This window comes from Lactuca saligna, chromosome 2, assembly GCF_052625555.1.
Source record: "Lactuca saligna cultivar CGN05327 chromosome 2, ASM5262555v1, whole genome shotgun sequence".
NCBI classification, from domain to species: Eukaryota; Viridiplantae; Streptophyta; class Magnoliopsida; order Asterales; family Asteraceae; genus Lactuca; species Lactuca saligna.
Genome location: NC_136418.1, coordinates 19,190,729 through 19,262,817, shown reverse-complemented (window position 1 = coordinate 19,262,817; position 72,089 = coordinate 19,190,729). Strand labels below are relative to the sequence as shown.

At 35.9% G+C, this 72,089-nt stretch overlaps 1 protein-coding gene and 3 pseudogenes across 1 annotated transcript; 1 reads left to right on the top strand and 3 right to left on the bottom strand.

Moving 5' to 3' along the window:
- Window positions 1–29,201: 29,201 nt before the first annotated feature.
- On the bottom strand, window positions 29,202–29,600 carry LOC145029574 (uncharacterized). The gene has a single exon (XM_078978074.1). The coding sequence runs from the start codon at window positions 29,598–29,600 to the stop codon at window positions 29,202–29,204; it is 399 nt and encodes a 132-aa protein (XP_078834200.1).
- A 13,067-nt stretch (window positions 29,601–42,667) lies between these two features.
- LOC145029573 (uncharacterized) lies at window positions 42,668–44,785 on the top strand (annotated as a pseudogene).
- Window positions 44,786–47,697: 2,912 nt separating this feature from the next.
- LOC145029572 (chaperone protein dnaJ 11, chloroplastic pseudogene) lies at window positions 47,698–48,144 on the bottom strand (annotated as a pseudogene).
- A 2,578-nt stretch (window positions 48,145–50,722) lies between these two features.
- On the bottom strand, window positions 50,723–51,401 carry LOC145030742 (chaperone protein dnaJ 11, chloroplastic pseudogene; annotated as a pseudogene).
- Window positions 51,402–72,089: the final 20,688 nt, after the last annotated feature.

Here is a 72,089-nt window from a genome sequence, read left to right as displayed (position 1 = left end):
TCTTTTGCAATTTTTGTTGCATAAGAAAGACTAGTTTGCTGAATTTCTCCAATGGCTTCTTTTTTCCATCTTTCAGTACAAATTTCTCCAATGATTGGTATTTTCATAAGATAAGCAGATATCCATTGTGAATATTCACTTCTCTGTGGAATATCATAAAGATATGATTCATATATACATGTGTATTTGTCATGGAGACAAATATCATGTAACTGGAGTTTTATCATTGAAACTCTTGCTATGTCGACCTTCTTATTTATAGTGATGTCTTTATTGGAGATATAATCTAGTCCTAAGAAGGTAGTGTAAATGACATTTATTAGACTATCAAAAAGGTCTAATCCATGTAATTCCTCATTACAATTATTATTTCTAAGGAATTTTTAAACAATTCCATCAGTCTTATGTTCTAAAAGCAGGAGAACATTTTTTGCATTTCCAAATTCATCTGGGTTTGTTTGTAAGATTAGTGAAATCTCAGTAACCCATTTTTCTATAAATCTTTCTCTAAGTTTTAAGTCTTGGATACAATCAATATTGAGTACATTGATCGTATTGGTTCCTTTACCACTATTTGGAATACCATTGTGGACAGACATTTGAACTCATACTTCTTTTTCTTCTTTCTTTCACCTCTGTTTGTGATCATATATGAAGATTCTGCTTCCATTTCTTCGTTGCTATCTGAGTATTTGAACTTGACAACGTTTATGTTAGGATTGTCTTCCTGTTCTGTTTTGGTATCAGGTTCATTTATGTCACACCCCCAAACCAAGGATGGCGGAAACGTTCGGGGGTGGAGGACTTCATGTACAGTATCACAACAACGTGTATAATAGTGCTCAAAGTAAATACAACCATCATAAATATAATTGAAAATTTTACACCAAAGTATATGTTTACATGTTTCAAAATCAATTACATTATGATGACAAAAGTAAATTGTTGACGGTTTAACGTCCCATACTCAAAGCGCTGAAGTTTTCCTGTTTCATTGATTTCCTGAGAATACAAGTAGTTTTGAAAAAGTGTCAACAATTAAGTTGGTGAGTTCATAAAAGTTTTGTTTGAAGTAGAAATCGTTTTCCTTGTAAAATCGATATGGTTTGATTTCCAGAAAATCCAATATTTTCTTAGTTAAGTGTGAATAGAAATATTCCTATATGATGCATTAATGAACCCTAGAATGACTCGTAGAGTTCCTCTATAATTGTCCAGCGTATTTAAGTTATATAAGGTTTAAATTAGATAAAACGTTGAATATAGTGGGTCTGCCCTAGGTCCACAACCAAACAAAGAACAGGAGATGAGGCAGGCACCATTAATTCTAGGCCAATCGAGACTAAATATTTATATGACTCAAACATATACGCTCAGCCATTATAGTTGAAGTCTAACAATTCTAGATGAAATATAGTTTTAATATCATAATAACTATCTTAAGTGAACCTGATACTTTGTATCGGTACCTGATACTTTGTATTGGTACCCCCTTTTTGTATAAAGACCCGACACTTTGTATTTTTACCCCTTTTTGTATAAAAACCGGCACTTTGTATTTGTACCCATTTTTGTATATAAACCCGACACTTTGTATTTGTACCCCTTTTTGTATAAAAACCCGCACTTTGTATTTGTACCCCTTTTTGTATATAAACTGGCACTTTGTATTTGTACCCCTTTTTGTATATAAACCGACACTTTGTATTTGTGCCCCTTTTTGTATATAAACCCAGCACTTTGTATTTGTACCCCTTTCTGTACGAGTATGTTATGTAAATGATCATAAACTATACCTATTATAGTTTATTAAAATGTTTGAAATGTATATGTACCCTAACTATACCTATTATAGTTTAGTATATTTCTTTGTGGTGTTTAAGAATCCCATTCTATGTAAGTCAAATGTATAGTACAATATAGCTATGTTTAACTTGCTTTGTTTTATACTAATGATTATGATGGAGGATTCTTATAAATTCAGTAAGTAATTTCCTATTATACAAATATATCATAACAAGAAATGCATGAAATATATGAAGTCATCAAAGACTTAACACTTTGCTCAACATATTACAAAGTGTTTTGATAGTTAGAAGCTGTTAACTAATTCTTAATCTTTCTGCACTGTTTTAGAAAAATCATAGAAAAATCATACGAAGTCGAAAACTAGATCCGTAAATTCTGAGAGTTCAAAAAATGTGTCTAGTTTACTCATAATTTTTATCACGATTTTTAATGAACTCAGACTTGGGTGAATAAGTCCAAAATCACAGACTGGTCCGGATTGTTGTTTGAAATGATAGGCAGTTTTGTAAAAATCACCATAAATTGTGGAAAAATCGTATGGAGATGTGCAAGTAATCATTTTAAAGCTAAGAACTTGAAATATTTGCACCTTTTACAGTTTTGAAAACAAAAATGTTTAAAATGCTCAAAACAGTCCGTGAATGGAGTTGAAATTTTCTGATGAAGGCTGTTAGAAAATTTTAGCTATGTTCTTGGTGTTTTAACTTGTATCCCCCCCCCCCCCCTCTGAAAACTTGAGAAAAAATGAAAATATAGGGGTATGAACTCACCTTGAGTGATTTCAGTAGATAAGTGTTGAAGAAGAGAAGTGTTCAACCCAAGAACACTTAAAGAATCACTTGAAGATTCGAAGATCTAACACAAATATGATGGAGTTTGTGTAAGATATCTTTGATTTGTGTAGAAGGGAGTGAAATAATCATATGGAGGATGGATTATACTTACCAAATGTGGAGGAAAAACTCAAGATCATCCCTTGAATCTCGAATTTTGTAGAAATTTTTTTTGAGAGAAAAGTGGTGTTTGATTCTTGGTGAAATGAGAGCAAATGAGAGAAATGAGGAGAGAGGATGTTTTGATCCAGCTCTAAAAACGTGGGAATGGGTGGAAATTGGGTGTAAGGGACATTGAAGTGACCTAGGTAAGGTGGGGAGGTGTGGCTGGTCATAGATTGGGTGTGGGGTGGTTGCTTGTGACATAAGATAAGGCAAGGTCAACACTCCACCTTAAATAAATCACCCATTAGATTTTTATTATTTAAATAATGATTTTCATGAAAATATGTTTAAATTATGAATATTTAGGGTTTATTATGTTAAAATATAATTTCTGGAGAAAATCCCGCTTTAAAATCACGAAAAACGGGCTTAAAATGTTAAAAATATCAAAAATGGGCTAAAAATGACAAAATTCTGAAATCTGGCTGAGTTTCGGTCTTCTGATGTTGGAACCGAGAGGAGAGAGGGCAGAAACCGAGAGGGGAGAAGAGAGAGAGCAGAGACCGAGAGGTGGGAGAAGAAACCGAGAGAAGAGAAGAGAGGGAGCAGAGACCGAGAGGTGGGAAGAGAGGACAGAGAGGCGCGAGAAGACAGAGAGGAGAGAAAGAGACAGAAACCGAGAGGTGAGAAGGCCGAGAGGCGAACAGAAGCAGAGAGGCGGGTAGAGAGACAGAGACCGAGAGTAGGCGAGGAGACAGAGAGGGAAGCAAGGGAACCGAGAGGCGGGTAAGGGAACCGAGAGGCGGAGCAGGGAACCGAGAGGGGAGAGCCAGAGCAGAGGCTCGGTCCTCGCGAGTTTCGGCCTGAGAGGCCTCTCTTCTTGGTTTTGGTTCCTAAGAAGGGTTTCGGTTCCTAAAGCCTATTTTACTCGTTTTCACTCCGTTTCGAGCCGTTTTGGACCCGGTTAAGGGTCGAAATGACCCGAATGATTCTAAAAAGTTACGGGAACTTTTGAGAGAGATTTGGGAAAGATTTCACATACTTGGAGAGATTTGGGAGAGATTTGACATTCTTGGAGAGATTTTTCATACAAAGAGATATTTACGAGAGATTTCACATACTTGGAGAGATTTGGGAGAGATTTGACATTCTTGGAGAGATTTCTCATACAGAGAGATATTTGAGAGAGATTTCACATACTTGGAGAGATTTGACATTCTTGGAGAGATTTCTCATACAGAGAGATATTTGCGAGAGATTTCACATACTTGGAGAGATTTGGGAGAGATTTCTCATACAAAGAGGTATTTGAGCGAGATTTCACATACTTGGAGAGATTTGGGAGAGATTTGACATTCTTGGAGAGATTTCTCATACAAAGAGATATTTGAGAGAGATTTCACATACTTGGAGAGATTTGGGAGAGATTTGACATTCCTGGAGAGATTTCTCATACAAAGAGATATTTGAGAGAGATTTAGTGAAAACGATTGGGAGAGGTTTCATTTGTGACCTTTTTGAGTACCCGGCTTCGCAATGATGGGTCCATAAACCCTATTAAGCCTCGTTTAAGGATCTTACACACTCCCGATGAGTATGCAACATTGTTTTATCGGTTTGGCTTGCCACTTACCACAGTTTTAGGTTAAGGAGATCTAGTTGTACGTACTTTTCAATTTATGATTTCTCATCAGAATAGCGAGTTGCTTAGTAAATACATAACGTAAGCCCTAGTACACAAGGGTTAGTTGAGTTGACCGGTTTGACTTGTTGACTTTATTTGACTTTGAATTGACCAGAATTTGACGGTTGTCACAATTTACTATGGCTACTTTAAAGTATTGATCAAAAACTTGTGGCTCTTTTTGATATAGTTCTTCGCATTCTTCAGTTTCCAAGGATAAAAGTTGAATGAGTTTTTGGTCAGGTTTATCATAGTCTTCATATTGAAGATTAAAGAAATATTTCTCGAGTTGCTTGGAGAATTTTTCTTTCAATTTTTCTCCTTCATAAAGATATCAATCTTCTGGGAGTCTTTTGAGCTACCTAAGTCTGGGTTTCCAGTACTAGGATTAGGAGGTGAGTATTTCTTAAGACCTGAATATTTTCCAGGTTTGGTTTTTTGCTCTATGATGGAGATATTCTTGATGTGTTCAAGAATGTCTTTATTACAAGGGCAAGAATCAATCTTTTCAGATAACTCTTTAGTAATGTCTGCAATAATTTTTGCAGATGCAACTTCTAACTGGGTAGTGGTTTTATTGACTGTTAAGTCAAAGTTTATGATCAACGCAACTATTTTTCTTCAAGGAGGTTAATCGATCTATTGAGCTCGTCTAGCGAGGTCATCCTATCAGTTGTTTTAACTGGTCTTGTATATTAGTGATCTTAAGGTTGGTTTCCTTAAGAGTGCCTTCAGTATTTTCCCTTTTGGAAACTTCTTCCATAAACTGATTATTTTTTAAAGAGTTTTCTAGGAGGATAGAATGTTTATTAATGGATTAGGTTAATTTAATAGTCAACCTATTTGGTTTTTCGATTGTTTCGGATAATTTTTCAAAATCTTTTTTTTGGCAAAATCATCCAATTACCAACTTGAAAATTGCCCTTGCATTTGAGCCATGAATATGCCAACGCTTTGATGTTTTCAGTGCCTCTACAAATTGTAGTAGATACTCCTCGAAATAATCTGTCATTCTTGATCCTCCAAATGTTCCATAGTAGACTATAGCAAATACATAGCAATTTAATGCGTTTTTTAGGGCATCTACTCCATGAGGTTGCTAAATGAAGTAGTTCACCAACATCATTGAGTTCTTCTTTGATTAATCAACACCATTCGAATATCTTGTACATTACAAGTCTTGCATATGAGCATCTCATAAGAATATGAACATCACACTCAACTTCACTAATACAAGTTCCACATAGTGTCGAGTCAATATTCATGCCATGAGATTGTAATCTTGTAGCAGATGGAATGTGTCATTTACAACCCTCCAGATAAAGCAAAGCACATTTATCGGGATAACCTTACGCCAACTGATCAATAGAAGATTAGAAGAGTGTTAGTGTCCTTCTGATTGCTTCCACAATGAAACTTCTTTTGTGCGTTAGCAAGCATGTCCATTTGTCATGACTAGGTTGTAGTTGACATCAAGCAATCTCCTGTTTTAACGTGTCTAATTATGTGGATAATCCCGCAACTAATGGACAAGATTTCCATTCCCAAAAGTTACCAGCATTTATGACACGAGAGGTAAAAGAGCATGATTTACGTAATTCTAAATCATAAAGTGAAGGATATTTTGTTTTTAGTTTCTTATTATTCATCCAAGTGTCATTCCAGAACATGGTATTTTCACCTGCTTTGATCTCCTGTCTGAAAATGTTATTGAGATTAAGTCCAACTCCTTGAATATCTTTCATGGTCCCTACAATATTTTAAAAAGATAGTAAATACCTGTTATAACCTGATTCCAAAGTGATGTTGGTTTATATTTCAAACGCCACCACCATTTGACGATGAGGCACACATTAAGTGCATGTATTGATCCTACACCTAATCCACCATTGTGTCATTACTTTTTCCCATGATACCCAGTAAATCTTGTTTTTCCTTTCTGCCCCCGCCCACCCCCCCCCCCCCCCCCCCGAAAGGAATTTCCGACGGATATTTTCAAGTGCATCAATCACTGTCATTGGGGATTTGAATATCGAAAGTTAGTATGTGGGAATATTGCCCAACACATATTTGATTACAGTTAGTGTGCCCCTGAATCACAAATTTTTCGATTCCCATAATGAGAGCTTAGAATGAAACTTGACAATAATCAGTTTCCAAGTTTTTACCAAGTTCATATTACCCCTAACCAAGACCCTAAGGTAAGTGAATGGTAGGGATCCAGCTTCACATCCAAGGATGTTGGCTTAGTTTGAGGTTTCAGCATTTGAAACCCTAATACCAAATACTTTGGATTTGAAGAAATTGACTTTGAGCCCTGAAGATGTGTGAAAACATCATAGAATACGAGCCATGTTTTTAAGATTGGATCGGGACCACTCTTCGATGAAGAATGCATCATCGGCGTAGAATAAATGAGAGGTCAATGGTCCATTTTCACGGATTTTAATTTCTTTGCAAATTCCTTTTTCAATCGCCGCTTTGAGAGCTGTGTTAAGACCTTCCATTGCGATGATAAAGAGGAATGAAGAAAGGGGTCACCCTGTTGTAGCAATTTACTAATGTCAAATTCTTTGGTATGAGAACTATTCACAATCACTAAAGCTTAGGATGATGATAAGCAACCACGAATCCATGATCTCCATTTATTTCCAAATCCCATTTGAGTAAGCACTGAATCTAGAAATCCCTAGTTTAATGAGTCAAATGCTTTATCAAAGTCAACTTTGAAAGGTAATATTCTTTTTTTCGTATCGTTTTCCCAAGAGCAAATCACATTGACAATTAATGGTCCATCAAGGATGCTTCATCTTTACACATAAGCTGACCGAACCTCTCCGATGACCACACCAATAACGTTCTTTAATTTTGTGGCTAAGATTTGGGTGATGATTTTGTATAAACACCCAATAAGATTGATTGGACAATAATCAGAAAAGGTAAGTGGATCCTTGATTTTTGATGCTAATGTGATGAATGAGGAGTTACAACCCTGAGATAAGGTTCTGTGATCCTTGAAATGCCAAACAAATCTCATTATATCTTCAGATATTGTATCTTAATATTTCTTAATGAACTTGAATGTGAATCCATCTGGTCCCAGATCCTTGTCATTGCCACTTGCCCAAACTATATTTTTAACTTCTTCCGGTGAGATTGGTGATTCAAGTGTGATGGCATCCATCATGGAGATCGATTTGAAGTGAGGACTGAATAATTTTGGACGTGTTAGCCATTCTTCTGTAAACTTGCCTTGAAAGAATTTATATGCTTCATTTGTTATTTCATTGACATCCGATGTCCACCTTCCATTGATTGACAGGCCTGTTATTCTATTCCTTCTATTTGTACTACAGATATATCCATGAAAAAACTTAGAGTTTTCATTTCTGTCTGTAGTCCATTTGATTCTGAATTTTTATTTCAAATCTAATGCCTTCATTTTTTTCAAGTTCTAGAATGCTCTAAATCCCATTACTTTTATCCAATAGTTCATTGCCAGATAGTGTGCGGATTTCTACGAATTTCTCTAATGTAGCAACATTGTTCTTCAAGTTGAGTAACTCTTGCATCTCTTTTTGATGGTTTACTCTCCTCCATTTCTTTATTGCATCCTTCATGTGTCGCAGTTTAGCTGTAAGGTATTTATCTGATGTGTCGAATCCCATGAAATTTCCCTAAGCTTCAATAACCGTTTGGTCAATCCTTTTAATTAATAACACAGAGTTGAATATTTTGAATAGAGTATGGCCAAAATCTGACAACAATTGTTTGAGCATGATAAGACTATGGTCAGAGAGTTTACGAGGATGGGCCATCATAGTTATATTAGAGAATGCGGACACAAAATTGGAGCAAACTAGAAATCTGTCTAATTTACATAATTTTGCATCTACACATGAAATATATGTGTATCTATCGCCACCCATATTAAACTCTTGTAGGGCAGCCTCGTGAATGAAATGGTTAAAAGTCGATGCACTAGAAGGGCAGAACTATGAATTGATGTTTCTTCCTTTCTTCTTACAACGTTAAAATTGTCACACCCTTGAACCGGGCAGCAAAAAGTCCGAGGTCTCGTGTGACTATCAATTGAATTATCATCACAATGAATATACATGAATCATAACACAATCATTGCCAAACATTTCATATTACAACCAACATTGTTCACATCAAGTACATTGTTTAATATTACATATTCAAAACATAAATTGAACGAGAGTTGTCATTTCTCAAAATAAGATTCCTAAAAATACACTTAAAGGTTATTCGACTTAATGGTTACCTGAGAATACAATTTATTTTGAAAACGGTCAACATATATAATGTTGGTGAGTTCATAAGCAAGTTTGATTAAAAACTTTGTATTGATGGTATAACCCAGAAAATCCGATATTTCCTGTAAAAGTTTGATTACGACATGATGTGATGATCTAATATATGTGTGTATATGTGATTTCAAAACATATGTAAATGAATGAATCCCAAAAGTTTTCCTTGTTTTGTATTTGATGTATGTAAAAGAAAGAATGATGACATTTCCCGGAAAATCCGATATTTCCCGATCTATAATAGTATTGTAATAATTGTATTATCGCATGAATTTTTCTGTATCGCCACAATATATGAATTTGATTTCCCCTCAAAAGTATAGATGGTAATGGATCTCTATGTGAGCCGTTATAATCATGCATGATAAATGACTAATTCGCATGTCTTGGCATTTTTCCAAACGCCTGTTTTGATCAAGATTTTGTCACCCTAGACTGGCCGAGTCTAACTGTAGTGAACAGCTCAGGTGTGGGGAAGTCACCCCCATATAGATCTATACACAAACTCTCGCTCTCCCTCCTAGAGACTCTGATTATAACTACAGGTTATGGCCAAACACTCAATGGTGTCGACTGATAATTCTCACTAGACCCCAATGATTTCCTTATGAATATGTATAATGTTAACGTGATGGGTTTTAGGTAAAAAAAATAAACTAGAAAAACAATTCCTAAGTTCACATACAACCTACTTTGGATCTATGTTTTAACTATTGAACATATAACTTTGAATTGCAAAACAAGAACCCTAGAGGAGAGAGGCTATTTTCGAAAATAACAAACTAGGGTTAGGAGTTACATACCTTCCAATTGTTATTGCAAACAATTGATAATTCCCTTGATCTTGAACTCGATCTCCTTGGAAGCTTAGCACCACAAGTGTAATGCCTCTAATGGAATCACACCCAAACTAGCAAGAAAGAAATTAGAAGAGAGAGGGAGGGAGTATGCAATTTCAGCCTAGGGTTTCTTCAAAAGAAGGAGTGGCCAAAATGTGAACCAGGAGGCTCCTTATATAGCTGAGGGATCTAGAGTTTAGGAAAAACCCTAATGCTCCTTGCTTAGGGCCTAAGCAAACCCAAGGGCCTTATCCAAGCCCCCTTGAACGAAATCCTTAGGGTTTCCCCTATAGATTTTGTCCACCTCCTTCCAAGGAGGTTCTGGAGCCTTCCACTCAACTATCTGATAATTGCAAACTAGTCCCTGCACTTTATAATTAATACTTGTAACCCCAAAATTAATTCTGATTAATTTCTGACTAACTATTAATTAAACATAATGATTTATAATTAATATATTAATCTTTTAACATATTAATAAATTCATTCGTATTAATTTATTAATCTTATAATAAATTAATATCTCTCCTTTCATAATTTCGTTGTCCGATTGCTAGGTTTGAGGGCAACCCAAAAGGATTGTGCTGCTATCAATTCAAGTACATACTAATTATAGTTATGGGCTTAGACACCTAATCCAACAGTATCCCACTTGGATAAGTCTGTAACTATAATTGCTAGTATGCCTTCTAAATTTGACCAGCAAATTGTAGCTTCCAAAAAGCTGCTGCCGAACTCAGACCCAGTCAGTTACGTGTCCTAAGATAAGTGATCATATAATCCTTCATTCTACAAGATATCCCTACACAAAAGACATGGAATATAATCAATCTCTTTGTCCAGAATCTATGTTTCCCAATTTCTGAGTGATGATATAGGACTTCTAATCGAACACATCAATTTAGTCCTGGTTGGGCCCAACACAAAAGTCAACACCAAATTATCGAGAGGCCCACAGATATCGCTTTTACCGTTAGGGCAAAAGGAACGAATAAACATTGACTCATATGCTTGTATCTTTTACTCATCAAACCATACATGACAATACGTTTTATAACACCAAGTTACTAATGCATTTTCGTATCACCAATGTATAGCCGACTTGCAAATTACAACTCATATATCTCTGTTTCAAGATCATAGATATTATCGTCTCAGCATTACTCGTGATGAATTCCATGAAGTAATACTGAGCGTGGGTTTATCCAATACTCAAATCTCACTCTCTGAGTACTCATGAACATTGCAACAATTCTATTACTATGTCTATCCTTAGACAATCTGCAATCCTATTCATGGCAGTCTTGATTCACTACTTACTTCCAAAAGTACGAGCGACTGTGGAGTTTGAACAATCATATTATTCGGGAAGTAAAACATGCAAAATATGAAACACAATAATAATCGAGTCCAATATGGCCCTAAACTTTTGAGTACAAATAGAACTCCTTTTATTTAGTCATCATATTAATTACACATTATTCATTGTATAATGTTTCGAGTAATCAACCTATCACTTGAATTATAACAATAATTGTCCCATGCTCCAAGCATGCACACTTTGTTTCCCATGGTCCTTACTTTGTGAAATAGATCAATTAAAAAACTTTTCCAAAGATGCTCATTTCACAATTTCCAATCCTTTTATTAGTGTTAGAACACACGGTTCTTGCTAATACTAGAATATGCTAGATTCTAACATTTTATGCAATGATCCTTTCGCAAAGTCATAGCACAAAAGTCACCAAGACTTGACCAATGAAATTACTAATTACTCTATCGGAAATTGTTACAAGATAATTCCATAGACGTGAAGTCTCACATTCAAAGTACATTAATTTGAACATCCTTCTTGCATAAAAGTTTCTAATCTAGGCACAGACTCTCAACATCCAACTCCCAATATGGAAACATTTCCATATTTGTCATATGACAACTTATTCTTAATAGAATCTTATCCATTCATAATAATGTCGATATGGTCCATACAATACCATACTTCCAACTACTCACAAGCGACAAATCCTCAGTGAACCTCAGATTTTCGTTTGATAGTTGTTTAATTATTTTAGTCAAAACCGATTCTAGTTCCTTTTCCCCTCTTAATGCCCTAGGAATTTGGAAAATTTTAGAATTGTCAAATATTACAGCATATGGAATCGATTCTATACCCGAAGCGTATTGGACACGATGCATAACATCTCATATGAACACGTGATACTTTATCATCCTTCTACCATAATATTTATGTGTCCTGTTCCCACAATTCGGTCTATGAAGAGGGATGCCGTGATCATAATCGAATTTGAGAATGCACTATATATATATATATATATATATATATATATATATATATATATATATATATATATATATATATCCTTGACTAAATTTATTAACGTTTCTCGATCTAAGCTTTAGAATTTTTGAAACGAAGTATAATATTCTCTCTCTTAATTATAGCAAAACAACTTTTCAACCATTGCAACTTAGCAAAGTGAATCTTTGTTTTCTATAATTAATATTGCTAACTCGCAATACTTTACCATAATAATCATGCTCCCACTAACATGATGATTATTTTCTTACCAGCATAACACTTATGCTCCCATTAGCTTTGACATGTATTCAGAAAACAATTAAACTTCCAGAGAAAAATGCATATTGAATTCCTTAAGTTCATATTTCAAATACCTAATGCTTTGATAAGCCTTTATCAAAGATTCTTAAACTCTTACACCTTTGCCTTAGAAAGCTCATATGTGTGTCTAGACAAATTACGAACTTATGTCACTAAGTCCCAAATGTTTAGACTAATTGCCAAATCTCACAATTCGAACTATGGAAAGGGATGTCGTAACCATAATCGAATTTCAGAACACAATTTTCACAATTGCTACCTTCTTAAAATCTCTCTTAGTGAAAGCATTTCCTCACAGTCATTTTCATGAAGGAGGTAATCTTATGACACTTAGATTTTGTGGTGTATAAGTTCCTATCCATGTGAATTTGTCAAAACCAAAGTTTGTGATAAATCCAAACTTATATGGACTGAACTTTCTTAATCTTGATTTCTTGCCTTATGGTAACATGAGTGCCCACCATGTCTTCCAATTAGTTTAGCAACTTATCCTTACATATCAATGTACTTTCCTTCAATCAAGGCGCTTTGTCTTTATGCATTCAAATGAGAACTCATAGAACTCACATACATAATTAACTCAATTGGAATGGCACATAAACAAAATAATGTCAACACGATAGGTTGTAAACCTCAAGTCGTGTGCTAGTGATGATTGATAAGGTTTATTCTTGACTTGTTCTTGAAACTTTTCAAGACAATTGAGACACCCACTGACCTCTTGACATATATGATTCTCTTGTCAGGAACCTTTCCTAGACAAAACAAATATTCAAGAGTTAGTGTAGTTCTTATCAAGACAAAACACTTCACATAATTGGTCCTAGTTGATCTTTGTCTTATTCAAGACAGCACAACTTACCAATTTCAAATGTGCAAGAATAAGAAAACTTTTCACAATTCCACATTTGATGAGTGTTATAAACCTTCTCGAGACTTGTCACTCAATTCACAATCTTGGAGTATAACTCAAAGACTTGATGTTGGAACGAAGTATGATTGACTTCTTGATTTTAACCATTTCCACAATTCTCGATTCCTCTTCTTAGACATGTAAATGCACTAAGACTTACTTAGAGGATCAATTGAGATATGGTTCCTAATCATTAAGAATTATCATAAAACACAATAAAAGGTACTCTCCCTTCTTCTTAGAATAGAACAACTTTTATCTTTCTGCCTTCTTTATTCGTTCTGCTATTCATTGAAACTCTTTCAATCAACTCAGAGTTACACTTAATCTTATAAGTATAATCATATTTACCAACCTTTAGTAAATCATGAAGAATTTCTTATCTATTTTTTGGTGGACTTGATCAACGCACAGCCTAGTGTACTCGATCTCCTAGTCCTTCACTTGACACTTCGTCAAAGAATTAGTCTAATTTCCAAATATGAAAGTTTTTCATTCATCACGCAACCAGGTTGCATGATTCCAAGTTTCTGTCCAATTGAAACTTGGGCGATGAGAAAATCTCCCTATTTGGTAAATTCTTGACATTTCCACAAATAACATAATTAAGAATCAAATCCATTATTTCTAATAATAGAAACTTTCAAACATCAATTTTTTATACACGTCATTGCAAGGATAAATAAATAAGATAAAAACCCAAAATTTATTTTATTGCGGAAAAATTTGTCCTTACAATGCAATTCAATTGAAAAAAATATGTTATTAGCACTCTATTCTAACTCAAAGTAGTAGCTCAAGAATCCAATCTTCAAGCAATGCGATCGAAATCCATTTCTTCAAGATTAGATTCAGCTCACTTCTTCCTTTAAGCTTCCTCTGTTTTCTTCGATCCTTCAAAACATCAAAATGTAATCTTATCACATCATGAATTAAGAATCTGGAATAGGAACTTAAAAGAGCTAGTTAGTGGATATCATACCTGAGGAGGAGTCATAACACTAGACTCTCCCATCTCTTAGATCTCTCAGGTAGATAGGGCAGCTTCGTCTCCAATGCCCCTTCTCTTGGCAATAAAAGCAAATTAACTCTTTTGGAATGACATAAGGAACTATCTCAGAGTTTACCTTTTCTGGATCTCCAATGTCATTATTTTTAAGGTCTGTTGAAGTTTGGGAGTTTGATTCACCATACAAATTTGCTTGATCAGCACGCCAAATCATTACTGATTCAGCAGCTATAAGCAAATAGGTGAGATCAATGAGGGTCACGTCGTGATCCATCATATAGTACTCTCTAACGAACTCACTATATGATTCAGGAAGTGACTAAAGAACCCAATCAACAGCCAACTCACGTGAAATCTCAACACCAAACATGCTTAACCTATCAATGTGTGACTTCATCTTTAAGACGTGTGCACACACAGGTTTCCCATCTTCGTGTTTACTTACCAAAAGGGTTTGAGTGAGCTTGAACTTTTCAAGCCTTCGAACTTGTATGTTAGGGAGAACAATTGGATGAGGTGGAGGAAGTGTAATCAAGTTAGTCCACATAGCAGGGATTGATCTTTCACCTTCATAGTGGAACAGACTTTCACTTTGAGCAGGAATACCTTTTCCTTTAGATTCGGGAAGACCATGGTTAGATTCAGACATCTACAAAACGGGAGAAATCAAGTTAGTCAATTGAATCCTTAATAAAACACCCAAAAGAGTTATTAAGGCTAGGATCCAACACAACATTCCACAAATTGGAAGAGGGATGCCGTAATCCAATTTGTAGAATATTTGAAGGTAGGTAAATGACGATTTACCAATTTCCACCATGAAAAACGAAAAAGAAGGTTAAGTTTTAAATGTATTGGAAACTCCTAGATCCTTTGAGATACATTGAAATTATTCAATGGCATGTTTTAATCTCAGATTATGCTGTTCTATTTGTGACTGGGATGTCGAGGATCACAAACAAGATGTGAATAACCATGCAAATGTGCTTGGCAACCTCATTGTCTTTATCATTAACTATTGATGTGCCGGTAAGCCACACACGCTCCATCAAAATGACAATTTTTAGATACCCATTACTACTCTTTATTAGTGCCTTTTAGTGTGACGGTTAACCACACACGCTCCACTAACGATCAATAAAGCATAATGTGCAATTTCATGGATTAGCATAGTTTTCACAGTTTTCCTAAAGTAATTAGAGTTGGGATTTTGTAAAATAATGTTCTAGTACTTTCTTTAATAACATTATACTTTTAATGAGATGTAGTTGTCCTATCAAATCCGTTCTGCTAACGACTTCCACTAATCAAGGAAGCGGTGAGTGAGAGTGGATACCCATTCAACTACCATTTTATAGGCAGTTTCTTTATACCCCCCTTATAGATTAGCTTCGTGAATGAGGCATACTAGCGATTTGACTGATCATAGTCTTATACATATATAATATTTAACTTTTAATTATAATATATATATATATATACACAAGGTGTGTTTTAAAACATTTTAAAACTCCAAGGGTTTATATAAATTTTTTCGAAATTTAAACTATTAAATTTTAAATTTAAATAAACCAATTAATTAGATTTAATATTTATCTATTAATTAACTTTTAATTAATTTATTAAATCTTGTAAGGATTATCTAATTAAATTAAACAATTAATTTAATCCTAATCCATATCCCTTCTAGATTTCAAAAATATGGGGATGAGATAATTTCCTTATTTTTCTCAACCAAATAACTAGATTTAATATTTATCTATTAATTAACTTTTAATTAATTAATTAAATCTAGTAAGGATTATCTAATTAAATTAAACAATTAACTTAATCCTAATCCATATCCCTTCTAAATTTCGAAAATATGGGGATAGGATAATTTCCTTATTTTTTCATTTATCCAATAAGGAAACTATTATCCAAAACAAAGAAACCCTAATCTTTATAGCATATTTCAAAATTTCAAGGGGATGAGGCTAGGGTTTTCAAAACCCTAACCCTAATTTCAATTAGGGCTCATGGAGGCTAGGGTTTTCGAAAACCCTGTGCACCAAAACCCTAAAATCGAAATTTTTGGCCTTTAGGGTTTAATGGGTATAAACCTTAATTTGCAATTCAACTATTATAGCAATTCAATTTAAAACAACAATGATTCTGATACCACTGATGGGTTTTAGGTAAAACAAATAAACTAGAAAAATAATTCCTAAGTTCACATGCAACCTACTTTGGATCTATGTTTTAACTATTGAACATATAACTTTGAATTGCAAAACAAGAACCCTAGAGGAGAGAGGCTATTTTCGAAAATAACAAACTAGGGTTAGGAGTTACATACCTTTCAATTGTTATTGCAAACAATTGATAATTCCCTTGATCTTGATCTTGATCTTCTTGGAAGCTTAGCACCACAAGTGTAATGCCTCTAATGGAATCACACCTAAACTAGCAAGAAAGAAATTAGAAGAGATAGGGAGGGAGTATGCAATTTCAGCCTAGGGTTTCTTCAAAAGAAGGAGTGGCAAAAATGTGAACCAGGAGGCTCCTTATATAGTTGAGGGATCTAGGGTTTAGGAAAAACCTTAATGCTCCTTGCTTAGGGCCTAAGCAAACCCAAGGGCCTTATCCAAGCCCCCTTGGACGAAATCCTTATGGTTTCCCCTATAGATTTCGTCCACCTCCTTCCAAGGAGGTTTTGGAGCCTTCCACTCGATTATTTGATAATTGCAAGCTAGTCCCTACACTTTATAATTAATACTTTTAACCCCAAAATTAATTCTGATTAATTTCTGGCTAACTATTAATTAAACATTATGATTTATAATTAATATATTAATCTTTTAACATATTAATAAATTCATTCATATTAATTTATTAATCTTATAATAAATTAATATCTCTCCTTTCATAATTTCTTTGTCCGGTTGCTAGGTTTGAGGGCAACCCAAAAGGACTGTGCTGCTATCAATTCTAGTACATACCAATTATAGTTATGAGTTTAGACACCTAGTCCAACAAAACGTAGTTGGATTTACTAACACTTGATGATACTTAAATGTGAAAGACACATCCTAACAAATATGAATAAGGACAGCTGCGGCCCATTAAACATGTAAGTCATTTTAAAGCTTGATGGCATACAAACGGGAACGTTGAAGCCCATTAAGCATACAATGATTCTCTCCGGGCAAAAATTAACATGTAAATGGGCCACAAAGGCCCATTAACATGTGAAAATTAATTTTGGCCCATTTAGCATGTCATTGGGTCACTAAGTCCCAATAGACATGAATTGATTATATTGGGTCCAATAAACATGCAAATGGATCACGAATGCCCAATAAGCATGTATTACAAGTTCCAGACCCAATATTGATACCATTGTTCTATATTTGTATATTAGATGTGGTATATTGTTTTTATATGGAGTATTTACTTATGATATTAAGATACTCAATGTTTGATCTATAACAATACTATTGGTTTAAAAAATATATACTATTTTTAAATCCTTACAAAAATTTATATTTTTGATCCAATGTTTTAATATTTCACACGTTTGACTCAATATATATATATATATATATATATATATATATATATATATGACCATTTCAACCCTTGATTTGTAAGAATTTACATTTTCAGCCTTTATTTGTAAAAAAAATTCACTTTTGGCCAAAATCCCGTGAATTTTACATTTTTGCTCCAAAAAATCAAAAAAAAATTGCATTTTTAGTCCCAATTTAGAAATAAATGTTATTTTCAACCCTAAATTTGGTTTATTTACATTTATGGCTCAAACTTTGATCAAATGACATTTTTAACCACAAAACTTCTCATTTTTCGTAAATTTGGGCCCAAATCCGTGAGGCCCAAATATTAAGCCCATTAGGCTAAAATTTACACTTTTGGCCCTTTGGAAAGCATGTTTATCCTAAAAATCCATTTTTATACAAGTATGACCTGTTTGATCCTTATAAAAACTGAAAAATGTCACTTTTTGCCTTTATCTTTGTTTTCTTGACAAATATGATCTTTAACAAGATTTTTGCTTTAAATATTCATATCTTAAACATGTAAATACTTTTATCTTGATAATATGATGTATAAGGTATCTTAGTTCATGGATTATCACTTATTGTTGCTAGGATGTCGAGATATGTTAAAACCTAAGACATTTTTACAAAATAAACCAAGAAACCACACATGTTAAGCATACAACACATAGATATACACATTTTATTGTATTATCCCCCAAAAATCACGTAAAAAATGAAAATAAGGGGTATGAACTCACCTTGGGGTTTGTTTTTTGGTTTTGAAGAAGAATGGAAGAAGGTGATGTGATCTTTGTCCCTAGCAAGCTTTCATTCGGTTGATCTTGAGTTCATAGAAGTTCTAGAAAATGGATCATGAAATAAAATGCTTATAAGGAATGATCTTATCATATGAATGGAGTTTATCCTTTTAGGAGATGTAATGACTTACAAAGTTTTGATGATCTAGATGGAAATATCTTAAGCCATAGACATAAGTCTTGGAATTTTTGGTGAAAAGGAGAGAGTGTTCTTGAGAGATTAGAGAGAGCTTGGAGAAATTTTTTGGAGGTGTGTGTGTGTGTAATTGTTCTCATCCGAGAGGAAGAAAAAGAGAGGGAGAATGAGTTTTTTCATGGAGGGCAATGGTTCTCCTTGACGCATGAGAATTTTCTTGATGTTTGATGGTTAATTGTGAGTTGTCAATCCTTCCATAATCCTCTCCTAATCTTTTTTTTGTTAAAAGATGTTGGGCCGAGAGTTTGGGCGAAGAAAATAGGAATGGGATAGTTTGAGCTCATTAAACTTTAGTTAGGATTTTTGGAACCTAATCATAAATTTTTCAGCCCATTGGGCCCTTGGAAGTACTTACAGCCCAAATGACATATAAGAATGGGTCTTATGGTCCATTAGGGTTAATTGGAATAGTTATGGCCCAACAATGCCCATTAAGGGTAAAGCAATTCCTTTTAGGCCCATTATGGCCCAAAATGTTATGTTTTATGAAAGTTGATCCAATTAGAGCCCATTTAAGGGTCCTAAGCCAAAAATAGTCAAATTGGAAGCTTATTGATCCATTAGGCCCAATAAGGAAATCCTTGTCCATAATGGACTTAAACCGAAATTATCAGGGTCTTAAATCCGTAAGTTGACTATTGAAATATTTTGTATAAGTTTTGATCTTTACTGGTGACTCCAAACTGTACTTGTTGTTATTGAATAAGCTTCATACATCTTATCATGTTAAGGATACACTTGTTACCATAGATAATGTTTACAAGAGCATAAAATTTCATCGCTAAGATTTTGCTAGTTGTGACAAAAATCCCCAAATATTATCCAATTTCCAGGCTTGGATAATTTAATTCTAATTAATTCTCTACAAACTAATTTTTCTCTGTTGGTGATTGTGGAGCATAAACTTTAGCGAAGATTGTGTTTCTTGTGACACTAACACAATCACTAATGACAATTAGAAACAACCGATATTTAATGACCTCCAATTTTTCAAAGCAATGTATCTTAGATTGATATCGGTCCTCCTGATCTACCATTTGAGTCAACTCCTTCTAAGTCATCATCAGTTGAATCCCAACATCCATTAATGTTAATGCGAGAGTGGTCCATCAATTGTGTTTCCTGAAGTCCCATGAAGTTTATTTTGTGAGTAAGTTTCAATCTACACACCCAATGAGTTTTGACATCCACCCCCAAGCCTATTGTATTTAAGGATAAGCAATTCATTGATCACAAGTTTGTACAACTGACTCACCAACAATTTGCATCATGATTCCATTATCATCATTTAAAATGGAAACCTAACTATGTTCCAATTGCCACAGTTTGTTGAATTTCGCACGAATTAGATGGTAGATTATTTTCTGTCTCTGATTGGGTAATTAAATTAACTGTTGGATTTGCATTAAGATCAATATGACGGTGTGGTTGTGTATTAGGAAAAGGAATAGGTAAACTAGGTAATGGAATAGGGTGACTAAGATGCGTTGATGAACGAGTGTTAGTTTCAATTCTCTTGCGTTTTCTAGGTTTTGATCCACCACTGTTTAATTTACTACCAGAGTCACCAATATGGGCTGCCAAGGATGAAAATTGAATAGGTATTATGTTAGGGAAAGGCATGAAGCAACCACTAGACAATAGGTTTTGAATGGGCACAAATATATTAGTGTCCGGCGATGCAGATCTCATAATTGGCTCTCCCAATGTTGAATAATTAGGTTTAGCTGCAAGGGTCTTCCCATTGTCTTTAACGTTACATACTGTGACTGCCTCTTCCGTCGATTTACCATCTGTATTCTTCGAATTGATTGCATCGGGATGGGAGTTGCTCCTATTATTTTATCTTTCATAATTTTCTTTCGTGATCGGCGACGCTTCAGTTTCTGCTTAGAGCTAACGATGTTAGTTGCCAGAGAAGAAGACTCGGCGTCATTGGTGCCTTGCTTTTTAATGGTGGTTTCCATCCTAATTTCACCTTCCTCTGGCTTGTTGACGTCATCTTGAATGTACGTGTCGGATATCCCGTCCTTGTTGTCTTCATCTTCAGTCTCCGCTTCATCTTCCGATTCCTCCACCACTTTGTTGAATGGGACTCTATTGAAAGGAGAACAGTCATCGGTGTATTCTACAACACCCACCGTGAAGCATACGCCATCCGCCATTATGTTGACTGTCTCATTTATCCATCACCTTTCGGTAGTCAATACACCTACTTTTCCCATTGAGAAATCGCATCTAGTGATGATATTCACTCTACAAATCTGAGAAATCAGATTGAAATTTTCTTCTTCCTACAATTGAATTAGTAGTCCTAGTATTTTCAACAAAGGAGTTCTTTCTCGTGTTACTGATCTGCTCTTGATAAATTTTCTTCTTCCCACAACTGAATTGGTATAAAAGTTCAATCCTAACACTACCCATATATAAGTATCTGTATTGGTATAACCTTTCTCAACCCTAACCCATATTAGATATAAACATGTCAACTCACGTGACCTGTTTTATTATACTAGTTCGCGAGTTTATGGGTCAGATTCATTTTTGTGGGTTAGAATCAGGTTCATAGGTCTGAGAAAAAATGTCTTACTATCCAACATTTACTTATTAATCATTATTCCCTCATTTATTTAATAAATATATTTTTTATTATTTTAATCTACTAAACTGTGTAACTAGAAAATTGATTAGAAATAAAATTTATATAGCTAAGGCTTAAAAACATGGAGAAATGAAAAATTCATAATATTCAATGACGCGGATTATGAATAAGGAAAATCAATAATGTTGCGTACAAAAATCATTTAATAAAACAATTAACGGGTACAATTTGTATACAACTAAAAGAATCAAAATTTAAGATCAAGATCCATATGGGTGGATTGAAATAGGGTCCTGCATTTTTAGGTCTAACTATGGGTGATCTTCTCACTAGTGAGGAAGTGAATACATGGAACAATGGGCTTAAAAAGATAATGGAGTTGGAATGATTGGCGATTTTGGACCTAAAACAGAAGGCGAGAATTAAATGGACCATCGACGGTGATGAAAACTCTAAGTTCTTTCACATTTATATTAATAATAAAAATAGGAGGAACCTTCTCCATGGACTCACGATTAATGGTCATTGGACAACAGAGGTTAATGAGATCAAAGAGGAAGCCTTTACATTTTTCGAGAAAAGATTCACGTAAGACCATGTTTCCAGACCTAAATTCATCAACCCGTTGTTCAAAACAATCTCAATGATGGATGCCATCAAAATTGAATCTCCTTTTAGTATTGAGGAGGTAAAAGCTTCGATTTGGTAATGTGGAAGCGAAAAATCCCCTGGACCTGATGGCTACACCTTTAAGTTCTTCAAAAAAATGTGTGACATAATCAAATATGATGTGATGAATTTTGTGAGGTTCTTTGAAGAGTCGGGTTCGTTATCTCGAGGGTGTAATTCTTCTTTTATTACTCTTGATCCTAAAATTAAGGAACCACTATCATTGAATGACTTCCATCCTATAAGTCTTCTAGGATGCTTGAGTAAGATCATAAGTAAGATACTATCCATTTGATTAAATTCAGTAATTGGAAAGATAATTGATGATGTCCAATCGGCATACGTGGAAGGGCGTTGTATTCTTGATGGTCCCCTTATGATCAATGAAATTTGCTCATGGGCAAGGCAGATTAGGAGAAAAATTCTACTCTTCAAGGTAGACTTTGACAAAGCATTTGATTCGTTGAATTGGGACTACTTAGATTCGGTTCTTGGATTCGGGGTTGTTTAAATTCGTCTAGGGTATCAATTATCATCAACAACTCTCTAACGAATGAATTCTATATATCTGAAGGTGTCCGGTAAGGGGATCCTCTTTCACCATATTTATTCATTATAGCCATGGAGGGGTTAAACATAGCTCTTAAATCGGCCTGTGATAAAGGGATCTTTAAAGAGGTCCAAATCCCAAGAAATGGTCCAACACTATCTCACCTATTCTATGCGGACGATGCGTTGTTCATTGGTGAGTGGTCCCGAGCTAATATGAAAAACATTGCGCGTATTATAAGGTTCTTTCATATATCATCGGGTCTCAAAGTTAATTTCCATAAATCAAGAGTTTTCGGTATTGGTGCCACCTTGCAAGAAACAACGAATTAGGCAAATTTATTAGGGTGTGATGCTGGAGTTCTTCCTTTCGACTAACTTGGTGTTCCGGTCGGTACCAACATGAATCTTATAAAAAATTAGAAGCCAATAATTAAGAAATTCCATTCTAGATTATCTCTATAGAAGGCCAAAAACCTCTCGTTTGGAGGTAGACTAACGTTAATTAAGTAAGTTCTTGGTAATCTCCCCAATTACTACTGATCATTATTCAAGGCTCCAACGGGTGTATTAGATGAGATGGAGAAAATCAAAGGAAATTATTTATGGGGTAGGGGTGATGAAAGGAAGAAGATACACTAGGTCTCATGGGATAAAGTCATGGCAACTAAAAGTGATGGGGGATTGGGAGTGGGCTCTATACAAGCCTTAAATATTTGGTTACTTGTGAAATGGTGGTGACATCTAAAAAATGAGAAACGATCTCTTTGGGATCGAGTAGTCTAGGGGATTCATAACTTGTCTAACAATCCCTTTAAATACTTATCTAGACAAAATAGCACAGGGGTATGGAACACAATTGGAGGAATTAAAAAGTATTTGTTATGTAACACCCATAAATTTCCAGCCAATTTAAAACTTTTTAAATCATTTGAAACCATTCAATTATTACAATTTGTTTTCAAAATAGTTTATACATCATAGTTCCCAGAAATCATAATCGTCAATCGAGTAAGTGTACGGTCACCTTCGCCTACCCGCGGCCATCCGCTGAACCTGAAACAATAAACTTAAACTTTAAGCCCGAAAGCTTAGTGAGTTACCCCTAAAATACCAACCTCATATAACCATAATCATAATCATACCATATCAACAAATACATAACATCATGCATAATGAGCCTTCAGCCTGATTGGACCACCTCGTAGGGCCTACAACCTATATGGACCGCTCCTGAGCCTTCTGCATTACTGGACCGCCTCGCAGGGCCTACAGCCTATCCGGACCGCTCACCCGATATGTTGGCCTACAACACAAAGCAGAACTGCCTCAACTCAACCGCCAACCAAACAAACATGTGCACATAAGTATCATACTCTAGCTCATATCATGTAATAGTCAAACTGATCTAACAAATCACTAATCATTGCAACATCCCAATAACCAGAATACAGACCTAACCGGTCACTAACATAGCATCATCCTATAACCAAGACAATCATGTGCACATAAATATCATATAACACTAGCATGCATATATATATATATATATATATATATATATATATATATATATATATATATATATATATAACAGTCAAACCGATCTAACAGATCACAAAACATAGCAACAATCCTAACTAGGATACCAACCTAAACTAGGTCACTAACATAATACCGTCCTAATTTACCAGGATGCTGATCTAACAGATCAATAAGCATATCAAACAAATACAAGTATACAATCCGAGAAAGGGCCGGCCTTGGTGCCTTAGACCCTGTTGATATACTGAGGATAACCCACCTTGCAATGCCGGACTGAACCACGAAATCACACTCCTGAAACACCGCCCCAAACTCCAACACCAATAACCATCAAAGTTCCAATTCATAAATACCCGCTTACAAATTATCCCCAAAAGTCAAAACGGCTAACCCTTGGTCAAAGTCAAAGTCAACTATCAAGGTCAACAGTCCTTATTAACCTCAACTCGTCGAGTACCCTCAGCTACTCACCGAGTTTCTTGCATAACTTGCCAACTCACCGAGTCACCATGCCACTTGCCGATCCCAAGGCAATCATCATCAGACTCGCCGAGTTGTTTATCCAACTCTTCGAGTTCATGACCATCTTCATGTGACTCGCCGAGTCTACCATGCGACTCGCTGATTCCCTTCAGTCCTTCATCCATATAGATGCTTTTTAAGCCATGCTATGGCTGCATACTATAGATCCAACTTCCCAAGGCATGCTTATCACGTAAAGTTGCAAAATTTACGTGCATGTAAGGCTCTAATGACTTAAAATGCCAAAACCAAGCTTGAAATGGGGTTTTACACTTAAGGAGGGGTTCATACTTGCCCAAGCTGATAGCTTTATGGATTTAGAGACCAAAGAGAGTTCAGATCTGAAGTTACAACTTCAGATCTGAGCTCATACCCACAATAGCTTCACAATATGCTAGAAAAGCCCAAAACTTAAAACCAATGAGATCTAGAATGAAATGAGGTCAAGGTGGCGACTTGATACCTTCCAAGAGATGCCATCTGAGGTAGATATTAGATCCCCACAAGTCCTTTGCTCCTAGTCACTTGCTCTTCAAGTTCTTCTTACAAGGATACACGTTCCAAAGCTTTAAAACACACAATGGAGCACACTCACACGAATTAGGGTTTATGGAATCCCAAGAGGCTGCAAAGGGACTAAGGGAGGCTAATGATCCCTTAAATAGGGTGCCAAATCCCGGAAATTAGGGTTTCACCCTCCAGCTTCGAGTCGTTGAGTCACTCTTCCGACTTGGCGAGTTGGTCACTTAAACACGTGGCCCAAACCTGTTGCTACTCGACAATTCATGCAACCAACTCCTCGAGTAGATCTTGAATTCATGGGAATTTATGACCATAAATTGGTATTTGAGAATCGGGGCGTTACATGTTAAAGCATAGTATGGAAGTTAGCGATGTTTTCAAGGTGCTGGTTGAAACTAGAAATGAAACTCAATTCTGGTATGATTCATTGTTAGGTACAGGAAACTTAAAAGAAAAATACTTGTCCCTATTCGAATTAGAATCAAGAAAAAAATGTTTAGTTGCTGACAGAATCTCTGGACCAACTATCTTATGGAACTGGAGGTCTCGCCCCTCTACTCTTGGGTTAGAGCCTGCTGTCAAAGCATGTACCAATGATATCTCTAGCATTAGCCTAGGTCATGGTGCAGATCATTGGAGATGTAAGTTAACTGGCGATGGTACATATATTGTTAGTTCTCTTAGAAAGGTTATTGATAAACATCCTATTAACATCCCAGGATCTTCGGTACTACAATGGAGTAAGGTGGTCCTAATTAAGGTGTTAAGCTTCATTTGGAGAGCTGCACAAGGTAGAATACTCGTAGCGGTCACCTTGGAGACTATGGGTATTAAGGTTAATTCAATGATGTATTGTTCTTGTATTGGACATTTGGAGAGTGCAGACCATGTTCTTCTTGATTTCCCTTTCACGTTTACGATCATGAACCATATTATGAGTTGGTATGGGTTAAAGTTCGATCAAAATTCAATAAGGAGTATCGGAGACCTTCTTTATGTTGTAGCCACATGGGGAAGTTTTCTGAAGAAAAGGAAAATGCTAGCTGTAATATGCTATGCAATGCTATTGAATCTATGGCGGTTCAGGAACAAACAAATGTTTCAAATGGAGGGTATATCATCGACTCACGGTACTGAATGCATTAAGACTGTGATCTTTTTTTTGGTTTAAACACATGGGTAAAAATGTAAGTTGTAACTGGGACGAATGGTTAGTCTCTCCATTTATTGGTTTGTAATAGTCTTAATTCTTTGTATGTTGCTTTCGGTCCCTCATTTAGTTACTTGCTAGGTGAGGGTCCTCTCTTATAATATATTTTCCGTTTCCAAAAAAAACTATGGGTGGTATTGCAAATTAATGTGTGAATCAAATAACTAGTATTATGAGATAGATATTGCAAACTAATGTGCATCTAATAACAAATGCCATATGCGAAAATTAAAAATAGACCCAAAGTATACTTTTTTCATAAGAAAGTATCACTAATACTATAATAAATCGATGATTATTATAAAATTAATCAAAACAAAAATACATCAATGATTTGTCACTGATCTTTAAGTAACCCGTCACTAATACTAATGTATGTAAAAAATAGACCCTCTAGACGACATGGGTCTTTTAAGGGTAGCAAACTAGCAATAGTGTTGTGTTCGAGTTGGTGAGTCGTGAGTTAGAGGTTAGTGAGGTATAAAAGTTCAATCCTGAAACTACCCATATAAGTACGTATATTCGTATAATCTTGCTCAACCCTAACCCGGATTAGTTATAAACATGTCAACCCACGTAACCTGTTTTATTATACTAGTTCGCGAGTTTGTGGTCAGATTCATTTTTGTGGGTTAGAATCAGGTTCATGGGTCAGAGAAAAAACGTCTAACTATCCAACATTCACTTATTAATTAGTATTCCCTCCTTTATTTAATAAATATATTTTTTATTTTTTTAATCTACTAAAATAAATGGGTTCACGGGTCAACCAGTGAAATTATTTGCTAACCGCACCATGACCCGTATGATAAACAAGTTGGCAGGTTGCGACGGATCTATAACGATGCGCTAGGGTTGGCGTTTATCATGTTGTCTCGCTGAAGAATATTAGAGACATATTTCGATTGAGAAAGGGGCATGACTGAAAATGATGTTGTGACATAAATGCCATGAAAGTACTTCAGGTCACCAAAATCAGCCATGGTGAATTCCTTACTGAGATCGGTAATGATGTGTTGGAGCAGGTGGCGGTAGAAGTTGTCAAAAAAATATTTCGATATAAACAAGTAAGTACACCATGTCATTTCCGTACATGAGAGTGAATAGTAATGAATCACATATGTTACGCTGAAACAAAGCGCATGGAGCTTGTTTGAACCCATAAAGAGACTTCTATAAGTAACATACATGAGTTGTTTTTGATGTATATGTGAAACCAAGAGGCTGGTACATATAATTTGTTTCCGCAAAGTGAACATGAAAAATATCATTTTTGACATCATGTTGGTCTACGGGTTAATGTCTAGAGATAACCAGGCTGAGCACTTTCCGAACAGTTTCCGATTCGATAATTGGGATAAAAGTTTCATCACAACTGATGCCTTGTTGTTGACTTTTAGCATTAGCAACAAGTCATGCATTATACCTATTAAGGGAACAATCACAATAAATTTGTGCTTGTAAAGACACATCGAGCGAACCACATTACCCCTTGTAGTACATGGTCCAAGACCTCAAGTCCCATTTTTAATAAGAGCCTTATATTCATCAAGTATAACCGATTTCCAATTTGGGTCTACAAGGGATTGAATATAGATTTTAGAATTAGAGATATAGTGGAAGTTTGATGGTTTGAGAGGTTAACTAGTATGGAAATACTTCTTCTAACTTGAGTGTGCATAGGGCGAGCTGAGGTTTGCGAGGAGGAGGGTTGGTAGAAATAGTAGGGGAAACCATGGCGATGGGGATTGGCACCGAAGTGGCTGCCAGAGCAACATAAGTCGCTAAAGCAGGAGATGGATCAAGCGACAAAGTGGTTGATGGTTGAAGAGTTATAGAAGACAGTGTGTGAGATGGATGTTGATAGGGTGGGTGATGGTTGAAGGGTTATAAGAGATAGTATGTGAGAGGTTGTGGTTGAAAGGTTGTACAAAAGAAGCTGAGAGGCTATATAGTTGGTCGAAATTATTAAGAAATATATAGGATTGTGGTGAATTGGGTGTTATGGATGCATAAGGGAAAGAACGTTCCTAAAACCTTGGTGGTTATTGGGGTGTCCAAGGAAAATACATGAAGTGGATTGTGGAGCTAGTTTGTGGGGATGGTGAAAGTCTGGATAACATCAGCACCCGAAAACATGAAGATGGTCATATATACGATGTTTTGCATAGAGTTTAAAGTAACGGGTGTGATTTACAATGGATTTGTACGAGAGGAGATTAAGGGTATGTGTGGCCATGTGGAGAGCCTAACCCAATACGTTGGTGGGAGATGAGATAGGAATAATATTGGACGAATGGGGTTATTTATAGTCTGAAGCATACATTTGGATTTTCCATTTTCTTGGGATGTTTTTGGACATGAGAAATGTAAGTGGATACCATTTGTGCCAAAGATGATACGAAGGGAAGTGTTGTCGAATTCACTCTCGTGATCACATTGGAAGTCTTTGATGTCTTTGGGGATGTCTAAGACATTGGTGCCACGTCGTGGGACTCAAATAAGCGAATGCTTGTGGGAGAGATTGGAGGTTGTGATCCAGATGAAGGTACCATGTGCTATTACAACGAAATAGTGTCTGGTGTGTCATGAGGTCCTTCATAGTTAAACCGAAAGGATCAAGTTCAATAGAGCAATTATTATCGATAGTGAATTTGTGAAAAAAATCACATTTTTGATTATATTTGTAGTGACAAGAATATTATAAAGGTGAAGGGGATGTTGATGAGTAGGTATGATCCCATTAAGTTGGTCAAAATTTTCCCAAAGGCCATTCACCATGTACGTGACAAGTGTTTTCTTTGGTACCAACTGGTTGATATTAGCAACGTGGTTCAGGATTGACTTGATTTTCTAACACTATGCATTGATACACATTTTGCCAATTTTAATAGTGTGAAGTTCTTGATCAAGCTCCATAGCACGGGCATCCTTAATGTCGCAAAACAAATTCTCGATGCTCTTCAACATGTCATACGCGGTCATACCGGTTTTGAGAATCATCTGAGTTAGGGACTTGTTAATGGTACTGTACAACCATAGTTTCACTAAGGAGTCAAACTTGGACCAATCAGTAGGATTCTCTAGTGCAGGATCTATCAAATGATGATTAACACTAAAGGTAATGCAACATGCTTGAAAGAGCTCTCTCCACACGACATAGTTAAGTTCCTCGAGATCGAGTGTCATCGGAGCATAGGACTGAATGTTGGTGTTGGCGAAGGGTTTATCCGTTGCATCTTTGTTGGTGTCCGACATAGTGACAGAAAGTTGAAGAGGATGATAAATTAGGGCCGGCTAGGGTGGATCGTATTGAGAAAATAGGGGATTAAGAAGAAGATTGAGAGAGATTTAAGGAGAAATATGGGCAAAGTATACACTACGTACTCTATTATAATAAAAGTGTGTGTTTCCCTTCCATCATTCTATTCAATACACTACAAATATATACATGTACACAACAAAATGGGGCAAATACGAGAGAGAATGTGTACATCAAAGAATGCCTTAAGCCTAAATAATAGTACAACAGTAATAATATGATTAACAGTTTGAAAGTCAGAAAAAGTCAACCCAAAATCATTTATCTATGTGTCGGGTCTCTGTCCTATGGAGAATTGTCATCCATATGGTATGTGTAGTCGCACATGCATAAGGCCAACCTATGTATCAAACAAAATGATAAGTTATTAAGATGATACAAAAATAAGAGTATGTAGTAACACCATTTTTGTAGAGTTTTTTCATAAAAGAAAAAACTTAAAATAGAAAATGAGAGATTGTAATAATCACATCATGGAGAAAGCTCAAAGAATCCAAAAGGATGGAAAGTTTTGTTAATTAAAACCTTCTTGAGAAGCTTTAGTTTGAAAAACTCATGCTTATTTTAATTAATTTTCAAAATCTTTTTTTGTTTATTTTGAAAAACCTCATAATGTAGTTTTTTTTCTTCGTTATTCTAGTTATAAACGTATTAATCATGAATTAATACGAAGATAAAGATTTTTGTTGCCAATTGTACAGCACCGACGTCTTAAACTAAGAAGATGAAAAGAGAAAACTCAACCTATAAAGTCAATACATTGCCTTCAAAATCTACCCAAATATCGTGAGAATGGTTCATAAGTTTAAAACTATATTAATTTATACAAATATTTTTAGGCTCAAGATAACTAAACTAATCTACAAGATTTTGAGCCTATGGGGACCACAAAAACTGTATTTATAAAGTGCAAAGTTGTCGTTATATAGTGACAACAAATCGACCCTATATAACGACCAATAGACACAATATATTATCGTCATAGTTACCCATATAACGGCATCATATGGTCATGAGAGCCTCACCTATAGCAACGACATATTGTTGCTTTAGGTACATCTATAGCGACAATAAGTCGCACCTGTATGTGATTCAGGTTTTACACATTTTTTATCACCTTATTTTAAATTTCCAAAAAATTTATATACAATAAAATTTTCATATAAAATAAAACCAAAAACAGTTAGTTTAAATCTAAATTATCCCAAATACCATACTATCTAGAGTTTTAAAATATATTACATGCTCGGTTAACCAAAAAAAACGAAGAACAAAATTCGAATTTTTTTAGATGTTTCATACAAACCAAACTAAGACAAACAACCTAATTATCAGATCCACTAGAACTAGTTTTCTATTCTTTATTTTCGTCACCTTCTTCATTTTCATCATCTTCATTTTCATATCTTCGACTTTCTTCATCTTCTTCATTGACATCATTACCATTTCGAACTTGTAGTCGAGAAGTATCAAAAGTAAATTGAAATTGTGGTGGTTGGGCATTTGGATTTTGAGATAAGAACATTTGATGCATCTGTTTGGTAAATTGTTGACTCATTTGTTAAGTCAACTCTTGAGCAAATACATTGAAGTTTTGGGCATTGGTTGATGTACTTGGCACATAATATGGTGCTATATTTTTCACTTTTCTTCCAAACACCTCTTGTATGACCGCTTTTTTCTCCAAGTGCACGCTTGAGGCATTTTATCTGATCAACCAATGAATCATCACCATCAACCTCTTCCAACATTTTCCTATACTCATCCATAATTTTACCCAACAATTAACATTTATTAGTTACTTTTACTAAAATTTGGTAGCATAACAACTATAAAAAGAAAAAAAAAACAAACATGTTCAAAATATATACATAATAAGAATAACAATTCCAAAATTTGAATAAATCTACTTATAATATATGCAATCAATTTTAAATAAAGATATATACAATTTACTCTAAATTTCATATGAATAATTTACACAAAATAACATTATACTAAAAGTATGTAAATACCACTTTTACTTACCTAATCTTGTTGTGCCTGTGCGTGACACCATCATTTTCCTTCAATGTGGTTGCCCGTCCAATTTCTTTTTCTACATAAAGCCACAAAAGTATTACTAATATTTCATTGAAAATGTTGAAAAACCCTTGAATAACACTAAAAAAAATCTTACTTCCTTATGCCACTTTTGGGCATAGGATTCAACACCATGGGAACTTCCATACACCTTTTTTTTTCCATTTTATCTTTAATTTTACAGAACCATTTTGACACACTTTTTGTTCATGAATAACTTTTTAATACGTTTCCTCCATGTTTTTTCATTCAATCTAGGGGGGTGTTTCTTTGCCCTTGGCACATCGTTGTAGCCTCTAACTCTGATAAAATGCTTTTTCACCTTCGATTTGTGGTGCCTATAACTCGCATTGAAATCCGCATCAATTCCTTGCACAATGCCATTCTAATGAGGCGTGTCACGGAAAAAATCTATATCAAACTAGTTCTAGAAAAGAAAACAAAAGGATTATAAAACATCTAAAAAATATAAAGTTTTAATACTAATAAAACCATTAAATTGTATACTTACATGCAAAGTGGGATAGATTTTCTTTTATAATATTTAGGGACATCATCCCAACTCGGATAGTGAAAGGGGACATTTTTGTAACCTCATTCAAGACCAATCGTATATAAACCTGATAGTTATCTCCAATGACCTTATATAGTCTCCACGTGATATCAAACTCCAAGAGAAGTGGGTTCTTCTTGTTAAGTCTAAATCGTTCATACAAATTCAAATTTTTTCCAAAACTTCTCTTTGTTTTTGCTACATTTATATATCTAGATAAAAAGTTATTAATTTAAAAAGTTATTGAATATAAAGACATATTTAATTAGAACAAGTTACTACATGAATCACAAGCTTTGGGGATCGTATGCGGCTGTCTTAGAGGTTCACCCCACCGTGTCCTCTAGCAACATGTACTGACATTCTATTCAAATAAATAATAAACATAATTCAAACAAAACATTATAAGCAATAATTTTAACATGTAACAATCATCTTTTAAAGATAAAAAAAAAACACTATAATACATTTAATCATAATCATCACTACAATAATTTGCATCAATAGACTCATCATCACTATCATTCTTGTCATCAACAATTTCGTCTTCTGAAGGTTAGCAATCATTGTGTTCTTCATCGTCATCAATGAAATTCTCATCCTCTATGATTAGGAGCATCACCTGATTCACCAACTTCACATAAAGTTGTTTTCATATTAAAATAACATAAATCAGCAACCAAGTTTCAGTGAAAGGTTTGATCGTACAATAAGGGCATCACATCTCTCAATAACTACAATTAAGTCACCAACATCACCTATGTCAACATCTAAGTTATAATAAGATGATTGAGTGTCATGCAAGACATCTACATCCATACTTGGATCATCCCATAATTTTATATGGTGAACATGTTCTACAACCCTCCAACTATTGGCGTTTCGTGAATAATTTCTAACATAAAACACTTGTTTCACTCGTGTGGCTAAAATATATTGTTGGCTATCCTACCATGAATTACCAACATACCATTCACGACTGATGTCGATAGTGATGATACCATTTTCATTAACTGATCATCCCCTCCCCATTGTGTTGAACCATTTACCATGAAATAGAACTACTGAATAATCACTTAAACAGTCCGGTTGTATGATATCCTCCACTTGACCATAAAATGGTGTACCATCATCTCCAAATGAAACAATACCAATATTTTGATTAGTACATTGGAGATCACAACTATGTACCACAAATCTAACATTGATGATTGTGCAACCAGTTTAAGAATATGAATTCAATGGACCACGTGCCAAAGCTTTTAGTTCATTGGTACAGTCTAGGGATAATTTTTTGTAGACGATAAACCTTAATAAACATATAAAATTGAAACTTTAAATGATAATATTTTGTTGATTTATATGTAATATATGTATATATTGTTTTTAGCTTATGACTGAACCATGAGAGAAATTTCGTTTTTACAACTTTTTCTGTATATTTAGATTCAAATTCATTGTAGGTGGGAGAAATGGTTCATATTAGTTTCTCACAATACCTAAATATAATGTAATATAGAAAATTACTTACGATATGTAGCCTTTAAGCTCATCGCAGTTGTTTACTAGAAACTATTGTAATGATTTGTTGGCCTCTTTAGAAAGAGAAATGATTTTCATCTTGGAAACTGGTCGACATTGTGATGAAAATACAGAAAATTACATCTTCGGAAGGTCGTCATATGCATTTCTTTCAGGATGATTAAACATCGTTTGTATAACATCAAGATACATGGAATAGAATGTCAATTCTTCATCTACAACATAACCTTCCGCTACTAAACCTTCGGGTTTGGCTTTGTTTCTGACATAAGATTTCACATTTTTCATCTATCGTTCGAAAGGATACACCTCTAATAATAGCTACTTCTGGTAAATGTAGAACTAGATGAACCATTATGTCGAAAAATGCTAATGGGTATATCAACTCCAGATTGCATAATATCTTTATCACTTCACTATGTGCTTCATAAATGTATTTCACATCTAATGATCGTGGTCATATTTTTTTAAAGAATATGCAAAGGTTTATGAATTTTTTTGACATATTAGCAGGCATACATCCTCGGACCCCTATTGGTAGCAATCGTTGCATGAGGATGTGATAATCATGAGACTTTAACCCAATTGTATTTGAATCATTAGAATGTACCTTATTCTTGAAGTTTGATCCAAAACCGTCGGGTAGTCTTACACCTTTAATGAACTGGAAAACAAAATGTTCTCGATCGACTGGTTAGAAAGAGTAATCTGGATGTGGTGGATAATTCTTGTCGTTTTTCTTTTGTGGCCATAGATTCTCTCGAATGCCCCATTTTTTCAAATCTTCTCTTTCTTTGTCTGTATCGTTTTATTTTTCATTCTTTAACGAAGTACCTACAAGCTCTCACCATAAATTTTCGCCACATGCATAACATCTATATTGTGTTTTAGATTGAGTGAAAACCAACAATCAAGCTCTAAAAGATACTCTTTTTGGTCCAATTTAACTATGACTTGGTTCGCCTTCTTTTCTCACCACCACCATGTAGGGTTTTGAGCATTCTAACACTCCTATGGTGTACATGCAACCTTGAATACCTTGAATCTATGTTTTCTCTATTATACATGCAAACTTGAACTTTCCAAGGTATTACCCTAACTAGCATACAATCATAAGTACTACTATAACAAAACTAGATAGAATACATACCTTTTTGATGTAGCTTGATTCCATGGAGCTCAAGAGCCTAGTGTCCCAAGTGTGACACCTCAAATGGTTCACACAACATCACCAACATTTGGAATAACCATGAGAAGAGATACATGGACTCTAGAAATCGGCCTGCCCTCTTGTGTATATACTAGTACCCATTTCACCAACCAATGAGGTCTTTATATACCGTGGCTATTAGGGTTTCACCATGTAACTCATGAATTTACCCATTCCTTATGCTTGATGGGTTTTAACCTCCATAGAGTATCCATGGGTCACCACATGGGTTAAACCCAACATAAGGAATCATGGATCATAAGCCCACATATATAAGAATGAATGATTTACAAAATCAATCCCCATATATATTTAATTAGACTCTTTTGATCACTAAATTAATTCCAAATTAATTCTTGATCAATGATAATTAAATAATATAATTTCATATTAATATATTAGAACTTATAATATATTAAGATGTCATAAATATCCTCTTCTCACAAAAGGTCTACCCAAATGTTCTGATGCCATGCAACCCAAATGGACCATGCTAGGTCGGGTCAAGTATATACCAATTATAGTTATGGACTTAGACAGTAATCCAACAGTCTCCCACTTGGATAAGTCTAATGACTATTATTGCAAGTACAACTCCAACCTGACCAGCAATCGTAGTTCTTAAAAGTTGTTGCCGAACTCTGAACAAATCAATGATGTGTCCATTACATAAGAGATCATATATTCCTCCATTCTAGATATCATATGGACTGATACATGGATTATAATCATTCTCTCTTTCCATCTGTTGTTTCCTGATTTCCGATTTATGATGACCGACTAATTGAAAAAATCAAATCAGTTCAGGCTTGGCCAAACACTTGGAGGTGTCATCACTAAATCATCGAGGGGCCCATAGATATCGCTTTTATCCCTTTAAGGGTAAAAGGAATGGATAAACTTCGACTCATATGCTTGTTCTACTACTTGTTGAATCATACACAAATGCATGTTTTATAACATCGAGTTACCAATGCGTTTTCGTACAATCAATGTATAACCAACTCATAGGCAACAACTCATATCTCTAGGTTTGAAGAATATAAGATATTACCGTCTCATGGTCACTCGTGATAAAATCCATGAAGTGATTCAAATGAGCGTGGGTTGAATCCAATACTCAAAACTTATGAGCATTCATGAATGTTGTAGCAACTCTTGCTATGTCCACTACCTTGGACATATACAAACAAGCTTCATGACAGTCTTGCTTTAATACCTACTTCAAACGTATTATCAACGGTGGATGGTTTAAATAACTTAGTCATTCAGAAAGAACAACCTAGTTGTTCTGGAAGTAAAAACATGCAAAGTGAAACACAAGAACAATTGAATCCAATATGGTCTCAGAACTTATGAATATAAATAAAACACCTATTATTTATCACCATATTGATTACACATTATTCATTGCATATTGTTTCAACTATCAACTTTATACTTGAATTAAAACAATAGTTGTCCCATGCTCCAAGCATGTACACTATGTTTTTTTTCCTGAACACTAGTCATGCCATATACCAAGTATGCACACTATGTTTGTTTATGATCTTTTGTAACATACACGTTTTGATATCGTGTTTTAAGTAAATAATATTATAAAATATTATGTGAATTTGAATGTGGAGTTCTAATAGATAGTTTTTACTAGAAATGAAGTAACCCTATGTTTAGAATCACACATAAAATATTGGAAGTCTTATGAGATTCCAATTAAAAGCCAAATAGTGAAATATAGCGAAAATATAAAATTTGAAATAAGTAAAATTTTATTATTGAAAATTGTAGATAATCTCGTTAGAAACACGTAGACGAAAACCTCATTGAAATCCGAGTTATAACGAAGAAGTTATGACCAATCGAAGATCCGCGACAAAATCGGCACGACACCGAATGACGTAAAAAGTGAGCTTTTGATAAGCTACATTTTAGCCTTAGTAATCTAAATGAAATTCATATTATTCGTTAAACCGAGAAGTTCGATAAAAAGAACGCTAAAATCTGACTTCGTATGAGGAAGTTATGATTTTTCAAAGTTTTAGCTTAGCAGTAGATAGCTAAAAAACTTGAATTTTAGATCGAGTGATTTTTAGCCAACACAACCTAAACGAGAATTGAAGGTCTCGTCATTAGTAGTACAACGGTAAAAAGTATGACGAAAACGGACGTCGGATGAAGAAGTTATGAATTTTTAACAGATTTTCCTGTCCCGGTCTGTTAAAAATAATAATATTAAAATTAAATTCAAAATTAGCAGACGAGGTCTAAATGAAAGTTGTAGAACATAATTTTAGCTACACGTGCATATAAAGAACGCCAAAAACGGAGCTCGTATGCGAAAGTTATGAATTTCGGAAGATTTTGGTTCAATTTCCGAGAAAATTTGCATGAATAGTGTTAGCCACGTCACCTCGCAAGATCACGCCTCGTGTCCGACACGCGTCACAGTCTGGTTCACCCAGATATTCGGCCCAATGCGCATCCGACGCGCCTCGCCCTGTGTCGCACTTCGGAGCCTCGCACCCGGCCCCTTGCATGCGCACCATCTGTCCGAACCGATCCTCGTTGGAGCCCTACGCAGCTGTCGCGTGCCCATCACTACCAGCTCGCCTTTCCCCCTTTGCGTGTCTCTCTCCCTTGCTGCCACTGAGCTGATTCGTTGCTGACTCCTCCTCTCGGCCGACCTCGGATCTTCCCTATAAATAGAGGGATTGTGATCCTTCTCGGATACATTTGGAAATTTGCCATGTTTTACCCCTTTTTTCCATATTTTCTTCATCTTAACATTTCCCGAAGTCCCAGTATCGATTATAACCCCCGGAATACGCCACAAAGTGCCCGAGAAGCCCGAAAAATTTATCTTTTCGGTTTTGAAGCTCTACCTTCGCAGAGCCTGGTTTTCAACGACGAAAGTCATATTTAGAGCCGAAGTACTGCCCAAATTAATATTTTCACCCCCGGTTATTTCACAGTGATTTTAATATATAGGAACAATTGTATGTTATGTGTTATATGTGCTATGTGCTTTTCAGTGTTATTACTCCGATTCATTTTCCCGGGTTATTTTTATTCGCTATTTTTAATAGCAAAGAAATACCTTTGACCATGTGATCAGTGAAAGGACTTAGATTCACGTTGGTACTAGTATGTATCCTCTGGCCATGTAGAACATGTCTCCGTAAGAGAATGATTTCTATTCTATGGTATTGGCAGAAGGTTAGACAGGGCTATAAGCCTGAAATCTACCAAAATGTTAATCCGAAGTTGTATGTCTTCTGTGCTGTTTGGGACAAGGCTTTATTGATGTATATCAAGCATGAAAATTGTTATGTCTCATTGATTGTATATCTTTAAATCAAATCAATGATTGATATTGAGTGTTTTTCACATGATTCACATATGCCCTTGTTGTTCCTTGTTCCTCTTTGCTTCTGCCATATTGAAGTATATATATGGCATAATGTTATATTGTATCTATTATTGAACTCACTAAGCGTCACCGCTTACCCTCTCAATGCTTAACAAATTGCAGGAGATAAGCATCCAATATAGTTATATACTGGTAGAAGATTTTTGAATAGTTTGAAACTATTGTATCGATAGAAGCTTATGAATAGTTTGAAACTATTGTATTTTTCACTCACATATGTATAAAACTATAGAATCCTGGGAAGTAATGTAATATATAACACTTTAAAATAGTCGGTTTGTATCCAGTAGTTTGTAACCTCTTTATCAATGTAAAATATTGTTTTTATGAATATACAAGTAGCATGTTTTGGGGTAACTATATTGTTAAGTATGAAAGTTTGGGTCTTTCATAAACACGAAAGTTAGGGTCTTTCATCTTTACTTTGTGGAATAGATCGATTGAACATAATTCCAATGATTCTCATTGCACAATCCCAAATCCTTACCGCAAATGCAAGAATTCCAAATTTCTGCCATTTATCGAAATATGTTAGATTTTAAACTTATATGCACTGATCCTCTTGTAATGATTATGCACAAAGTCACAAAGACTTGTCAACATTCATTACACAATATTCCAATGGAGATTAACTCTATGGAAACAACGTCTCAAACTCAAATTACATTGCTTTGAACGTCCTTCTTGCATTAAGTTTTCTAATCTTATACAGATTGAACAACTCCCACCTATGGAAACATTTCCATATTCCCATTTTGATTATCACTTCTGAACAAGAGTTACCTCTTTTTAGAATATGTCAATATGGTCCTTCCAAAATTAACAATATACTTCCAACTGTCCCTGAGCAACCAATCTTTAGTAAACCTTAGATTGTCCTCGACAATTGCTTAATCATTTTTAGTCATATCTAATTCTAGATTTTTCCCCTCTTAATGCCCTGAGCATTTGGAAAATTTAGAAATGATGAATATTAGAGCACATGTAATTGATCATATATCTGAAGCATATGAGACACGACTAATGATGTCTCACATAAAGACGTGATCATAGATCCAAAACAAAGACCAACTAAGGCCAATTGTGTGAAGTGTTTGTCTTGATAAGAATCTGCATCATCTCTTGAATATTACGTTCTCAAAATTCGATTATGATTACGACATTCCTCTTCATAGTCAAATTTTGAAAACATGGCAAATAAAAAATATTGTAGCAAAAGACTGGTCTATGATCACGTCTTTATGTGAGACATCATCTAATGACGTCTCACAAAAAGACATGATCATAGACCAGTCTTTTGCTACATTATTTTTTATTTTCCATGTTTTCAAAATTTGACTATAAAGAGGGGTGTCGTAATCATAATCGAATTTTAAGAACGTAATATTCAAGAGATGATGCAGATTCTTATCAAGACAAACACTTCACACAATTGGCCTTAGTTGGTCTTTGTTTTATCCAAAACATCACAACTTACCAATTTCAAATGTACAAGAGTAGGACACATTCTACTCTTACATTTGACAAGTGTTAGTAAACCTTATTTAATATGTGTCACTCAAACTACAATCTTGGAGTATTACTCTAAGACTTGTTTTGGAATGAAGTATGACTCATCTTCTTGATTTAACCATTTCAACAATTCATGGCTCTTCTTTATAAGAATGCACTAAGATGTTATTAGAGGATGAATTGTGATATGGTCTCACAATCATTAAGATGATCATAAAACATGATACTAAAGTACTCTCCCATCTTTTCAGATTTGAGAAACTTTTATTTTTCTGCCTAATTTTGATTCTTCTCATTTGTTCCACCATACATAAAAACTTTTCCAATGCTTCAGAATATACTTAAACTTGTAAGTATAACCATATTTACTAAGCTTTAGTAAATCATGATGAATAGCCTTATCGATCTTTTATGGTGGACTTGATCAGTGCACAAGAATGTGTACTCGATCCTTTAGTCCTTCACTTGACTCACATATACATGTGAACAAGGAATTAGTCTTATTTTTTTCTAAGCTGAAAGTTCTCATTCACCATACTATACAACTTACATGATCCCAAGTTTCGGTCCAATTGAAACTAGGGTGATGAGAATCTTTCCTTATTTTGTAAATTTAGACACTACCACAAACGAAAGCATCAAATTCATATTTCCATTATTACTAGAAACGTACAAATATCAATTTTTCAATAAAATCCATTGCAAGGAGATATAAACTAAAATAAAATCAAATTTTTATTTATTTATAAAATACAGAAAAACTTTTCCCTTATAATGCAAATTTAAATGAAAACTATGCTATCACATATTTTCTAGCAATCTATCATAACTCCTAAGTAGTAGCTCAAGAATCCGATCTTCGAACCATGCGATTGAATCATCATCGCGATCAGATTCAACATACTGTTTCTTTAAGTTTCCTTCCCTTTGCTTGATCCTGCCATACATCAAAATGTATTAAGAACCTTCAAATAGGAACTTAAGAGAGTTAGATAGTGTACTTACCTAAACCAGAGTCAAACTTTTTGAATTAAAATTCTCTCAGATCTTTCAAGTAGTTAGGGTAGCTTCGCAACCAATGCCCCTTCCTTTTGGCAATAGAAACATATGGACTCTTTGGTAATGGTACATGGGATAATCTCATACTTAGCCTTTCTCTTTACCATTTTGTCAACCGAGTTGACTATGGCCAATCCCTTTCCATTGGGAAGAGAAAGCTTTTCTGGATTTCCTATGTTACCATTTTCAATGTCCATGGAAGTTTGGGAAGTTGATCTTCTAATCAAATTTGCTTTACCGGTTTTTACCTTTTTTTTTTCCTTTGAACTAATATTGGACAAATGTATTCCCTGATTCCCAATTGCTAAATCGCAAAGACGCAAACCCACAATCGCACACCCAAAGTCAAAACTCCAAACTCGAAACGTCAATTGATTCCGATCATTCCATTCCCTTTTGTTTCTAGTTTTGCGATCACAGTGCGTAGGTATCCAGTCTCTATCACTACCTTCGTTCGATCACAACTCTCCATCCTCTCCATCAGCTCTGATTTATGCTACTGTGCTACACCACTGACGAGGCAACGAGCAATCCATACCAGTGAGTAGAGATATTACTAATTAGAAGCTTGAATTTCGTGGTTATTTGATTCCATTCTTTTTGTTTCTAGGATATTATTCATAATTTCTTACTTTCTTACCCTTTATGCAACTTAGCATCTTAATTTCAAAATTCTACAACAAAAAACATATATTACATTGATTTTGGTTGTTCACTTAATGTAATTTATGTTGGGAACTAAATCAGTGACATTCATGATCTTTTGAAATATCAAATCTGACAAAGTAATCAGATTTTAGAATTTGTGTTTGTATATCAGACTTGATGTAATTGATTTTGGTTGTTCACTTAATGTAATTTATGTTGGGAATTAAAATATGTGTTTGTATATTAGACTGTAGATCATATTTTTCATTGTCTATTTCTTAGTGTTAGATTGTTAGTATTACATTGACATTGCTTTGTTTCTTAATGCTGATTGTTAGTATCACTCTAGCATTCCATTTAGGATTTTTTAGATTGTGCACTTATCAAGTTTTAGATTAGATTGTGCACTTATCAGATTTTAGATTAGATTTTTTATTAGATTGTGCTCAACTATAACATTAGTTGCTTGTGTTTGTCTTTTAGATTATGAGTACTCCTGGTTTAAGTTCCAATCCAAGTTCTAATCCATCCGAAGCACAATCAAATACTGTATCATCTGATTCACAAGCTTCTACTCAATCAAATCTTCGATCAAAAAAGGATCCAACTTGGAGGCATATTACTGAACTACGAGATGGAGCGGGAAAAAAGTCATATTTTTGTACCTTTTGTAAAAAAAACATACAATGGTGGAGATATCAATAGAATGAAACAACACCATGTTGGAGTGCCAGGTAGTATTGCAGCATGCCCGAGCTGTCCCGAAGATATAAAGTTTCTCATAAAAAGTTCATTGGATGAAAATACCAAAAAAGCAAAAGAGAAACATGTCGGTGTGCTTGGTGATACTTCGGGGATGAATGTACATAACTTGTATGATGTTGATGATGAGGTTCAAGTACTCACCCAACAAATAACTCAAAAAAAAGATGGAAAAAGAAAAGCTCCTACCTCTTAAACACAAACTATGCCACCTTTTTTCAAACAGGGTATGAATGATCCATCTCAACCGTCAATTAAAGCAACATTGCAAAGTAAGGAAAGATGGCATGAAACAGATTTAACTCTTGCTATGTGGTTTTATAATTCTTGCATACCTATGAATGACGTGAATTCTCCTCTTTTTCAAATAGCAATGAGTAAAGTCGCTAGTATGGGTCATGGATACACAGGACCTTCATATCATATGCTATGTGTGTGACGTTGTTGAAAGATGCGATACAATCTGTACAACTTATAGTTGATTCTTATAGACGTTATTGGGCAGAAAATGGTTGTACAGTTATGGGAGATGGGTGGCGTGATACAAGACAACGCCCCTTATCAATTTTATGGAGTATTATGCAAAAGGGATTTGCTTCATCAAATCAGTTGATGCATTGGATATTATGGGTAATGCCCAAACGCTATGTGGTTTATTTAGTGAGATTGTTGAGATTCTTGTTCGTCAGAATGTAGTTCATTTAGTCACTTATAATGCTGCAAACTATAAGGCTGCAGGAAGATTGTTATGTGAGAAATATTCATCTATTGTATGGTCTCCTTGTGCAGCTCATTGTATGAACTTGATTATGAAGGATATGTCGGAGATGCCTCAAGTTGCTGATTTGGTCACACTTGCATCGAGGGTTACAGTTTTTGTTTATAACCACAAATGGCCATTAAATTGGTTAAGAAGAAGACCAGGTTGGACTGAGATTATTCGTCCGAGTGCCACTCGTTTTGGTACTGCATTTATCGCATTGAAGAGTTTGTGTGATCACAAACATGATTTGCAAGCTATGGTCACCTCCTTGGATTATAAAAAAAGTGATTAGATTGGAAAAAGCAAAAGAAGTTAAGCTTATCATATTGAATGAAAACTTTTGCATTAATTGTGGTATCATAGTAAAAGTGATGACTCCAGTGTTGAGACTTTTACGGATTTGTGATTCAGATGAGAAGCCGACTTTAGGTATAACTTTTTTTTTATATTCTTTAATGATGTTTACAAATATATTATCATTTTTATTATTTTTAATGATGTTTTTTTTATTGGTTATGTATACGAAGGGATGTATAGGGAAAAAAAAGGAATTAAGAAACTTTTTCACAACAACAAAGAGTTGTACCATCCTTACACTAACATCATTAAAAATCGTTGGGATAGGATGTTGCGTAAGAGTCTTCATGTTATGGCTTATTGGTTGAATCCGGTCTTTTAATATGATCAAGAAAGTTTTTGTAAGAAACCAGAGGTGGTTGCAGGGGTTATAGATATGATTCAGCATTACAGTAGTGTTGGTACGGTTAATGGTCTAACTCTAATGGACAACTAAAGTTGTTTCGTGAGCATGAAGGAAGTTTTGGTAGAACACTTGTTTTTGCTTCTCGTAATACTACTCGCCCAGGTAACATTTTTTAAAATTTTTATTAATGGTGAATTTTAGTAAAAGAATTAAAATATTATTTTGTTATTTTTCAATTAGATGAATGGTAGAAATTACATGGTGGAGATGCTCCGCAATTGCAAAAATTTGCAATTCGAAATTTAAGCCAAACAACTTCTTCTTCCGGGTGTGAGTGAAATTGGAGTGTATTTGAGAGAATCCACACTAAAAGAAGGAATTGGTTGGAGCATCAAAGGCTTAATGACCTTGTTTATGTTCATTTTAACTTGCGTCTACAAAATAGGTAACTTATACTTTCAAACTTTTTTTTCCCTTTCTTTATTTATGTTTAAAAATATATTTATATATTTTTTCTAGGCTCAAGGGTCACAAAAAGTCTTATGACCCGATTGATTATGAAAACATTGATAAAATTGAGTTTTGGATGGTTGATGAAATACCGGAATGTGAACTAAGATATACCGAATTGGAGAATATGGTTGAAGATGAGCCACCAAACTACAATGAATCGATAATGTTTGAATCCCAAGTTTCTCAAGGTTTTTTTTTTTTATTCTATCAATATTATTGTTATTCTTGTTTTTTATTTGAGTTTAAGTTTTTCTAAAATTGAATTTCTATTTGATATTGAAGATGATGAAGAAGATGACGATGGAGTTGCTTTAGAACAAATTGACATAGATTCCTTTAGATGAAGATTAGAAAGTGACTGAAGTTTGGGTTTTGATACATTTCATGGTATTTTGATGTTGTGAATTTTGTTTTTTCAAAACTTGAATCAAGATGTGATGGATTATTTTTATGATACTTTGTATGTTCGATACTTAATGTTGAACCGAACACACTTATTATTATTCTGGTATTGTTGTTTTGTAGTTTATTTTTGTATTTATTTTTATTATTTTTTAATTTAAAATAAAATAATGATGTAAAAATGACGCCATCCGGTTCGTCCGGTTTTTTGGATCGGTCCGACCAGTTGAACCGGTTGATCCATCGAACCGGTATGGCGGCCAGTTCGATGTGCGGTCCAGTTTTCAAAACATTGGATGTGATTAATTCTTATTACAATCATCTTGGTAACCTATATGCGTCTTTTTTGGTCTTTTCACCATATTTCTTATGCAATTGGCTAAAAACGAAAGTTTTATGGTTTTCTTTGTGAATTAACATGCAGTACGCATACAACACAGCTTACACCAACATTACGATATGTAACTTTTGCTTGCTATTTTTTGGTTCAAATGTGAAAGGTTGTTGCTATTTCTGATTTGAGAATGCGAGATTAGAACTAATGCTAAGTTAATACCTCATTTGCTTCTTACCTTTATGATGAATCTTAGTTCAAATCTATTTTATGTTTTTCTTTATGAACTAATATGTAATACGTATACAACAAACCTTACATCATTGTGAGATGTAATTTTTGCTTGCTGTTTTTTTATTACAGCTTGTTAGTTCAAATGATAATTGTCAACTGGATGTGTTTTTTAAAGATGAAAAGAACGAAAATCTTGGAATTAAAGAAGCCAACAAGATCGGTGTTGGTGTAGTGACTCTAATTGGATGGATATGATCTGTTAATTTGTGTAATTGTCGGTGTAATGTGCTTATTTAATTAGTTAAATGTGTTAATTTTTATTGTTATTTCTTACATTAACCCATACAAATTATGAATCATAAGTTAATGTACAATGTTGTAGGTAGTTTTGTGGTGGTTAATGATAGTGGGAGAGAAGAGGTTGTTGATTCTTGAAGAAAAGTGTATTGAGTTGTTTTTCAAGTTCTTTTCCATGAACAAGATAGAGCATTACAAAAGTCTCTAGAATGATTAGTTTGTTTTTTAATGATACCAAAGTCTTCAATAAAAAAAATACTTATTCGCAACTTGTTTTATTAATGCAAGCCATAAATCTTTAAATCAGCCATAATGGAGAAAAACACTTTAACCACATAGGAAAATGACTTTGAGGAGCTAGAGTGTAGTGAAGATGATGGGTTGCCTCAATTAGAAGCCAATATAAACAGAAGACCTACATAATTTTAGGGAAAACTGTTGATTTCTTTTATATTTTCTTATTTGGTGCCACAGTTTTGACATGATAACCTTAGCAACTCGCAAGAAAGAAGAGGTGAGGAGGAAAAAAAAAAAAAAAAGAGGCTGACGCATGTTATGATGATTGCTAAGACTCAAATCTGCCATGGTAGCGAAGTAAAAGGATTCATGCAATTTAAGGTAGGGTATTATTCTCTATTTAGTTATTTGTTTCAATTTTAATGATTTTAAATTGTAAAATGGATTATTAAATAATAAGAACTATTTAAATTAAAACATTAAGAACGGTAATATGATATTTAAAAATTAGATCGGACAAATACGATATTTAGACATGGTATATATATGAAATTCTTCCTAAATTAATAAGCATTTTTTAATATATTTTAATCTTAATATACTAATAAATAATTTGGATAGGTCTGACAATCGTGTCGTGTTCAGGTTGACGGGTCGCAGGTTGACGGGTTGGCGGGTCAAAATATGTCAACCCAAACACGACCCATTTAAATATACAGGTCACGGGTTGGCGGGTCACGCGTTGGTGGGTTTGGAACATAAACCCATATATGACCCGCCAACCCATTTATTTATACGGGTTCACAGGTTGGCGGGTTTGTGGGTCAAATTTGGGTTCGTGGATCCGAATTTTAGACATTTATGTCTTAAACATCCAAATGAAAATAAAAAACATTCATTGAAACATGTCATAGACTTAGCTTTATAGGTTCCGACTTACGATACTAGACCATCCACCACAAGTTAAAATATCAAAACAGTTAAATGGTCTATGAATGAATGGTATATAGTAGTTATTAAATATTAATGGTTGATACATAAATACATTTAAAAATATAATAAAATTTTTATTAAGAATATAAACGGGTTGGCGGATCAACCCATTTATTTTTTGAGAAATACATATATGACCCGTTTAATAAACGGGTTAGCAGATTGAAAAACTTAACCCAAACCTATTAATTTCGTGTCGTGTCATGGATCATATCACGGGTCATATCAAGAATTATCAGCCTTAAATTTGAATATATAATCCGATAACATCGTGTATATTCGAATCTAATCCGATCTCAAAATATAATTGATGGAGCAAAACTTAATCGGTACGTTTTTTTACTTATAAATAAAAACCACTTCAAATTAACTTTTTTCAAATTTAATTTTATGATTCTCTTTATAAGTTTTCTAAATATATAATGTTTTTCCATGCAGTTTTTAAAGATCATTACATTATATATAATTAAAAAACAAAACCATGGATTATTCTAGTTTTGTTCTTGGTGATATTTTCAAATGAATTGGCATATGATCCTTCACTCGTTTGAATGAACCACGTTCTTATACCGAAGCCATACAATAACAATCAAGAAATAACAGCAAGAAGATGAAAACCTAATTATCTATAAAATCACAACACTATGCCTTCAAAATCTAACAAGAATCATGAAAATGGTTAATGAAGTGGAACCTACTTTACTATGTACATTTACATTCTCACGATCTCTAAAACGAGGATCGAGATTCAACGATGCATTACCAACACTGGTCCGTCTCCCACCTCCGGCGCATACAGCCGCCGGCAGATCTCATCTGCACCAGACTCCGATCATAAGCCGCTCGTTTTACCGGATCTGAAAGAGTAACATAAGCCGAATGCACTTTCATGAACTCATCTGCCGACGAGTCACAACTTCCGACATCAGGATGCAAAACCCTCGCTAATCTCCGATACGCCGCTTTCACCTCTCCACTATCAGCTCCGATTCCAACCCCCAGCAGCTCATATAGCGAGGACGGGCTACCATTACCGGAAGACCTACTTGTCTCTGTCGCCGTTGCAGTCCTCTCTGCTGTGGCGTAAACAGCGGAAATTCGAGCTCTTGTGAATCTGACAGAGGTTGCGGTTGTTTTTGAAGGTGAGTGTGAGTTGACATGGAGATTAGGGAAAGTAAAGAGGGAAGATGAAGCTGAAATCGCCATTGATGTGTGGAAAATAATGTGAGGTTTTTAATCTTTTGACGAATGTGGGATTTGGGATGGTGATTTATTAGCGGAGGTTGTGGATGAAGACGTGGCGATGAGTAGGAAACGCCGAAACGAGGATGGAAGTTATCCAAATAGTACAGTGTTGTTATCTGTTCGAATAATAATCAAAGACACAACAGTCGAAGGTGAGTCAGCAACAAATCGGCGCCAAGCTTATGGCTCCGGAGATCTTGGGATTCCGCGGACCACGTTAATTGACTCGTGCCACGCGTATTTACTTAAGCACTAGTTTTAGAAACTTTATTTATAGAAAAACATTATTATTATGTTTCGATATATTATTAGCACGAGTTTATACATTACTTATTTATTTACTTTGATATCAAACAAATCCTTAATAATAATTAAAATAACAGTTTTTTTTTTAACTAAAAGCATATTGAATGAATAAAACTAGCAAGGCTAGCAAGAAAATACTCATATAACTATGTTAAGGCTATGATGACTATTGACTACGATCAAGCACCGGGTTATTTTGCCACTCATCACGAAAAAAACACCATCACGAAGAAGACGAGTTTGTGGATCCAAGGGGTATTGTGATTGAATTTACCAAATACTTGTTGCTTCGACTGAGAATGTCTTTGATGTAGGCATGTTGTGATAGAGTAAAGCCGGCAGCATGTTGATGGATTTGTATGCCAAGAAAAAAAAAATGCAAATCACCAAGGTCCTTTTGAGAGAATACTCAATGTAAGGGTGTAATAAAACGATGAAGGTGTGCATCGTTGGTTCCTGTCACAATAAGATCATCGACATATACAAGAACATATATGGTGGATGAGGACGAATAATGAACAAATAAGGAGGTATCAGATTGGAAAGCATGAAACCCATTTGAAACTAACTACTGTTTTAACTTGGTGAACCAAGCTTGTGAAGCTTGGAGAAGACCATAAAGTGTTTTATGTAGTTGACATACATGATTCGGTTTTGTAGGATCTTCAAAAACCTTTGGTCTTTGATGAGATAATGAATCAAGCAAGATATGAGAAAAAGGGGTAGACCACATAAACACCATAAAGTGCTTTATGTAGTCGACATACTTTGATAATGAATCAATATGATACGAGAAAAATGAGGCAAAGTGGACAGTTGTACAACGTTTAATTTTTTTATTATATATTTTATATACATTTATTTAAAAATAAAAAACATATAATAGCATTAGGGATCCTTTTTCTCTGACACATCCTGAGCATTTGTGGATATTTACATCCTAAGCATCTCCAATACAGGTAATGAATTTCCTCTCTTGTTTACCTTTGTGTGAGGTATTCCAGCATATAATTCTATAGAATGAATTCATAACTAATGAATATTAGATTATTTTATTTAGTTACTAATTGATTTCTTATAAAATATTTATGTATCTATCCGAATTTTCTAAGTGATATGAAAAATTAGATTGAACTCATAGATTATGTGAAGTAATTGATATGCAAAATTCTTTATTCATTTGCTTTTTTTCCTTTGTCATTGCAAGTTTGCTAAGGCTTTCAGCAACACTTTAATCTTGCTACCTTTATATGGTTTTTTTCAATTACATGTATATTTTGTGGGTTTTTGAAAGAGTTGGTAATCAAATGTAAAAGGTACTTTGGTCCCATGAATCGATGATAATGGAAGCATCTTGTATATGCAATGATTTTTGTGGATTGATGGTGTGATTATGAATTAGCGATATAGCAAATTCGATGTTAGAACGAACTTTGTTAAACAAAATGGATTAAATCAAATACATGATGTGAAAAAAAAAAAAAAAAAAAATATTGATCAAAGGGTTAAGAGTCAAGGAAGAAGTTCATACGAGGTAAGCTTATATCGGTTGCAAACGTTTAAATAGAGTTGAAAGAATTTTTTGTTTTATCTTTTATCCTAAATAAGCAAGTAGGTAAGAAGTCAAAAAAAAAATCTATTTTCACAGAAATGATTTCTTCATGTTCTTTAAAATATTATTTTTCCTTTTTGTTGTTACTAAGATTGAGTTTGTTTTCTCTATATTTTTTTTTTCAAAGTACTATAGATGATCAACTTAGTTGTAGAGTCCAACATAAGAAATTTGCCTCATTGATAGAGAAGCCCATTGGTGTAAAGAACAACTTTCGATAAATTCGAATTTCCAAATCAGATCCATGGTGACAAGATATCGAACAATTTTCTTTTTAGATGATTGGCTTTGAGCCTAGATGAAATCTCATAACATTTGAGAATCCGAATGAGGTTTTGGGCATTTTCCATGGATCAAATATTTCGTAATTTAGTCGGCAATATTATAAAAAGAAAATTCGCAGTGAAACGGATATTAAAATGTTATTATTATTATTATTATTATTATTATTATTATTATTATTATTATTATTATTATTATTATTTGTAATTAGAAAATGTAAACATTTTGTCAATATTAAAACTAAACATTCTAGAAACACGACTTTAAGTCGGCAGTCCTATTCACTATTCTTGATTATTATACAATTAAAATGTCATAAATAAAAAAAATCGAATCAGATTGGATTAACAATGTTTGACTTAAGATAATAATTTCATCTTGAAAATTAACAAAATATTTCAATGCTATGGGCTATGGCTTTAAAATCTAGCCAAACTATTGTAAGATTCTATATTTACAAGCTCAAGATCTCTAAAATGGCGATCGAATTTCAAGAGAGCAATTTCTACCAACACTGATCCGTCTCCCATCTTCGACTCCTATATCCGCCGGAAAAACTCACCGGAGACGAACAACCCGCGCGTCTCTGCACCAGAGTTCGATCGTAATCCGCTCGTTTCGCCGGATCTGTTAGCGTAGCATAAGCTGAATGTACTTTCATGAACTCATCAGCCGACGAGTCAATCCTTCCGACATCAGGATGCAAAACTCTCGCTAATCTCCGATACGCAGCTTTCACCTCCTGTGTATCAGCTCCGATTGGAACTCCGAGCACTTCGTACAATGAGGAAGGAGTGTTATTACGGAATGATCTAATTGTCTCCGTTTTCTCAGCGGTGGCGTAAGCAGCTGAAATCGGAGCTCTTCGGAAGTTGACGGAGTTTGAACTCGATTTTGACGATGAGTTTAAATTGAGGGAGAAATTAGGGGAAGTAAAGAAGGAAGATGCAGATGTAGTCGAAATAGCCATTGATGTGAAGAGATTGTTTGTGTTAGAGTTTTTTGGATATGGATTTTGTGTGGTGGATTTATAAGCGGAGATTTGAGGATGAATACGTGTTGGTGAGTTGGAATTGAAAATGAGAGTTATCCATTTCAACAAATAAATTAAAGGAGCCAGCGAACAATCCGTGGTCGGGGACCACAGGAATCTCCACCGGCGATCAACGGCGGATACTTTTCTCAAACGTCTAGAAGGAAGGAACAATGCTTAAAAAAAAAGAAACTTTAATTAGGTTAGGATAATTTATGTGTTTTGTCCGTAAGTTTGTCCTTTTCCGTGGAAAGTTCTTACAATGTATTTTTGTTGAGCGTGATAATTAGGTTAGGTTCGGGTTGGAGGTTGACGGGTTGATGGGTCATAATACATTGATCCAACCTAACATATATAATATATGTGTTGGTGGGGTGGCGGGTCACAGGTTGATGGATTGAAAATATCAATCCAACCCAACGCATATAACTCCTATAATTAAATGGGTTCGTGGGTTAGTGGGTCGAACCCAACCTGTATAACTCATTTAATAAGCAACACATTTTAAAATTAAATTAAAAATTACAAATAAAATGAAGTTATAAAATCATAAACAGGAGTGACAACAATGAGCGGCGTGCGACATCCGGGGGACGAAAAGACGAGTGGTGTGCATGCGATACTGCAATAGTCAGTGACTTGATGTGTCAATCGACGGAGACGGGAGACACGGCGTCGTGAGTTTGGAGACTGAAGACTGCATTACTTTTTGATTTGGGATTCTTAGGGGCTAGGGCACGCTAATTCGACTCGAAGATGTTTTACAGTTTCGGATTTCGAAAAACAATTAAACGATAATCAAATATTCAAAACCGATAAATAATTAAATATATATTTTTAAACATTTATATATATATATATATATATATATATATATATATATATATATATATATATATATATATATATATATATATATATCATTTACCTATATGTGAAACCCTCTTCTGCATGATCGGGCTGTCTACATCGACAAACAGCTTCTCCACCATTGGATTCATCGGACGGTGGTTGTTGGTATGGGTGAGCAAACCCGAACCAAGAAACCGAGAAACCGACAAAAACCGACGAAACCGAAACCGAAAAAACCGAAACCGAATCAAAACCGACCGTGTGGGTTTTAAATTTGTAAAAACCGACTTTCCAGGTTTGGTTTCGGTTTTGCCCCCAGAAACCGACCCAATAACCCGAGAAACCGACCACTCTTTAAAACCGAGAAACCAACCCAGCGAACCCGCAAACCCGATGCTTTTAAGTATTATTTTATGTTATATATATATATATATATATATATATATATATATATATATATATATATATATATATATATATATATATAAGAAGCTTAGGTGTTTTTTTTATTATTTAACTAATTGTTACATTTCTGGAAAATGGGTTCAAACCCAAAACCCATGGGTTTAAACCCAGAAACCGTAAGTGTATGGGTTGAACCCAAGAAACCAAGAAACCGCCCAAACCGATATTAGAAACCGAGAAACCGAACCGACCAGAAACCGACCCTATTAGGTTCTGAAAACCAGAAACCGATCATTTACGGGTTGGGTTGGGTTGGGGTCCAAAACCGACCCAAACCGACCCATGCACAACCCTAGTTGTTGGATTAGCCTACCACACGCTTGGTGGTAAGCTGTCTGCCTGCTTCAACCTTCCTTCATCCTTACCTCATCGTGATGCTTAGGATTCCACAAACGACGTCGTTTACCGTCTGAGAGCTGGTAGCATGTATTCTTCCGGTTATCCTAACCTTATGTTGAGGCGGGATACTTGGAGGTGGGTTTTCTTTTTTGGCGGTGGTGCTTCCCTCAAAGCTACCTGCCACCTGTTGCTTGGTTTGAAGCCCCGAAAACATGCTTCGCCGCCTCTACTTCCCTTTGTCGACTCACCCTATATTAAGAGCTCCAGTCGCCACCTCATGCTGTAATTTTTCAAGGTACACCATTTATATTGATTTCAATATATACGTTTCTCCCTCTTCTCATTCTGATCCATTTTTTTGCTACCTGTATCTAGACAAAGCTTTGGGCGACTTATATCGACCTCAAATCGAAGCTATAAGATTAGGGCTTTTTGTTTTTCTATATTCGTTTGTTGAATTATAGGTCAATCTTCACACAAAGTTCGATATGTTGTGTGTGTTTTAACACCTCTCTCTCTTACCAAATCTACTTCTTAATTTCTTTATTATTTTTTGGTGGTTCTGCTTGCTATTATTATTAAAGGAGACATTCTCCGATATCAGATTATGCTATTGATTCTTTGGAAGAAACAATGTAGCACCTGGTTCCTGGTACGTATTCCTTGTAATTAATAATTCTTAAATTAATGCATTTTGCCTTGGACTCGGCGAGTTGAAGGAACAACTCGCCGAGTAGGAGCAGGATGAGATGCGGGGTCTGAGTCTCGGACTCGGCGAGTCGGTTCTCGGACTCGGAGAGTAGGCCCTGTTTGGGCAAAAACCCTAACCCGGGTGTTTGCACCCTATTTAAGCACTCTAACTCGGCCTCCCTTGTCCCTAACACTTCCATAAGAGTTGTAGAGCGAAACCCTAGCCCCTTTTTGTCCTTGTGAGTGATTTTGGCCTTACGAAGGAAGTTTGAAGCTCAAGAGAAGAAGAAGGAGGTGGAAGAGTGCAAGGAGGAGAAGTAGATCCGACATCTACCCTGCAAGAGGCTTCCATTCAGGTAGAAAAGTCCCTACCTTGATCACTAGTTCATTAGATTCCCTTTTTGTACCTAATTGATGGATTTCAATCCCTAAAACACCAAACTCCATGTATTTGTGCTCTATGATCCGAAAGGACTTCAGATCTAGGCCTTATGGACGTATTAGAAGTATAAAGTTTCTGTGGTTGAAGTGATTGAGGTCCCCATTGAGTGTATGACCTCATAAAGAGCTTGCATTTGCCTTTTGGAGCTTATAGGGCCATGCATGCACGTAAAGTTTGAAACTTTACGTGAAAAGCATGCCCTAGGAACATAGATCTATGGTTTGGAAGCGTTGCATGTCTCAGATTTAGTCTGTATGGGAAATGGGTCGAAGGGACTCGGCGAGTTCTATGAAGATGGCCTTAGACTCAGCGAGTTGGATGAACAACTCGGCGAGTCCTATGAAGATTGCCTGGTACTCAACGAGTTGTTCTTCAAACTCGGCCAGTCATATGAACTGTTACTGAGTAAGAGGGGTTTAGGTGTTGAAGGTCCAATCCTTCGTATCTGCACATGAAATTAGCAATTTAACGTATAGCAATAGTCCCAGAAACCCAAATCCTCATTAAGGATGCTCTGGTGAGGATTTGGAAGTGAGTAGGAGATATGCTCGTATGGACTCGGCGAGTCGGATCGCGAACCGGTTCTATCGTCCCAAGTAGTGAGTTACGGGTGACTCAGTGAGTGGGAAGAGGGACTTGTAGAGTAGGACCGAGTTAGTGGGAGAAGGACTCGGCGAGTCGGTGCCATGACTCGGCGAGTCCAGTCAATTGGAAGTTGACTTTGACCAAGGAGTTGACCTTGGACCAGGGGGGTCAGTATCTGACCTGAGGGTGTGTATGAGTGGCTAATCTATGTTTATGAATTATAGCCGGAGGATTACCGATTCAGCAGTCAGGCGCTTAGCAAGCAGACTTTCAGCAGCTACTTTTCGAGGTGAGTTACCTTCCGGTAGCGGTGGGTCTAAAGCCACAATGTCGGCCCATTAGTAGGAGACGGATGATAGATGATTGTATTTCTGATATCATCTAGGTTTGCTACTACCTGATATGTTATATGCTAGCATGATACGTTGTATGGGATAGTAGTAGAGTTCCATTGTTAGGACCGAAGGGTAGTCAGACACCCCAGGTACGTCTAACAGTACGTGATGATATGTTTGCATGATGGCTTGTTATGTTATATGCGATAGAGGTAGCAGGAGGGGAACAGTCCTCGAGTTCGGTTGTTAGGACCGAAGGGTAGTCAGCACCCCAGAATGGCTTGACACGGGAAGGACAGCACCCCAGAATGGCCGCATGGGTAGGTCGGCACCCCATAATGGCCGTACCGGGTAGGTCAGGCACCCCAGAAATGACTGGCAGTATGTATGTGATATGATTGTATGGTATGTTGTATGATGGAGGGACTCACTAAGCTTCGTGCTTACATTTTTCAGTTTTGGTTTCAGGTACCTCTTCAGCGAAGGGGAAGGAGCTGGCGCGATAGCGGCACATCATACACACGCATTGGATTTCCGCATTATGATATGTTTTGGGATTGTACTCTGACATTATTATTATTTTCATGCTTTGGGTTTTCAGACATGAGATATGTTTTATGAAATGATATGATCGGATGATGTTTTACTATAAGTATTTTACAAACTACTTATTTTAAATGAAATTTTTGGGCGTGAAAATTGGATCGTTACAAGTTGGTATCAGAGCCCTAGTTTGAGGAATTCGGACACACCTTTGGGAGTTTCTGAACTCAAACCGAGGGATTAAAGGATTTCGAAAAAGAAAAAGTTTTCTAAAAGATTAAGTAAAGAGTTTTAAGAAAGAACAAAGTGTGTGATGTGCGCGACCAGCCGAGCTCAAGTAAGTATTCCCCAAAGTACCCATACAATGCTATACGATGTTTATCAGTTTCAGTAGAACAACATGCTAGAATAGGACTAAGGATCTAGGAGTATGCCTTACGTGCCTGCTTTATGTGTTCCAGCCTTATGAGAATTGCATGCTAGAAATTGAGTAGACAGCAGTAGGATAGCCTGTTTTGGTTATGCCTGATAGTATGAGTTCAGCATTGTATGCTAGTTGAGTTTCTCGTTATGAGAATAGATTTTCTTGAGTAGTTCCTGTATCTGAATGCTGCTTGCCTTGTGCTTTGTGGGACTCCAAGTGATGAGAGTTAGCCATTAGGTGAATACGTCACATCGCATGGGATCAGGGTTGGATAATCTCAGAGTGTTGGATTTGGCCTTGCTGTGCAGCTCTCGTTTGAGTCCAACCATTGTAGGGACGAGACTTTTACTCGAAGGATTATCCGGGCCTCGTCACATGTGATGGTATTCAGGTGATGGCTAATTGGCATTACAAGGAGGCCTTCAGCAGCTGAGGATTGGTTTATGTGGAGTCAGAGATTTTCCTAGGGTAAGCCTAGGATAAAGATAGCAGTGATCAGTAGTGGTAAAAAGGGATTTGGTGGAGTCAAGGTAGTCCTTGAAGAAGGTATGGATAGATGTGGAAGGTAGTATGGGCCCGTACTACTGAAAGCAGAGGATCCGTACCCGAACCGAGGAAGGCCGAGATAAGACCACAGAACTTGTAGTGGATGTGATTCCTCAAGAGGTATCAATATCGCTAACAATCGTTGTTTATATATTGCAGAATGGTGGTACTATGATCGAGGCCAACAATTGGCAGTTCAGGAGAGGGATCAGGTTCCGAGCTAGGGGATTAGAGGCTACGCGAGTTCATCGCGTCAGAGATCACCAGGGGCATCCTTGATTTGACTCTCATTATCTTCAGGTCGATCAAGGAAGGGATAATTGAGTTGATGGAGGATCGCCTCAGGGCATTCAGGAGCGACATGGCATCTGGCCAATCAGGATCTCGCACATTGTCCTTTAAGGACTCCAGGGGCAGTGGTGCGCCAGATTTTCACAGGGCGAAGGACCCCATAGCTGCCAGGCTGTGGATTGCAGACATCGAGTCTGCACAGTTGACTAGCTTCTACCCCGAGGGGTCGAAGGTGAGGTTTGCAGCGGGGTGTTTACGAGACCGAGCTAGAGATTGTTGGGAGACCATCGGTGACGCATTGGGAGCCTCGGCTGTCGAGGCTATGACCTGGTCAGACTTTGTGACCAGATTTAGGGCAGAGTTTGCACTGGCTGACGAGCTTCAGCAGCTGGCCAGAGAGTTTTTAGATATGAGGAAGACGATGGAGACTGTGGCGGAGATCACCACCAAGTTCCGGGAGAGGGCTTTGTTAGTGCCCCAATATGCAGGTGATGAGGATATGAGGCGGACCCGCTACCATGACATGCTATGAGCTGACATCCGGGAGCATGTTAGTTTTTCATCTTGCCCTACCCTGGATTCCATGATTGTCAGGGCTAGGGAAAGGGAGATTGATTTGGAGCATATCCGGAAGAGGAAGGCAGAGGAGGGACAGGTTACAGGGGCTTCGGGGAAGAAGCCCAAAGGATCAGATGATAGTCCGAAATGCCGGTCAGAACCGGGCAGTTGCAGGAAATGCGTCAGGCCACATGAGGGGGCATGTAGACTGGGATCGTCGGCCTGCTACAAGTGCGGCAAGACGGGGCATTTCAGCAGGGATTGTACTGCCCCTGCACCGGTTATTCAGACGCCTGAGTTGTTGTGCTTCCACTGCAACCAGAGGGGCCACAAGAAGGCTAGTTGCCACCAGTTGACAGCAGCATCAACGCCAGTGAAGGCGCCAGCTCCAACGACCCTATGGATCACTGACGGCCGGCACAGCAAGGCAGAGGCTCCAGTGGTGAGGAGCCGGACATTCCAGTTAACTACCGAGGAGGCACGTGCCGCACCCGATGTGGTGACAGGTCTGATTCATTATTTATGCTTTTATGTTATGCTGTTGTAATGTTGATATGTTATATGTATGGGCTCTGCTTAGGATCGTTCCATGTGAACGGTATCCCAGTTCAGGTGTTGTTCGATTCGGGGGCTACCCGATCATATGTTTCTCTTGTGCTTAGCAAGAAGTTTCCTAAGTCTTCGGGAAGGTTGGATTGCCCTTTAGAGGTGGAGATTGCCAACGATCGATCAGTGCGAGCATCAAAGGTTTTCCGGGATTGTGTATTGAGATTGTTTGAGGAGCGTTATCTGGTGGATCTGGTTCCCATACCTTTGCAGGGGAACAAGGTTATTATTGGTATGGATTGGTTAAGCCCCAATGGGGCAGTGATCGATTGCGTGCAACAGTTGGTGCAGATCAGGACCCCAAGTGGGGGAGAGATGGTGGTTCAGGGAGAGAAGCCACAATGAGGACCAGCCGTATGTTCAGCAGCGAGAGTTAAGCGTTACCTCCAGCAGGGTTACGCAGGTTATGTCGCATATGTTATGGATACCCGGGAGGCGGGTAGAGCGACGGTGGTTGAGGTGCCCGTAGTACGAGAGTTCGCGAACGTATTCCTCGAGTAGCAGCCTTGGATACCACCGGAGTGCCAAGTGGAGTTTAGGATCGACCTAGTCCCTGGTGCGGCTCCAATAGCCAAGGCACCCTATCGGTTGGCTCCTCCCGAGATGTAGGAGTTGTCTACGCAGCCGCAGGAGCTACTAGACAAGGGATTTATCAGGCCGAGCAGTTCACCCTGGGGAGCCCCGATTCTGTTTGTGAAGAAGAAGGACTGATCGCATCGGATGTGTATAGACTATCGGGAGCTGAACAAGATGACAGTGAAGAACCGTTACCCACTCCCGAGGATTGATGATCTCTTTGACCAGTTGTAGGGAGCATATTGGTTCTCCAAGATCGATTTGCGTTCAGGTTATCATCAGATGAGGGTCAGAGAGGAGGATGTGCAGAAGACCGTGTTTCGTACGCGCTATGGCCATTATGAGTTCGTGGTGATGCCGTTTGGGCTCACCAATGCTCCTACCGCATTCATGGACCTAATGAACCGCGTGTGCAGACCGATGATGGATCGGTCTATGATAGTTTTCATTGATGACATATTGGTTTATTCTAAGACGCAGGAGGAGCACGAGGGGCATCTCCGAGAGGTGTTGGAGACCCTGAGGAGAGAGAGCTTATATGCTAAGTTCTCCAAGTGTGAGTTCTGGTTGCGCGAGGTGCAGTTTCTTGGGCACCTTGTCAACCAGGACGGGATTTCAGTAGACCCAGCCAAGGTGGAGGTTGTGATAAGATGGGAGGTTCCGAAGTATCCATCTGAGATTCGGAGTTTCCTGGGTTTAGCGGGCTATAATCGGAGATTCATCCAGGATTTCTCCAAGATAGTTGTACAATTGACTAGGCTAACAAGGAAGGTCATGGTCTTTCGTGGGGGCCTGAGCAGTAGGCAGCGTTCGAGACACTGAGACAGAGATTGTGCGAGGCACCAATCTTAGCCCTGCCAGAGGGCATAGAGGATTTTGTTGTGTACTACGATGCGTCCATCTCAGGTTTGGGCGCGGTATTGATGCAGAGAGGGCATGTGATCGCCTACACGTCGAGGCAGCTGAAGCGTCACGAGGCGAATTACCAGACGCATGACTTGGAGCTGGGGGCTGTTGTGTTCGCCCTCAAGAATTGGCGTCATTACCTCTATGGGGTTCGCTGTACCATTTACACGGACCATAAGAGTTTGAGGTACCTCATTGATCAGCCGAATCTAAACATGAGGCAGCGTCGGTGGTTGGACGTGGTAAAGGATTACAATTGTGAGATCCTTTATCACCCAGGGAAGGCCAATGTGGTGGTCGATGCACTTAGCCGTAAGGCAACACCGATCCGAGATATCTGCTTACGGATTACAGTAGTGACTCCGCTGTTGGAGCGGATTCGGGAGGCTCAACAAGAGGCTATGAAGGAGGAACATCGGAAGAGTGAGCGGATTGTGGAACAGGTTTCCTCCTTCGACTATGATAGCCGAGGGTTATTAACACTTCACCGTAGGGTGTGGGTCCCTTATCATGGAGGCGTGCGTCAGGTTCTGATGGAGGAGGCGCACAAATCCTGGTTCTCTATTCATACCGGGGCGACAAAGATGTATAGGGATCTTCGTCTAGACTATTGGTGGCCCTGCATGAAGCGGTATGTGTCTTGGTATGTTGAAAGGTGTTTGACCTGTAGGAAGGTCAAGACCGAGCATCAGAGACCGCACGACAAGATGCAGCCGTTGGACATCCCGTCGTGGAAATGGGAAGATATTACGATAGATTTTATCACAAAGCACCCATGACAACGCGAGGAGTGGATTCTATATGGGTCATCGTGGATCGATTGACCAAGAGCGCCCATTTTATTCCAATTCAGGAGAGCATATTGGCTGAAAAGTTGACCGACATCTATATCAGGGAGATAGTTGCGCGGCACGGGGTTCCAGTATCCTTGATTTCAGAAAGGGATGTGTGTTTTACTTCCAGGTTTTGGAAGAAATTTCATGACGAGTTGGGCACTCGTCTGCATTTTAGCACCGCCTTTCACCCGCAGACAGATGGTCAGAGTGAGCGGACCATCCAGACTCTTGAGGATATGTTGTGAGCATGCGTGCTAGACTTTGGTGGTAGCTGGGATACGTATCTTCCTCTAGCTGAGTTCTCGTACAACAACAGCTACCACACAAGTATTGATCGACCTCCCTTCAAAATGTTTTACGGGAGGAGGTGTCGGACCCCAATATGTTGGGGTGAGGTTGGCCAGAGGGTCATGGGGAGCACCAAAGTGGTGCTCAAGACGACCGAGAAGATTCAGCAAGTTCGGAGCAGGCTTCAGACTGCACAGAGTCGGTAGAACATTTATGCCGACAAGCGTCATTCAGACTTGGAATTCCAAGTCGGGGATATGGTTCTTCTGAAGGTGTCGCCAAGGAAAGGCGTCATCCGTTTCAGAAAACGAGGCAAGTTCGGCCCAACGTACATCGGGCCATTCAGGATTGTAGCCCGGGTGGGCAAGGTGGCATATAGGTTGGATCTACCAGTCGAACTCAGCCAGATCCACAGTACTTTCCACGTCTCTCAGTTGCGGAAGTGTTTGCTGGACGACTCGGCGGTGGTGCCTTTGGAGGATATTCAGGTCGATGACAACCTGAATTACATTGAGCGGCCTGTGGTAATCCTCGACAGGAAGTCGAAGGATCTGAGGAACAAGAGGGTGGAACTCGTAAAGGTGCAATGGCAGCACCGGAAGGGATCGGAGTAGACTTGGGAGCCGGTGGAAGAGATGATGGAGCACTACCCCGAGCTGTTTCAGGATCGAGCAGCAGACTTCGAGGACGAAGTCTAAAATAAGTGGGGGAGATTTGTAGCACCTGGTTCCTGGTACGTATTCCTTGTAATTAATAATTCTTAAATTAATGCATTTTTCCTTAGACTCGGCGAGTTGAAGGACCATTGTGCAAATCATTATAAGTAAAGGTTAGTTTACACCTCTTTCTTTACCTTGAAATCTCTTTCATTTTATTTTTAAATTTATTTAATGAGCTTGTGATTGCTCTCGTGGTGCATTTGCAATGATTGTTGTATGTTATTATGACATTGGATCATTAAGGGAGGCAAATCTTAAAAGTTGGACTTCCTTGATTCTTGACATCTATTCTTATTCGGTTGTGGCTTTCTAATCAACCAAAGGGCTTGATATTGAAGGGTGTAAGTCTCTTGAGGTGATACTCGTGGCACATGATCTTATTATATGCCTCACATACCTCCAAAAGTATTTATGTTGAACGTTATTACTGGTTGTTGCATTTTTCTTGATTGTATTTTATTATATTCAAGTTATATTAGATATGCATAAGCAATTACATAAAGAAATTAAGTTTCAATATTAAAGGGTAAGAAAGTTATCACTCCTATTGATGCATCCATGAATTGGCTTTGGCAAGAAACTGGTCAAAGCTTGTGTATATACTCTAATGATGTAAGAGTCCAACAACCCGTTTATTATTAGTATTTTAGTTGTTAGAGTTAATATTTTTATAATTAGGTACAAAACACTACACCACTCATAACTTTATCACTTAACTATCTTATTTTCTTAAATTATAATGTATTTTATTTGAAAATTCAAATATTTTGTTTGAATCTGATTACTTAAGTATTTTATTTTATAATAAAGTTATAATGTATTTTATTTTAGGGAAAATGACTCTTGAGGGTAATTAACTTTTGCGTTGGTACTCATTTGGTCCTTTTCCTTTTTTGTATTCAATATACCATCAAACTTGTACATATCTTGCTTTTACTGCTATACCCGGAGTTACTCCATGTATTGTTTGACGTAAAACAGATAGTGGATTTGTTTCTGTCTGTTGTTGAATCTTTTTCACGACTCGATAGATAATTTGATAAGCCAATGTTTTTTTCCGTGTTTCATAATACGGTTAACCAACATGTTAACTAATCGATTACGATAAATTGGATCGGATATACCATCGAACTTGTTGTTTATGTTCACCATAACCATTTGACCGGTTATCACAAGTCAAAAGTCAGTCAAAAGGGTTATGGTGAACACAAACAACAAGTTCAATGATATATTGAATACAAAAAAGGACCAAATGTGTACAAACGCAAAAGTTAATTACCCTCAAGAGTCATTTTCCCTTTATTTTAAAATTCAAATGTTATGTTTGAATTTTATATATACCAATGGCATATCAAATTATTTGACTTTTTTTTTCGCATTTTATGTTTATTTAAAATCTTTGGCCCTTGTTTCCTTATGGTCATATGTTGATTATGCTCTTATATTCATTTTTGCGCATACATTTTTACTGTTAAATGATTAGTTATGGAGTCATTAATATGGTATCAAGTTGCCCTTTTCCTTATCTTTTGTTACTATGAAAACCATTTGGTCTTCTAGTTTTCATATTTACTAATTTAATGTTGTCTTCATGATTAGGAGAGACAGGAAATGTGGTGGCTCTACTTTTGTTTATCATCTGCCAATTGCTGAATATCCAATGTAGAATTCTTGAGTCAAAAGCTCTCGAATTCTCGAGCCAATGTTCTGCACAGTAAATGTTTGATGAAATGCCAGACTATAAATTTTTTTAATTTGAAGAATTTTTTAAGTTTTTTCTTTTAATAATCAATCATAAAAGACGATTGGACTTTACTCTGTAATGCAACAAAAGCTTTAGAATGCTAAAAACCTAAGGGACGATTGATTGGCTTAATCTAAAGATCATGTTATTTCTTCAATTTGTTAGGGAGGATGGAATCGTTTCTCTCCTCCCGCTCAAGCCGCTGAACCCACGGTGAAGGGAGTCGAAATCGTCCAAGTCGAATTCCTCCCAACCCGTCTTCCTTAAATTTTTTTGGTTTCAAGCTCTAGCGGGTTCCTCAAACCGATACACCCTTCTGTTTCTATCTTACTCTCCTCCCGCTTATCCCTCTTCTCCTCCATCCCGCTACGACTCCTTCCCCCTTAGTAGCTTGTATTGTTTTTTGTAAATCCATCTTCTGATTTAGGTGATCAGGTCAAAAGAAAATTGAACCCTTTAAGATCATACATCACATTATTTTTAAAATTCCAAAATTACCCTTCGTGGGTCATGCTTAGCACAGACCTCTAAACTTCACTACTATTACTATATATATATATATATATATATATATATATATATATATATATATAATCGGGTTGACGGGTTGACCTGCGAACCCAAACAGATAACCCAACCCAACCCATGAAATTATCGGGTTGGCGGGTTAGTGGGATGGCAGGTTTGTGGGTCAAAAATCTCAACCCAAACTCGTTTATTTTCGTGTTGGGTCAGTGTCGGGTTACAGGTTGGGTCGAGGAATTCCACCCCTAGGCTACTCATAGACATAAAAAGACTGAATTGCCCTTATTGAATCTATATTAAAATTTCTTTCGTTTTTATCATTTACTTAAATTTTTATTTATTTACTTGGATACACTCTTATTTATTGGAACACACTCGCATGTTTAAATCAAAAATATCATAGCTAACCCCTTTAATCTCACTAGCAGTACTTTCAACCACTACCTCCGATAACCAATGCCATCAAACACGCAATCATTTGTAGACATCATCTTTCGGTGATTGCTTCTTGTCCGGAGTATGACGAAGACCTAAATAAACATGACGATGACGTAAACAAGTGGTGTAGTTGGCGACCACTTTCTTATTTCTCCGTCTCTGCTCATAGTGGTGGCGATGACGATGATGATGCTAAAAAAACTCAACATGGATGAGCGTGTCTCCATATTTCTTTAATCCATGGGTTTCATCACAAGATCCAACATCGGTGTCGCCGAAGACATGAAGGAAATCAACATTGTCCAAATCTTGAGAGGCTGAGAGTATTAACCGATGATTATTCTCTTCCTCTATATGAGGAAGGTTTGTTATAGAAACTAGATTATACACCTTTATTGTTGATATAAATCCCATAAATAGATATAGGATCTTTGTATATATGGATATCAATTGTATCATTGTGGAGGCACATAAATACAACATGTTTTATGGTATCAGAGCAAGAATACCAAAAACCCTAAAAAGTCTATCTTCTCCATTATGCTGCCCATGTTCATCTTCTCCATTCTTCTCAATTCTTCTAACAACCATCTATTCTTCAATGGATCCCAAGAATCACCCAGCCATCGCAGTAACCAACATTCGGAACTTCATTCCTTTTACCCTTGAGATGGAAAATGGACAGTACACCTCCTGGGCAGAATTATTTCGTATCCACTGTCAGGCCTTTCAAGTTGGTAATCACATCGACTCTGACTTCAAGCCACCTTCCTCATCTCCATCTTCTGCTACAACTACTGAGGCTGAGAAAACCAAAGTTGCTGCTGAATATGAAACATGGTCATGCCTTGACATCATCGTCCTCCAATGGATATATGGGACCATTTTAAATGATCTTCTACACACCATTCTGAAAACTAACACCTCTGCATCGCAAGCTTGGACTGGCCTTGAAACATTTTTAAAGACAATCAAAGCACCAGAGTTGTCTACTTTGACAGTAAATTCGTCTCCATGAAACTTGATCACCATCCCAACATCTCTTCTTACTGTCAAGCTATGAAGATGTTAGCTGACCAACTAGCAAATTTTGGAAATCCAGTCTCAAATCAACGACTTGTTCTACAGGTCATTGCCAGCTTCAATGAAAGCTACGAAGGGTTGGCCATGCTCATCCAACAAACAACCCCATTGCCTGATTTTTATGATGTTCGGTCCAAACTTGTCATGGAGGAATCCCGAAAAGCTCATCAAGTTGTTGTCTCTGCTATCACAAACGACATTTCTGCCACAGCCCTAGCTGTTTCAACAACTGCCGTTGGCTCTCATTAAAACTCCGACAATCACAACCGATTCCACTAATCAAACAACCTCCAGCAACATCAGTCAACAGACTACAACCGTGGGCGTGGACGAGGTCGTGGACGGTTTTCGAGTGGAAGAGGACGCAATACCAACAACAATACTCCACTGCAAACATATAACCGGGGGTCCCGTCCCTCTCAACCATGGATTGCTCCACCATCATGGGCGTATCCCAACTACACACCATGGGCTAACCTCCCTGTCCATACCCAACTCAACAATTCAGACCACCTTTTGATTTCTCAATTTCTAGTTTTCATCACAAGACATTGTATTGAATATATATATATATGAAATTGATAAAGATAAAATTGTTTTTTTAACGACAAAAAACGATTACACAATTTTGTTTGCAGATTTACATAAGACAAACAACAATACTAAAAAATACTAAGTTTTCTACGTCTATTGCTAATCCAAAAGTAGGAGGAAAAAATGAATATCATCAAAAATCTCGTCCTTTTAGAGTTTTAACGTTCTAAAAACGAGCTTATTACAAAAGCTCCAAATATTTCAAAAAGCCACAATAATGACCGCATCGAAATTCTTCTTAACCTCCACATCCAACACAATTAGCTCAAACCAGCTCATAAGTGAAGTAACCGAAAAACATGTAGGAAATGGCAAATCCCAGCACATAGCAATCCAACTTCATATAAGGCTCAAGAGATCACCAAAATGGTTATGAACCCGACATAACAAAGAATCCAAATCAATCCCTTTATCTCGGAGATTTAACCGAGTAGGAATACGATTTCTAGCAATCCTTCACATAAATACACTTACCTTCTTAGGAACCAAAGCATTCCACCTAGCGGCAGGACTAGAACTTAGTAATAACCTTAAAAAAAAATTAAAACTAATTAATAATTATTATTTAATCATTTTTTATAAATAACGATATATGGTTGATATATAGTTATGTAAATATTATATTTCTTTAAAAAAATATATTTAGGTTGTCCGATAGTAAATTGTGTTGTCTTTTTAGTCGATTTTTATGTATAAATAGAATTCAATAAAAATAATTATAAACTTTTAAAAAAATTTAAAATGACATAAGAACTAAAAACTAAAACTTTTAAAGGGATTTAATCTTATCTATACAGTTCGATAATTTGAACAAATAGAAAAATCAAACAAGGAAGACGACATTTTTCTACCTTTCTACTTTGATAGTTATATGGGTTCACAGATGGCAGGTTTATAGTGGATCAGAAAATTATATATGTTATCTGAATATTATATTCACTTTTATTACCTCACACAATGGACCACTAGTATTCATTGTCGCCTTAAGTACGACGTTTTAGAGTATCCATGGGACCTCCTCTTGTACAACAAAACGTAAATTCAAAGATGACTATTGATTAGTCACACAACTACTTAATGTTTATCTATTTAGAAGATAAGTTCTTTTGTCCGTAAACGACCATAAACAAAGCAATAAATAGAAAAAATATATTGCAGCATAATTAAGTTTGGGTTTTGTTTCACCAGAACTTTATTATTATTACTTCATTATGACTCGCGTTAAACGCGGGAAACGCATAAATAAAATACAAATTTATATAGATATTACAGAATAATTATAAAAAAAACAAAATTATTGGTATTATTGAAATGTGTGAAAATTACACTAAAATCGGTAAATATATATAGTCATTGAATGACCTTTTTATAGATAACATTTTTTATTTTATTAGTTCAATGATTTTGTTCGTCACATATAAGTATCTTCAAACATTTTTTACTTGTGATACGGAAAACAATTATATATAGTCAACCATGCGTGAAAATGGGTCTACACAAGTATAATCAAACATTTGACAATGTACTTTAAAAATACACTGTTATTTTATTGTTATATTGCGAAATAGAACTGATATTAAGATTCATTGATGGCTTCTTTTCGATTTTATGGACAATATGACATAAATCATTTATTAGGTGCATCATTTATGTTTATATCTTCATTTTTATTTTGTTGATTTTAATATGCCTTCTTCGGTTTACTACCATCTTTTTTTTCAGACTCCTTTTTTATTATGAAATAACATTGTTTTTTGTGAAATTCATTCTACGGTTTTGAGTATGTCTAGGTACGTTGATTTTTTGAAGTAAAGAAAGTAGGGTTTTTGTTCGATATTGGTTCTTAGGTTTGGTTCTTATTTTTTGTGATTTCTTATAATCCATTGCTTTTTATTTTCCATCTTTATCTACAATTTTTATGTATAAAACACTTTATCCATATAGTCATTCACTACAGAGTTTAATGAATGAAAAAAGAAACACCCCTTAGTTTTATTTACTTTGCAGATTATCGAGCCTTCATGCAAAGCTTACAACATAATGCAAAAAATGAAAAACCCTTATGAGGTAAATGCCAATTATGATTCTACCCATTTTCCTCTTGTAACAATTATCCTACTTCAAAACATCCGTTTTTTGTGTTTCAACATATTATTGATAACATGAATGATCCAAGCATTGTTACGTTTCGGTTAATCACAATGCCTCAAATTATGGGAGAATTTGAATATGATGATGAGGTCAAACATAAAACATGGTGGTAATACAAGGTTCTTCTTCTTCTTATTTTTTATTTACTTATTTTTTATTTCAACTTTATTACGAAATTAAATAGCTTCTTTTGTTGATATTAGTGTTTCTTATTTAGAAAAATATGTGATATGATCAACTTCATGACGTTGTAGCAATGAGAAAACTTGGATGAGCAAGAAGTGAGATGAATTTATAATTGACAAAACTGAAAGATTGGTCCTTATGGTATTAAAAAAACTTTGGATAGAGTCCAAAAAGTTTCCAACTTGCATGGAAGGTCCAAAATCAAAGTTTTTCTGGGTTTTTGGTCCCTGATATACTTGAAAAGTTGATTTTTCCCTTTTCATTTCTTTTTTTTATTTTTTTTATTTTGGTATTTAAATAATTAAAAATAAAAAATAAAAAATAAAATTTCATCCGACCTCCCTCTCTCTCTCTCCCCCCTTCTCTCTCTCTCTCTCTCTCTCTCTCTAGGTTTGTTAAAATTCAAGAACGAGATTCTTCAAAAAAACACACAAACACTCATAAATCTAGTCGTGTTTCTGTTTCACTATCAGGAATGCGAATCAAACTTATATATTAATGGATGAGTGGGAGCCTTGTGATGGTTTGCAAGTTAAATCTCTGTCCCAGTAAAATTATTCAGAAGGTGTAAAGTTGAAGTTAGAAGAAGGTTGATGAAAATAGATGCACCAAAGGTGTATTTGTGAATCAATTGCCTTTAATTAAACATTGTAATGCTGATTCTTTTGGGAAAACATATGAACCGACTTAAGATTTGGGCATAAAGACGATTCCTAACAAGACATGAGATTGTGGAAGCTTTGTAAGTAAATCAGATGATTTATATACATAAAAAGAAATCAATTAAAGGATTCAGAGCAACAAGCTCTCTCTCTCTCTCTCTCTCTCATGCTGGAAAACCTTTAAAACCAATTTACCAACTATCATCTTCTTCCCATGTTAATCAAATGCCCCTGGATTGAATCGATTGAACCCACTTGTTGGAAGAACTTGGTATGATTTCTCCAGCAAGACCAAGCATTTATCACTAACCTTGCCTCTACCGACGAATCGGGAAGCTAAAACTCACGGCATCCTTTATTTGATCTTCATTCCTGTAATTAAAGGGTTTTTGGTTGTTGATCTTACCCATCTTCGTGCAAATCAAAAACCCATAAGAGAAAATGATGTGAACTGAAAACCTGGAAGAATATTTAACCAAGGTCGGAGAAGATAAAGTGGGCAATTGAAGATGAAGCTACCGGAAGTGTGTAGTGTGAGAGTGTGCGTTGTGGTTGCTGTAGAAAAGAGAGAGAGAGAGAGAGAGAGAGAGAGAGAGGGGTGGGTGGGTGAAATTTTATTTTTTATTTTTTATTTTTAATTATTTAAATACCAAAATAAATAAAGAAAATAGAAAAAAAATGAAAAGGGCAAAATCGACTTTTCAAGTGTATTAGGGACCAAAAACTTAGAAAAACTTTGATTTTGGACCTTCCATGCAAGTTGGAAACTTTTTTGACCCTATCCAAAGTTCTTCAAATACCACAAGGACCAAATTTACAGTTTTGTCTTTATAATTTATTAACTTCAATGAGAAATTAATTAATTACAGTTTTGTTATTGATTTTGAAATACAACATGGATTATATCAATGGATCTTGAACGTGCAAGAAATGATTCAGTGGTAATAAAGAACATTCATTACTACAAAGCAAAGAGCAAATTAGAGGCAGAAGTGATGAAGCTCAATCCACCATCATGACCTCAAAACTAGGGGATGAGAGAGAGAGAGAGAGAGAGAGAATCGGTATAAACAAAAGTTTTTCCATTTATTTTTAGTATATTACATATTTGGTCCTTGTGTTTAGTTGATTTTTTCAGTTTTGGTCCCTGAAAGAATCAGGTTGCAGTTTTTGGACCTTATTTCACTGTTTCATAAAACTTTTATGATTGCTTAAGTTAACATCCTAGCTATTAGGGTTTTTTTTTTTAATTTATAAAATGAGCATTTTGCCCTTGGACCAAAACTAAAAAAAAGTATACCACAACAACAAATTTTATATATATATATATATATATATATATATATATATATATATATATATATATATATATATATTACTTAAGTTTAGAGTAGATTACATTATTGGTCCTTGAGTGTACCTGCTTTTTTTCAGAAGGTTTTGAGGGGCGTTTTTGGTATTTCATGGTCAAATGCCGACTCTAGTTGAGTACACACTTCTATTATATCGTGCATTCTTACCTGCCCATGTATGGTACCGATTCTTTTTTATTAAAGAATACGGGAGCCTATTTTCATATTTGACAACAAGCTTATATTTAACTTTAAAGCTCACATCAGTTGTTGAGAATGTATATTTCTTATTCTTATTCTGTTACTACCGGAGACATAAGAAAACTTTCTAATAAGGGCGTTCATGGCTTTTTTACAACCTGTCTTTTATACTACGTCATGTCCTCTCTTGTCTTGTCTATTGATTTTTTACAAAGGTTTACACACATGTAACATCATAATTTCATTATATATAACATCCAAGTTTAACATTGAGTTTACTGTTTTCGAAAATAGGATCATAGTTACCGATTAAAAAGATGGAACCAAGAACCAAACACAACATCAAAAAAAAAAAATCAAAAACAACATTATACATCCAAATTATAAGTATTCAACAAAGAACCATACGAATTAGTAAAAACATATAAATTCGAAAACAATATCAAACTTATAGATTAAAATGATTTAAGGAAGAAGTAAATACACTTGTTCAATTAATCAGACTGATGGGAAGGTTGAAGTTGTTTTGCTTTTGTTTTCTGCGGAGGAATTATTACAAAATGTTTGTGTAAATCGATTACTAACAAAGTTTGAAATATATATACAAGTCAATATATGAAAATTAGCAAGTAATCAATTGAAATCCCATTTAAACTTAAAATGGAAGATATCATGCTTGAAAGTCTATTGGTTCATAATAATATTCGAAACTTTTGAAATTTGAAATTAATAGTTTTTTGAGATTTCAACATATAATATATTTGGAAAGCAATTTTGAATGGAAATAGAGCCTAAATTTAAGGTTTACATTAATAAGGAACCAATTTAGTAGTTATAAGTTTGGAAATAATTCAAGTATCATTTCCATTCAATTCCTACATTTAATTTCCTAATATAACGAATGAAAATTAATATTGGTAACGTAATCTGATTTTGGAAACTTTAAAATCATGGCGTAAGGCTTCAAAACAAACGGGTTGACTTCTTGTTTGAACAAGGTAACGTAACCAAATTGATCTAAGGGTGTAAAACATATAAAAAAACACAATCAACGGCCTAGATTGTTTTAAAAGATGTTATAAGGAACTCTTGGAATTGGGAACGTATTTTGATTTACACACTCTATTTCTTATGGTCTAATACTTATCGATTCATGTTTAGTGGACTAATATATATATATATATATATATATATATATATATATATATATATATATATATATATATATATATATATATAATGTCATGAAAGCGGGGGCAGGGCAGGTTAGGGATTAGTATACCTGGACCAACCCCATCTCTAGTTTTAGCCTAATGGGGATCCCCGACCCTAAACATAGTATTCGTTTTTAAGGAAATACGTGTCCCCGATTATTTATTTATTTATTTATTTTGAGGGGGGGGGGGGGGGGGTTAACCGGTTTCCCATCGGATCGGGTGAAATTTCCATGTGTACTTGCTCTGACCATCATTGGCACCTTTCGCCGCAACAATCTTCGACAACCCATTCACCAACCATTGTCAGTGCCATCTTCAAGAGTTTGTGGTATCTAAAATTGAGGGTTTCTTCAAATCGATATATTTTCTTCTTCAAGTTTCTTCATGCAACATCCCAAAAAAACTAATTTGAACTTATAAAAAAATCCTTATTAACTAAAAACCACCGGTTTACCATATTTTAGTTTTCAGAAAATTCATAACAATATTCCATAAAATATCAATATCAAAACATAATTA

Coding starts and splice junctions, on each gene's coding strand:
- LOC145029574 (XM_078978074.1), bottom strand. CDS start 29,600: ATGTCGGACACCAACAAAGATGCAACGGATAAACCCTTCGCCAACACC.